The following is a 72,089-nucleotide window of genomic DNA, read 5'->3' on the forward strand; positions in this document are numbered from 1 at the left end:
GTGTGTTGTTACAGCCTGTGAGTCACCTCTACATTTTATTACCAATATATTAATTGTGACATCTGTCCTTTATATTCATGTTGGAGCATCAGTGGGCTGTTTCCCTCCTCTGTGACATTTCCTTAGAGCTGCATCAAACAGCAATCATGTTTTTTTCTCTCTTCCAGGGGGGCACAGAACAGTACATGATGTTCACATGCCTCTAAGTCTGTTCCCACTGTACTTAAGAGAGGGAAGATATATACCTCCAGCCATATGTTAGCTCCATTGATCATCACCATGGTTATGAAATTATTAACAGGAACTGTATCTGTGGTGTTCATGTTAATATGATCCTACCGCTCCCCATCCCTCGCTTTGTTGCTTTCTACCAGTGATAGAACATCATAATACTTTAAAATGGGTTATTTTAAAGAAAGTGTAGCCACAGTGTGAGTGATGGAGGAAAAATATGATAACAAAAAAATGAACACACAAGCACTATAACTCACACACCCTCTTTCACCATCACTCTGCATGTCCTTAAACATCAATCAAGCATAAATATCAAATGTCAAACAAACAGAAAACCTCTTGAGACTCTGAGTTCAAAAGATAAAAATAAAAACAGTGAGGAGTTTGGATTTTGACAGCAGCGTGTGTGTGTGTGTGTGTGTGTGTGTGTGTGTGTGTGTGTGTGAGATGATGACCTATAGTTTTGAGGTCTTCATCCATTTGGAAAGCTCTGCAGGGCTTCTGCAAAGACAAGTAGGTCTGATTGATCGCATCTCTGAAATGTCTCTTCGGAGAGAGGTCAGAGTGATCTAGATCAGCCTCCACAGACGTCTTCAGCCTCATCTACCCTGCTGCTGCACAGTCTCCAGCTGGACATCTACCTTAAAGTTTGTTGTGTTTGTGTTGTTCAGGAGGGTTATACTGACACTGGGATTTGTTTTCCTCAGCCGAAGTACCTGTTTATTCTGCCATGACTTTTAACTATAAGTGAATTTTGCCCTAATGCCTAATTCATACAGCAATGAATCTACAGCTAATCTAATATCAGGAGAAGGCTGGTTTTGTTTTTCATAATATATGTTTTTTTCTTGAAGTATGATCTGGATCTTAAACTACAATCTGACTTCTATCAGAACCTTAAATTTTATTGTAGGCTTTATCTCTGCTATCAAAGTAAGGATAACTTGTCATCATGCTAACTGAGAGGTGGGACTAGATGCAAATGAAGAGTTTATTTTTTTCCATAAGCCATAAGAAGTATTTATTTGTACCTAAATTCTGTTCCATATGAAAAAAAAACTTCTCCTGTGAATATAATTTTAATCCCTTTGGGTACCTGGAAATGAGGTATGTGACTGATTTCCCTTGTAAACACCTTTTAACGTATCTTAGCCCACCACCGAACCCTTCATTTCAAATTCATGTCATCCATGGGGCACTCTAAAATCTATGTTTTTTATTGAAAGAAAATCATCAGTTACATAAAATAACACAGGAAACATAACAGCTCAGATAACTACACAAACACAACGATTCAAACAACATGCAACTACATGGTTTCAGTGATAGCAGTGTCCATAGCAACCACCATAGCAACAATAGAAAACTTGCAAAAATCTTTGTAATAACTGACAAACTGAACATCATATAAACTCGCTGAATGAATAAGATACAAATGTTATCAAAATGCAGAATGCAGAAACTATCTTAGAATATTGCATTTCCACTGAGAATAAAACGAATGTCAGCCATTTTTTCTGTTTGTTTTCACAGACAGAAACTTGACAGTCATGTGACATGAACGCAGGCCAATAGAAAAGCAAAGGCATCTCACAATTTTAGAGCCTTTATTGTGAAACTAATATGTTTTGCGCTGTTGACAATAATTCTGATTCTCCCTTTTGTACTTTTTTGTACATGATTTTGTAACTTTGGTTGCGTTTTAAGACTTGATATAGTTTCACTCCCTTATTGTACTGATGTTGGCTATAAATGTGAATATTCTCTCATTAAAAAAATACGTACTGTGGTGATATGTCCACACATTTGGTCTTCTCTCACACACTTTAACAATATTGAAATCACAAGGGAAATGGATAAATATGTAAATTCTTGTCTGGTGTGAAGTTTCACCCAAACACAGTTTGGCTGAAGAAATGCTGCTCGTGTCCTGCTCTCTCTGTGTAGGAGTGTCGAAAGCTGTGACTCATGATATGAATGTGATCCAAATGCATCACTCTGCTCAATGACCAATTTAGTTATATGTGGAGGTTTATCTTAAAAAAAAACTAGCAGGGGGTAGACATTGTATATCTCATGTCACATCCAGATATATCTGAACAGTTCACTGTCTGGATGATGTTGTGCAAGGATCTGCTTTGGCAGATTTGGTATGTAAAACAGCTGACTGACATTTAGTCTAGTAGATGGATACAGTACGTGTGTCTGTGCAGGTGTGAATTTGCATGTGTGTGTTTGGTATCTTTGTTTAAATAAAAGACATGTGTGGTCTATTGTTTGCATGTTGTTTGTTTCCTGTCTGTTTGTGTATTGCTGTATTTATTCATTTTAGATACGTGTGTATGCACATGTGTGAAACACAGAACATCGCATGCATTTGTCCAAAAATAGGATGTGTGAATGAAATCAGGTTATGTTTGCTGATCATGAAAAGGGTTCACAGACACACATTTCCTGCTTCTAAAGCAGTGTCAACAGAAACACGGTGTCCAGTGGAGGTGTGAAATACTGTATGGGTTTGTCTGGGTGACTGTTTTTCCTGTGTGTACATGTGGAAACGAATGTCTAACTGTCTGCTGGTGTGCTTGCACGTGCACATGTGCACGCATACACTGCGTGTGTTTACAGAAGAGAATATTTGCTGTCTCTGCTTCTGTCCCAGTGTCTTTTGCATCAGATGGCGTTCTGTCCAGAACACCAAGTGTGTGTTTATTTCACAGGGACTGAAAAGAGTCTCTCTAAATGTGTGATGTGTATATTCATCTGCTGTATCACGTACTACAATTACCATTTAATTAACACATTTGCTGGTTTCCTCTCTGTGGTGTGACATGTGAGACGTTGTAGAAAAGAGGAAGTAATTCAGTTCAATGTTCTCAAATAAATCCTGCTTATTGGTACTTTTAAAGCCTTTCATTTTGATGTTTCTTCAGGATCACATGTATGACATTAAATATTAAGTCCATAGCTTAGAAAAAAAAGGTCAGAGGTGAGCATAAAGGATTAAGATGGAATCCTGAACAGTTACACAGATTAGAAATGATAATTCTGAAACTACAAATCAAAAGTTCAACTCTCTTTTTATAAAGTTCACTAATGTCACCTGTAGCCTTGATGACTAAAACTAAAACATCATCAAAAGAATAGCCTCCTTCATGTGTCTTTACACCCGTTATTCATACCTTCCTTTTTGATAGAGTGTGATGTCTGTATTCAGTTACTGGATGTGTCAAAGTGTCAGTTTGAACCTCTGAAGGATTCCCCGCATGATAAGATGATAAGTCGTGAGACTCGGTGAAAGATCAGCCAAGACGGTACAGTGTTTGGCCTCTATTGTGTCACATTCTTTATCTGTAATTAGGAGGTTTTCATTTGCAGAAATTGAATTATCAGAACAGAATAGGCCATAAGGACTAATTACTGATAATCTATACTCTATTATGCACAAAGATACGTGAGAATAGTGACTTTATGGGAAGTAGAGAAATGAGATTAGATGGAAAAATCACACTGCTTGCCTCTGAGTGTTATGAATGCATTTCACATACTTCACATACGCATGCCTGTACTGGTAGAGCAGGATGGAGTCATCTACCAGCAGATGGAAAGTGTCACAGGATAGAAAGTTCAATCACATGAAATGTATTCTGTACGGAGGAATATAGCATCATTTCGGAATTGCCTTTAAATTGGCTCTGTCATCTTAGGAGGATGATCCCTTTTGAAGAGTAAGCCATCTCCAAGTTCCTTACTCTTCAAAGGAGACACTGTGATTGTCCTTTTTTTTTTTTTTTTTTTTTTTTAGCATAATAGGAAAACGCATTAGACCCAGTCACCAACAACTCCACCTCTCCTTCCTCCTACGTCCTCTGTCACTTCAAAGTCATTTGTTGCACTTGGGAAACACAAGCACATAACACTCATTTCTGATGGAGATGACAATCTCTTTATCTATACAAAAGAGCCAGGTATGCTCCCCTTGCTTTCAAGCAATTACTAGAATAAGTGAAGATGTGGAGTGGGATTTGCCAGTTTGCTGGTCAGGGTTGCCAGGTGTTACATAAATACCCACAGTTACATAACTACACAGTGACAGGAAACTGAAGCAGTGGAACATGATGGAAAGCTGCCGGGGTCTCCGCGTAATGAGGACCATCTGGATGTTATTCTCCGAACACACTGAACCATGTCAATCAGACACCAGTTTTTCGTCTGTGGTGCATTGACCCCTCCATTCACGCAGAGAATGGATGGTGGGTGGTGAGACCTGTAGACTGAGTGGGAAACATTGAGAATGAGCCCAAATTACCGAGAATTCATTTCTTTCTCCTAGGAGCTGAAATGTAAGATAAATGGAAAGGTGATACGCATGGCAAACGGACAGAGATGACTTTTTGACATGAGATAATGAACAGCCCATTGATGTGAGACCTGGAGGGGATTGCAATCCTCCAGAAACGGTGGGTTACATAACAAGTACAGCAGGCGAAGCTTTATTGATCCGTATATCATTCAAAGGGGTTTGATTTAAGTCTGGTTCAATCCGTTCTCTTACAGTCCGCCTCTTCAAACGTGGTACTATTATCGATGTATGATAACATACAACGGATACCTACAGTAAAGTCCTTTTTTAGCTTGGTTTTATGTATTTATATGCAATTACAAAGAAAAAGATGTTCCTACATTGATTCTGTATTACTCAGAATGGTTCAATAAGCTATGAATATTTCATAGATGGGAAATACCAAGACTGTTTCTACATGAGGGTAAAGCAGAGGATCAATTTTGAGACCAATAACTGGTTTGTGTGCACTAACGAAATATGTTGAGCACCACAATATCCAGACAGTCTCTTAATATTACAACTTTATTTGGACTTTGATCTTAAAATGGGCCAGTTTGCCGTTGATGATGTGAGTGCGAGCCTCAGTGGAGCAGAGAATCACTGAGCCCATGCAAACAGATGCCAGTGGGGCTTCATGTTACAGTTTTGGGGTCAGTTTTGTCCCCCTCCACTGCAAAATATGCTTTTCTTCTTGTTCCTATAGGTCGATGTTTTAGCTTCACTGTGTAGAATGATTGATGTGCAGAGTTTGACACTTTCACATTCTTCTGCTGAAAGTGGAAATTTTCTCTGTGCTAATTGAAAATCTGATTTTTAGAGATGGGCCTATGGACATGATTTGTTACATCACAACTAGTATAGAAGCCAATCCTGGTCTAGTGTTAAACTTACACAAGCGTGAAGTGGAAACTTGACGCTTCCAGTGCACATACACTGAAAATGGACTTGGAGACATCTTGAGTCTAGTAGTTAAACTTTTGAAATGAAACATATTTACATATTCATAGATTCTGATGGATTTTAACATGGTAATTATACTTTTTCGTGGAAAAACAATATCAGGCACACATTATTGTTCCAAACAGAATATTTTTAATACGTGTCTGGAGGGGATCTTTAAGGAACAACAGGTAATGTCAATTACCTAGATAGGAATATGAAACCAATGCAGTTTATCAAACACCTGATTGTCTTTCTCCTCTCTCTCCCTGTCCTTGTACTCACTGCACAGCATCCCTTCATTCTCAGGATGCTACCAATCAATACTTCCTGGAGGTCAATCCCACCTTCCCATCCAAGATTGACTTGATAGTGATCAGTCCTCTTGACAATGCGCTCTGATTGAGAAGACAGAGCACTTGTGCCAACATTATCTTCAAGAAGATTCCAAATAAACACCTCTTTATCTTTAACTGTTGCCCATTTTGGCACTTCTGTTGTGTTGTACTGTAATATGGCCTCAGTGCTAGAGATGTGCACTTCAGCTGTTAGAACAGTTAGCTCTCTGCAATTAACTATATAATAATAATATAGTATATAACCCTGCACTGTCTAATATCATACAACAGGTTTATTAGTTGTTGGTCATGTTTATAGTGTCTCATTTTATTGTAATTTGAATGTGAATAATGTACTTCATTTTTTCTACAAGTGAAAAATGTTGACATACATGGATTTCAACACAACTTTTCCTTTGTCCCTTATCTTATGAAACCTTACAGGATCTTTAGCCTTGCTGTTTTGAAGGCCAAAGTTAAGTGAGATTTGCTGAAGGGAGCAAACACAGCTTTTTCCATTTCTTTATTGAAATGAATAGGATGTGACCATACCAATAGAGTGTGTATCATATGAACCACATATGAATTCAGTCCAGTATTTAAGTACAAATTAAACTAACAATGACATATTTTGTTATTTAATTTGGAAGATTTGTTGGGGTCAGGATTGTCTGTTACAGTAGTTGGGTGAATAGATTAGATAGATTAGATTAGATTAACTGAAAACCACTGATGTGTTAAAACTAGGATCTAATAAAAACATATTATTCTTTATTGTCATTAAGTCAATAAAGTTTAACAATGTCCAATCACCCCATACAGTAAATCAGAGTAAATACTGCACGATGAGTACCAAGCAGACTTGGTTTGCAATCAGCTGTGAGACAGGAATAACACTCACCGTTTCCAAAATACAGTACCTGCAACAAAAATGTCACATCGCACCCTGTTACTGTAAAGCCAATTAGTCTAACTGAACTTGAATGTGACCAAAAGAATTTTATACTTCGAGACAAAGGAGCTATTGCTAATTAAATCTTTAGTGTGATGACTCGCTGCTTTTAGAAAGGTATTTACTGTACTTTAAATATGAATTGTTGTGGGCTGTTTCAGATATGAAGAACAACAGGTAAAGAGTAAAGTCTGGAAGAGTGGCACCACAGGGCTCCACACAGCCATGGTATACCCACACAGGTGTTTTCACTTATTTTGGCTGATTAGACCTCTTCTTAGGACAGCGTGTGTGTGTGTACCATGTGATGACCAATCCTGGTGCTATTCTACCTCTCATTTCAAGAAGTAGCCAGCAGAGTGAAGGTCATCAGTGGGAGGGGGTTCACCTAGGTTGCTGGTTTGGAGAGCCTACATAGCTGGCGGCTCAGTCTGCCTCCTTCTCTCTCAGCTCCCACATGGTCTCCTGGTTTTGTTTGTTTGATTTGTCATTTCTTTCAGCATCCAACCTTCCCGCATTATTTTCCACTCACCCATGCACCCGCTTACATCACAGATTTTACTATTTTTGTCACACCTACAACCTACAACCTTTTGTGTGCTCTCCCTCCTTCTTTGTCTGAACCAAGAGCCAGTTCACGACAACTGACTGAGCTTAATTGACAGCTCTCTAAGGCCCTATTTACACCTGGTATTAACATGTGATCTGTATTTGGACACATTTTCTGGGTAATGACATCCAGCTCATGGGCCTTTGCATTTACATCTGGGATTAATAGGACCACATTCTGATCTCATTATGCAAATAAGGCTGGTGGACTTGTCAACAAACATGGTACCTCCCATGCAGGTCAAAGGAAGCAATGCCATGGACGGTCACCAGTCATTTTCAAATCAGTTAGTATACTCATAAAATGTATGCATACATAAATAAAAGGCTGGATTTTGAGTGTGCTGTTAATGTACAATATTGTCCACTTCCTGCAGTGGGGTCCTGTGTCAAACATTTACATGGTGCATATTCCTAAACACATTTTGTGTTTGACTAATATGAGTATTTGAAGGCACACTATACTACACTAACATTGCAACAATACAGTCTTTGTTCTATATAGCTTATGTTAATCTTTCCATACTCTCACATTGGACTTGCTGATTGGATTATATTAAAGGCATTATGTTAATGAGAGGTGAGGATTATAACCATGTGTGGTCTCCAAGGGCAACCAAGGTGTGCATACAGTTACACAAAATACACACACATCTGCGAGCTGTATGGATGCATCAGCTGCATATGAAATGTCCTTGTAAGAACAGAACCTGAAAGGATGAATGCACGATGTAGCAGAATGCATAAACCTTACAAGGTCAGTTATCTGTGGCGTCAAAGCTCACTTGTGTGCTGTTGAGAAATTCTGATCCTTTTATTCTAGCTTTCAGTCATTTGCGCTTTCTCACCATACTGCATACAGTAGCTTTCTACATAATATACTAGAAAGAACATGGACATGAATGTGTACTGTCACATATGGGCTTGAGGCCTTGGGCATCGAGTGACTTAGGTGCCATATGCCATCCTTACTTGTATCCACATGGCAGGGATCAAAAATGGTGCAAAGGGAGAGGAAAAAAAAAAACTTCTTACAGGAAGATCGAATGAAGGCATTTTCCAACAACTTTTCGGCTTAATCTGTCAAAAAAAAGTGGGAAAACTGACAGCTCGAGTTTCGTCTCAGCTGTCATACCTGGAAGTGTCTTCAAGCGTTCTGCATCTCAGCATTAGCTGCAATATTCCTATTATCTCATTATGGCACTCAGTAGACTTCACACTCTGTTTGCTGTGAGGCTTTCTACAGGCGGTGGCTTCAGATAAACAGGTTCATCTTTCATTCACATAACAGTCTTTGTCGCTGGTCTCCAGCTGCTGTTAATAACTGGAGCATCTGAGATGACGCATAGCTTAGGAGTGTATATTGTATGTATGTTTATTCATACCTTTCAACGCTTCTACTTCTTCTGCTGTAACATAACGAGACACCGCATCCTCTCAGTGTAGATGTGAAAGCAGCTGAAGCATAGCTCAGTCTTCCCACTGGGTTATTCATGTATTGATCTCTCTAAAGCAGCCTTTCAGGAGTTTGGATCATCTCTGAATGGACACAAAATGGATTAGTTTGTTCTCTGAAAAGCTTGTGGAAAAAAAAAAGAAATCATAGGAGAATAAGAAGGCAGTGTTAAAATGAAGTCAGTGTTGGCAGCATCGGCAATGTTTGAGTCACTGATCTGCTATACGTTAATCATGGTGTGGAGGAGGGATGAAGTGTTAATTAAACCTCCTGTGCTGTCGCCTTTGATATTTACAGAATGTTCACAGACATTATGGTTCATTCAGTGTTTGAGCCGCCGTTGCTCTATGTGTAGCTGTGACCTACTAGCACATACTGTGTAAACTGGAGCAGTAAGGGAGAGTGTTGTAAAATCACGTTGCTGCTTTCAGTCGTGCATTTTACTTAAGAACAGTTGTAACGTACATGTATTTTACGGAAAAACACTTAAAATTAGCTTCACCTCTAACAACAACAACATTAAAATACCGCTTACATGTTAATGCATCAATAATAATGATCCATTCATTAAATGATTCTGCATAATGAGTACTTTTACTTTTGATACTTGATGTTCATTTTGTTTCCAATAGTTCTGTAGTTTTACATATGTCCGATTTTGAATACAAGACTATAATAGGATAATAGAGAATTGTGACATTGCTTAAAGTCTCCCTACACTTAAAACTGTGTTTTGCTTATTGTTGCTTCAGTTGTTTGAGCCTCACTGTGCAGAATGATGTGCAGAGTTTGACACAAGAAGACCGTCTGTGCTCATCAAAAATATGAGTTTGACATCACAACTTTGAATTTAGCAATATTTGCATATTCAGAGATGTAATTTTAAGGATTTTAATGAGGTAATTGAACTTTTTTGTGTGGAAAAAACCATATCAGACACAAATAATTATTCCAAGCAGAGTAGTTTTATGTATCTGATCAAACTTTTCTCTCATGCTCAATTGAATGGAGACATACAGTGCTGTAGGTTAAAAAAATACTGATGTTTCTTACAGTTTAAAACATGTCAGTGCATTTTATAAAACATGTATAAAGTGTGTTTGTGTGTGTGTGCAAATGATATGTGATCTATGAAAGATTGAAAAGTGTTGAAAATAAAGCTTTGTAGCACCCAGAAAACCACGATGAAATCCACAAAAACTGCGCCACAACTGTCACCAACACTGATCCTTGTGTACATCAGTTCTTGTGGCAATTAATCTCAAGCCAACTCCCATTTACCGTAACCTTAGGTAACAGGCTATCAGTGCTTCACATAAATCTCAGCTGTTTGTTGACAGAATCTGGCTTTTATCGCCCCTCTCCATCCCTCCATCCCTCCGTCTTCTCGCTCTCTGTCCCATCTATTCATCCTGTCTCGCTGTTTGTCGGTCAGTTAGTTTCTTATCTTTTCTCTCTCGGTCTGTCCACCTCCCTCCTCCCTCTGCTCATGTGTATGATATAACCAGCTGTGGTCGCTCACCTGACCAATGACCACCAGGCTGTCAAGGTGATAATGTAAACCTCTCTGAGAGGAGATAACAGCCCACTGGGATAATTGGCCAGACACAAACATGCACACAAACACACACACATAGAAGAAGCCAGAGGAACACAGTGAGATGCCTCTTAGTTACCATGGGAACTTGACCTGAAGCCCCTGTATACACACACTCACACACACACACACACACACACACACACACACACACACACACACACACACACACACACACACAACTCAGTGAATAGACCGAGCACCCCCCACTGTGTACTTTGTCCAGACAAGGTGCTCGCAGGAGAGGCAAACTTCAAACATCGAGAGATGATGTAACAAGGCAGCAGGGCCACTTGCAGAAACACAGCCCAGTTTCCTGCTGGTCACTTACAACAACAGAAGAACTTCCATGCCATTATAATTATGTAAATGTAACAATGAATCTAAAAATAAAACCATATGCCTCAATATGTTAACAAGTAGGTTTATTGTGAGATAAACAGTCTTTACACAAACAACATAATTCATTCATGATTAAACAAACTGTTGCACAGTGAAAATCTCCTCTGGGTTAACTTATCAGTGACTTGGCCCTATTGAACCCTGCAGTCTTGTGTCAATATAAAGAGCAGTTTGCAGACACTATTTGTCCAGGTTGACTGTGAAGTGTGTCACTAGGTCCCTCTTGTGGTAAGAAGTAGATGTTACGAATGTATATATATAGAGAGAGAGAGAGAGGTAGTGATGCAGTTTACCCTGAATAACTAACGAGATTGAAGTGTTTTACCTGAATATTTGGACTACAAACTAGAGAAGCATCACTTTGGCATTTGAGAGCAACTTAAAGCCTTCCAAACTGCATCCACATCTGCATCTATGATCAAGCAATGTGATTTGGTTTTGTCATAAATGTGTATGTTTTGCTTGCTATTAACACTTTTTAACAAATATTTAAAAAAATATGCATTCTGTCCCATCTAAAAGGCTTTAATTCACCCCTGACTTCAATATAACAAATATATATTCCATATATATTATATGCTATATATTATATATGGTCATAATATAAGAAAGCAAATTACTGCAAATTTCAAAAGTATAACTGCTGGGCATAAGATGCCTCCTACTTCACTGTAAAGTCCATTCTCAGTGTTTCAGGTTTCCACATCAAATTTCTAGAAGTTGCATACTCAACCATGATTGGCTTCCATCTAGTTGTGATGTCACAAAATTATGATTGTAGGCATACCCCTTAAACTCAGATTTAAGGTGAGAACAGAGAAACTTTCCCGCTGCAGTAGATGAATGTGAACAGCCTTGTGTCAAACTTTGCACCAACTCAGATGTTGGTTTGTTTGCACATTTTCCCCCCAGAGATGCATCAGTAATCAGCAGACATGTTGTTATAGGTTCCTTTTTGGTGCACAATAAAAGAAATGAACGTGCCTGCTCTCAAGCAGACATCAAAGAAATAAGAGGAAAGCCGCAGAGTCATGATTTTAATGCAATCTTTTATTTCAGTTTCTTACGATTGATGTTTCAGTGCACTGCCTTCTTCATTATGCAGAGATGCACATATATTCATATATATACATATGGTCACATAAGCTGCCTCAGATCATTAGTTGGGTGTTTGGAAATGGAAATTCATGTACAAATGTTTTTTATCTTTTTTCATTCGCTTTAAACATCAAAACTATTTACAGTGATCAATTTAGAGTTCCACTTTTCTGCATCCAACAAAAAGAGAAATTACACACAAGTAGAACGAATGAGAAACTTGCCTGTAAGCAACATTCACATCAATAACATAATGTCATAGATAATCAAACCGCTCCCATTTAAGCACATCACTGTGATTGTTCTAAAGGTGAATTAAAGAGTTAATTTAAAAATATACAGTTATGGTGGCTCAGTTTGTAAAAGCATTATGTTTTGTGAGTATTTATGTAAATAACTTTAATTTTGCTGTGCCAAATATTTGGGAGGCATAAGTAGAGAATATCTAAATTTGCCTTTAGTCAGTTGTAATATTTCACAAACATGTCAGTAGCAATATTTCTCATAATTGTGATTTTAGGAGCTCATTTCACCACCCAGAACACATAAAAGACAACAACACATATATTCAAGTTTTCAGTGTATCTGGGGCATGTGTGTGTGTGTGTGTGTGTGTGTGTGTGTGTGTGTGTGTATGGATGTGTGTGTGTGTTTGTCTGATCTTTGTCTGGATGCATCCATGTGTGCTGGAATAGTCAAGGTGACCTCGTACCCATTCACCCAGTGGGCTCTCAGGCGCAAGACCATCTTGCTAAAAGCTCACGCTGCCCCTGCGTGGCACCGATTTACTGACACCATTAGCAGAGAGTCAATCTGACTTAAAAAGGCTCTCACAAGAAAGTCTTAAGGGGTTGCACTGAACCGTTTAAAAAATAGTTTTAGCCTCGGAGTTGAGTTTGTACTCCAGCTTCGAGCTATACTCGCAAAGACTTGAGTGGTGAGTGACACGGGACAAGATGGGAATATCTACTGTAGGACACTGACTACTGGTCATGTAGCTTAAAGTAGACAGTTTTGTACATTAGTCTGCGTGAAAACTAGACATGATCTCTCATTGCATGTTCTCCTACACTCCATTAATTGACTGAATGTCAGTCGTCATGTCCATCTTGGTGGGTGGTTTCATCCAAATTTACAAAAAATATCCTGTCCTCGTGTATCTCAAGTGTGTCTATCCATGCAGAGAGTTGTCCGTTTATTTGAGATATCTGCCTTCACAATGGAAATGAATATAATTTTATTTGTGGTGCATTAAAAAATTCAGTACCGACACTTATAGAAACAGTGTTCACATCACTCTGGATAATACACAGACCTTTCTGAGGACAGGTCATTGGAACTACTTTCTATACAAGAAATAGTCCCTTTGAAAACTGTTGATTTTTTTTTAAAAAATGCCATCGTTTGATTCTGTGAGAATCAAAATTATTAAATTAATTTTATCTTGATGGTATCAGAGTTTCTTCAAAAATCCAATGATGGATCGCTCAAAACAAATAAAACCAATCCTATCTGTAGGTCCAGATACCATTTGAAGTAGGTGAACCAACCCTTTAAATACACCACATGAATCACTGATCACAACTAGTTCACCAGAGGGCAGCATCCTACCATGAACCACAGACAGAGTTGATGTATGACTGGAAATCCCCGTGTCCGGCTACCGTATCTTCTATTTCACACACACACAAAGACATACAAAGGCTTCTGTGTTTCTGCGGGAAATTTACAGCTGATCTCATCTTTTGACGTCTACATTCTGTTAAAGATCTAAAGATTTTCTCGTCATAGTGGTCTTGCAGAAAGCGTGCATTCACACAGCTAATCACACATTGACAACCAGCCTGTAGACACATGGCGGATACGCCTGTCAACAGATATTTTCATCTCACTTTCAGAAATAAATACATACTCCCGAATAGCTTGAGGCTAAATTGAACACATAGCTCCTCAAATGCTCCTGTGTGTGTATGTGTTGTTTTCTGAGAGAGTGTAATGGAACCAATATACCCTGCTCCCTGATCCGTGGCTCTCTATCAAAACAAAATAACAAAGATGTTTTTATACAGCATAGTGATGATGTGTTATCTTGTTATCACCTTTCAACAGTGTGTTATTTCCTTATTCACTTCAGTAAAAAGTTAAAGGGAAGTATGATAAAGCTTTGGACCATGCAGAGTTACTCACTTAACTGATAGTGCTGATGCCCCAGATTTTGAAAAGAAAAAATCAATCTCAGTACCTTATTGTTACTAATCAATGTGAACCATTGCTTCGCCCTGATGTCTTATCACAATCCGTGATGTAGATTTACTTTGGCAAATCCATTATGTCAGTGAGACAGCAAGTAAGATTGGAATATATAAAACTGTCCTCAAAGCTCCCTCTGACCCGGTTCCACTCCTGACCCGGAATTTATGATTCTGCACCAAAGTACTTGCAATGTATCTACCAGATTTGGTGCTCATCAAGGAACAGTTGAAGGGCAGATCTGAACCTTTCCACTCCAGTTGACTGCGGATTGTCAGGAAACCCTCTCCCTCCACTTGTTTACTAGTGTGCATCAGAGACTCATCTGAGAGATTGCGGGAGCCGTGAAACCAGTGCACCTGTCCGTCTGGGTAGACATGGCTGAATGTGCAGGAGGGACCGTGACTGGTCACAACACCTGTAGCGATCCCAGCACACTCTAAGGGGAAGACCATGAGAATAGTTTTCAATCAAATATACATCAGTCACAAAGGAGCAGTGGTGGAAAGTAAATTTTCTCTTAACTGCAATTTTAAGGTACTTGAGTGTATCCATTTTAAACTACTTTATACTTTTGCTACATTTTAATGGTAAATGTTGAACTCTTTACTCCACTAAATTTATTTGACAATCATAGTTACTTTGCATAATGATATTTTACACACTAAATGATGGTGACTATATAAAATATTTTAATTGATCATAATGAAAAATAATACATTGTATTGTAGTTTACATTACTTCAAAGTCAACCAGTTGCTACATTAAATAACATTGTTATGAGACATAGTGAGTCATAATGATTTGTAAGTAATAAATGTTAGTTGATAACAGGTTCTTCAGTGACAATAAACCACCTAGTCTTCATAAAAATGTCAGTATATCATTTAAAAAAAAAGCTTGTGGGTCTCAATTTCTAATAAGCTGTTAAAGGATAGATTCACAGTTTTTCAGCCTTGTTCGTACTGACCAGTAGAAAATCCCCTGAAGCCCCGTGTTATTGTTATCTGAAGATAATGAGACTTCAGCTATCTTAGTTAGTCAAATAAAACTGATATCTTCCAGTTATCAGTACTTGTAATAAAAAATTCCCCTCTGTGTTTCCATGGACAGTGTTTTCCTTTTCAGCTGCAGCGGAAGGATTGTTAAGTAATTTGGCACTAAAGAGACTGTAACTTGATTTGAGTAATTTGGATGGCTGAAGCCTCATATTAGCTTAAATTTGAAGCTAAATATTCTATACTAGTGCATCAGTAGTAACAATCAAATACGATAATACACCACTGTGGCTGATTTTTTTTTCTGTATTAGTTTCGGATACTTAAGTATTTTACATCATGGCATTGTTACTTTTGCATAAGTAAAAGATCTGTCTAGTTATTCCGCCACTATAATGGAAGAAAAGTTGCTAAAGAGAAGCAGACTGACCTTTTGCATTTTATAGATTTATGATCAATTCAGCAGTTTTAAAAACAGTGTTATGAAATGTTTGTCTTAGTTTTAATGTGTGCATAAGATTAAATGTGGACTCTGACCTTGTAACTCCACATTTGTAGATGCAGATTCAGCTCCCTTGTTAGAGCGAAGTTTGCACTTGTAAGGGCTTGAGTGTCTGGTCTCCAGTGGCTGCACTTTTGGAAAAATAAGGGACAGTTGTCCATTTTCATACTCGCAGTGGAAGTCACTTTGTGTATTTAGATTGTTTGTGGTCACTTTTTCATCACTGTTCACAAAACATAAAGAATTGTTTTGGGACCACTCCATATGTTTGATTGACAGTCCCTCCAGAGATGAGGACACTTTGCAGCTGAGAGTAACCTGCTTGCCGCACTCTGCAATAACCTTGGGACTGACATCTAGTGTCACCAGTTCTGTAGACAAAGACATAAATATTGCACTGAGATTGAATAAGAAACAAAAGCTGCTTGTTGGTTCTTTTAGCATTATTATCAGTACAATCACACTGTGGTATCTTACATCATTAGAATATTTTTTTCTCTAGTGTAGCTCAGAATTTGTCTGCAATACATTTGTGACAGACTTTCCTTTGAAGATTAAGAGTTTAAACTAGTTTAAACTAGTCTGACGTACCTTGTGTTGTAAGACTTAACGCAGTTAGGAGCAAGAAAAGTATATGCAGTGTTGTGAACTCCATCATCAGCTCTCTTGCATTTCACTGTAGTATGGAAAACAAGCACATTAAACACATCTACAAACAAAATGATACAGTACGTGAAGTTTTTTGGTTGTTTTGTGTTTTGCAGGCAGGTTAAAATCTCACCCTTAACACGCTAATTTACCATTTTTATTTTAAAAAGCACTATGTTAGTAAGTCTTACATTTGAGTAGAACTGACCTCTGGAAGTTTGTTGCTTCTCCTCAGCTCTTCGCCAGTGCCTGTACTCTCCGATTCTGATTGATTCTATCCTTCAGACTTGTCCCTAAGTGCAGAATGATGTTAATGATTAGAGAATTATGACGAGGAATAACCAGAGAGGCTGTGGCTTATCAAGGGTGTGTACTGAACAACTAGGGGACTGGAAGTGTGCCGTTTTTTGTGTGTGTTGGGGAGAGTGAGCGTGTCAAGCTTGAGAAAGTGAAAGGAACAGACAGACTAGGAGTGAGGGCCTATTCATGAGGCAGTAAAAGCTGCCAAAAGAGGAGACTTTGTACTACTGCCTTTGATGTGGTGCAGCAGTGTTCTGCTGCTTCATTTCACTGTGTTCATCTTTCATATTGATTTTTTCCCATGAAGTCATATTGTTTAAACTCCATGGCAATATCCACAGGGGGAAAGTTTTAATCTATACTGTTCCCATGAATCATTCTCACTCAGTTAAGGACTCCATTATGTCTTACTGTAATGTCATTAGTCATTTAATCTAAAGCAGTCATGATCATGGAAGAAATTGAGATATCAATCAAAACTGAAGTCCTTTCACAAGGCACACAAGTGGCAGGTAAGTGACTGTAAAGACTGTTTGGTAAGAATACACTGACATCTTTTTGTGGCCTTCACACAGTATACTCATATCTACTTCTGCTTTAAACACCTAACCAAACAAGGAGAGGAACAAAGGATGTGCTATCTTTTATTTATTGCATTGTGAGTAGTTACTAAGGATCTAGTGAGGAACGAATCAGTAACAACCTGATAATTGTTGAACCATGAATAAGCAGTTATTAAGAATCATTCCTGATTAATTCCACATACTGAAATCAAGTAGGGAGGACTGACTGAAGAAATCACTGATGGAGAAAAAGCTTTATTGACAGTAATAAAATGATCTGCTATATGGTTCTTGAGTTGGAGTCATTTAGAAACTACTTATTGATGATTGATGGACTAAAAATGGTGCCCATTCAGTCCTATAGGAATTGCTCGGTTGGCGCATACGCTAAGAAAAGTTTCTAGCGTCTGGGTTTGCTTCCGCATTGTGCGGCTCACTGAATATGCGCAGTAGTGTTTCCTCCGCTGGCCCTGCCTGCAGGTTCCTGCTTGGCCTGTAGACTTTGTGATGACGTCAAAGACTTTTAAATCACTTTTCTCGGCTCCAGGACAGTTTTACAAATATAAAACCTCCATGGATCAAAAGTTCATGATAGAAGTTCATGGTGGCACAAACGGAAAAGTCAGGAGGATACATTGTCTGGGAACCATGAATGTCTGTACCAAATTTTGTGCTAATCTTTTAGATAAGGTAGTTAGGCAGATGTTGAGATATCTCACAGGATAAGAGAAAAGGTTGAACTGCTGGTGCCACTGGAAAAATAGAGTCATAATTGACGTTCTTTGTAGTTCAAGGTATCGTGTCAACAATTTTACAGACGTCTCTTTTACAATGGTATGTGTGTGTGGTTAACACATTTTACTAGTAAGTGTGAAAGCTTTTCACTAGTTTTTATGAGAGCATTGTACGTGTAAGTGTATAATTTTTCACCTTTATGTGTGAGTGTTTCAGTTTTGTTTGTAAAAGCATGTCACTTCTACGTGTTTGTGGTTGTCAGTATAGCACGTGAATGATTTTGGTTTCTTATGTGCATGTGAGAGGAAAAGTACATTTATATATATGGTGATTCTGAACAATGTCCCTAGCAGCCCCTCATAAAATTTGGTACACACTTACATGCGCCTCTCAAGATAAATTGAACACATTTAAAAGTTTTAAATACTTTGATTTATGCAAAACTAATTACATTCCCATCAGCATCAGCTATAATCTGTGCAGCAAATGTTAACATGCTAACATGCTAAAACTCAGTAAACATTATACCTACTAAACATCAGAACTATTGGTCAAAGCATTGCTGCTACGCCTGAGTGCAGCCACACAGAGCTACTAGTGTGGCCGTGAACTCTTTCGTGAACTCTTAGTAGTCTCATATGCAACTATGCAAAGAGGTTTCCAGTGTTAATAAGCTCTGATTTTCAGTGTCAATTATTTTAACATTTATATGAGTGTTAATTACAGGGCTGTCCAGTGTGTGACAGAGACAAAGTGATTGGTAGTAAGTTACTTAATTGAGCACTGGGAGACAAGGAGTGACAGAGAGTAGAACATAGCTTAGCAATGAGATCTTACTACAGAGGAAATCTGAGCAGTTGTCATAACTAAGAGAGTAGCAATGTCATCTATTAAAGGCCCTCTGAAGGGTGCATGTGTTTACTTTATAGACTTCTTCTAACTTGGTTTGTACCAATCAAAAGTGAAAGATAAACTGATCAGAGCAACTTGTCTTGGAACAGACATGACTGATGGAGGAAGATCTCCATGTATAGCACATGCAAATTTGAGTGAACCAAAGATGCAGAAATTCGAGGCTCTGGCTGTGATTACAGAACTTGTGTTACCATGTGTAATGATCTTTTCCTTTCTCCATATGGAGGCAGCATCTTGGTGGCTGTGTTCAGACAAAGTGGCAACGCATGAAAAATGCAAATTCATTCATTTCAGTAAGTCGTTGGCTCAACTTTTTTCATAACGCAACATAATAAATACATACAAGCACCTGGTAGGTTAATTATTAACAAAAGCAAGTTTCTACTGTTTACCTGCCAATTGTTGTAACACAGGTGCATGACGCAGAGCACTTAAGTCATGCTTGTATTGGCATCGGCTGTTTCTAATAAGTGTCCAGTAACATCCAATCATAATCATGTGGGTGTACAGCACGGACATTATAACCCAGCACTGTCACTGCTGATCATGCTCATGCCAATGTCATTTGCAGAGCAGCTCCTTCCACCACCAAAACCTCCTTTAAATTTAACTCAGACCTACAGTATGTTCATGTAAGTTTATTGGGGGAGGGGGGATTAGCTCTCTCAGTAGAATCCACTCCTTTGCAGCTTGGAATCTTTGAGATTTCATTCAAAGAGAGAGTCATTCCCGCCAAATCTAACTGTATAACCATTTGCTATAAACGGTCAGTTCCTTGATGTAAGTGTCTCTGACTGAACTAAGTTTTCTGTCAAAAAGACCTTTGCCAGAGCATCTGTTAATAAATAAATAAATAATAATAAATGGTGCAATGGAGATAAGTTTACAGATGTTTAGATCTTTTTTCATTGCTGAAATGTAATGACGATGGACATGATGGACATGCACATTAATATTCCACTATTATTCAGACCATGACAATATTCCAAATATGATACGCATTTGGAATATGCATCTCAATCGGGGTTGTTACCACAGTTTGCGACACACGGCCCTCTTGTCTGTTTACCCCTGCACAGACAAAATTAAATATGCTGGAGCAGGAATGCAGACAGTGGAGAGGAATGAAAGGAGAGCAGAGAGCTGTTCAGGGCGGGCTGGGAAAACAGAGTGCACCTTCTCAAAGACAGGGATGGAGGGGTTTGGTTATTATTCTGACATGCAGCCGTGAACTGACGGTGACGACTCAGCGGTGTAGTAAACATCATGGGACAACCTGGGTACTGGATGTGCCTCTAACTATAAATTTATAATATCAGTCATATCTATATTAATTATTAATATCAGAATGCAGCTTGCTAATGTTGCTAGAGCAACCCTGAAAACCCTCTGCATGTAAACAAGAATGTTAGTGGAATATTCATTCTCATTAACCATGTAAACATCTTAGTGGGAATATTGCCTTTTTCAGAATAAGGGCAAAAACCGGAATATTTTGTGCATGTAAACATAGTCAGTGTTACAAATGCCAATTGAACTGTGTTATTACATTACATATGCACATATTGCATGTTTCATGTATAATGCATTCACCACTACAGCTTTATGTCACACATGTCTACTGAGTAAAACACACCAAAATAACAGTCATACACTTTGACACTTTGGCCTTCATCTGAACCTAAACAGCTGAATTGTTGGCAGGTTCATCTCATCAGCATCATCTCCACAAGGCAAGCAGACAAACCGATACACCTTTAGACGTAGCTGAGTGTACTTTTCTGTGGATGTTGTCCTGACACTGTCATGATTCTGTCACAGTCTGGCTCTATGTTCTTAGTTGCCACCAGTCCACCAGATGCCCTCAGATTTATCTTCCACGGTTATGTGGCACAAGGGGACAAGTTCAGAATTAGGGTTTCTACATGATGTAAACTAGTTGTGCACTGACAGTTGCAGGTTACTATACACACAAATGTTTTTTGCTTTTGTTATTTGGCTTTAATCTGTTTTTGTAATCTGTCTTTTTTTTTAGTATAGGAGAATGTGAATGCTTATGTTTAACTACTCTGACTGTACTTACAGCCTTGCTACACTTATATCTCTGTAAGCACCATTATCTGTCTCATTGTGTTTTCTGGGTTTTTGGTTTTCTCTTTGCTCTGTGTTTTTCCTCCTGTGTCCCCTGCATCAGTTTCATCAGCCCTACCCTGTTACCAGAGTTTTCCCCAGCCAGTCCCCTGTCTAGTCACCTGTTCCCTATTCCCTCATTAGTTCTGTCTGTATTTAAGTCCTGTTTTCAGTTCAGGTTTTGTTGGATTCTTTGTTCTGTTTGGTTCAGTTTTTTGCTGTGCCTGTATATCCTAGAATAAAGATTTTATTCTTCAGCCTTGCTCCGCCTATGTTCTCCTGCATTTGGGTCCACCTGCTCCACTCCACCTAACAAACACACATACCAGTAGACACCCTCCAGTGAGCCTGCAAGTATGCCTGCTACACATAGCTGTGTCCTGCTCACTGAGTGCCGAAGGCTTTGTTGCAGCCCTGCAGACCTCAACTCTGCTCAGTGGATCTCGATCACAGTTTGAATCCTTCCCCTTGGGGAAAAGACACTGGTCATTCAATAGCACAACCTCTAAGGAACACTTTTTTTACTGGCAGTCACAATCTGAAACTGTCAAGCCCTCTAGCAAAGCTCCAGTTTATTCACTTTAATGTAAGTCGCACTCTGTCCACAGGCTGCTTATTTATCTATTTAACCTAGCTTATCTATCCTTTAATCAGAATTCGGTGATATTGTCCTTTGATCTTTCTTTAGATTGCAGGTTTTTATGTTTTTAAGAGCACACTATAATACAAGCTATTGCCAAAGTATTGAATCTTGTTGCCTAGTTTTGGTTTTCATTTCTGTCAGTAAAGATAACATTGTATTCAACAAGTACAGTAATTGCTGAGATTTGGCAGTCAACAAAGTAACAACAAAGTCTAACAGGGCAACAAACAGCAGGTGACCAGATGATCAAATGATGATTTAAACAATAGTTTTGTCAGATTAACTTCTACAGAGATTAAACAAAAGGTGACACAGACATCTGTAATATCCCCTCACTGCACAGGGAAACTGTGCACACACAACTACAGCAAGTACAATAGGTCAAAGTTGAACCAGAAAGTCTGTCTGTAAACTATAATGGATGTTTACAACAGACGGTTTGGATAATAATTTCACTGTTCACTGTTCTTTCAATTTTTTTCCAAAAAAATTGGGCTAACATGGGGATTTGTTTAAAACCTGTATGATGCCAAGACTACAAAAATAATACCAAAGTAGTAACAAATATGATTTTCTCTGTAAGGCCATTATAATTTCAGCTTTTATTGTACTTTAGTTGTACATTTTCCCAAAAAGATCTGACCAAATGACACATAAGTGGACCTGGGGCTGTCAGACCACTAGGGATCTGCAGTCCTGAAGCAGGCTTGTGTTTTGATCTGATCCACATAACTAAATGTGTGCACACATCCACGCACATGCAATACTTTTTCTCATCTCATAGTCTCATATTTCAGGAAAAATGCCAAACCTAATGTCACATTCTCGTGCCTTCACTGCCCTGCATGACAGAAGCGTTGCGGCTTAGCTGCACGGCATGTCGAGTTTCATCCTGTACTTAATTGCTGTGGGGACCAGATTACCCATAATGCCAAGTTTTATCTGTGGCTTTAACATGATCTACAGTGGGTTTGGTAAATTGCTGAAGTTGCTCAGAATCCGTTAAATAATGTTTGACACTAATTCTGTGTTCAGGAGAGTCCAGGACCCGTTGCTATGGCAATTAGTCAGGTAGATTTTGTTGCACTATGGGAAAACTTTATATCGTCACGTCTGGTGATTGGTGAGATTGAAGACTTACAGGCTTTCTTTATGGGTTGAGCAATTCGCCAACCTGTCAGCCTCATAAAAAAAACTTAGATAATGTTAAAAATGTGGTCTCACCAAGCTCAAAACAAGACTGATTTATGTGACCTTTCCTGGACGTCACCTCTGTTAGGTGCTTACTCTAAGTGACTAGAAAATCCCAAGTAATGTTAGCGTTACCATTGGTGTAACATGAAATGAAGTGGCCTCGTTGGCAGCAGGAATTATAGAGCTAAGTGCATAAATGATTTTTGTAGACTAAAAGAACCCCAAACAGAAGTTGTGAGGTTTTGAAATGACAGAAAATGAGTTTTTTCTTTAACCTGTATTACATGAGCTGTTGATCTTCCACTGCTAAAAGTAGCAGTCATAATTCCTGTGTATATAATTCCCGTTGAAGACTTGCTGTTCAAACCCCCCAAAGCCCCACTAAAGCTCAGCTTCAATGAGATTTAAAGCATCTAAGCCGTGCTGCTTCTTAACTCTAGAAGTTCTGTAACAGTGCTGCAAGTTGTCATTTAAATGCAACTTGCTGCAATATTGGTAACTGATCTGAAGCCTCCATGTTTTGAGTTTTATGTTAGAACTTATATTAGAACTTTAGTTTTAAATCAGTCCAAAAAAGTTTAACATTTAAAATGTACTTCATGTATATTGCTTTTATATTATTTATTACCCTAGAGCCTCGAGGAAAAGATGCGGTTAGTCAACTGGGTATTATTGACCTAAGTTTATTGACAGCGAATGCTGAGTATAACAAATGCACAATAATAACTCACTTAAAAACCTCTAAAGCCCAAGAACATGCACTATATTTCTACATTTCCTTGAACAGGAGGGGAATCACCAGAACAGACAAACAAATATCATGAGAAACATGACTTTATCCTGAGCTATTGTGTTGTAATTCTGTTGTGTGTCTGAACAGTTGGTTGTTTTTTCCGTTTCTCACGTACAGTTTGATCTGTGGTGGCAACCGTTGCTGTGCTTGATGTGAGGTCATGGGTTTGCTTGAGGTGACTTAACAGTCTTTTCTATTTACTTTTCAAGGGCAACAGCAAGGAAGTATACTTTCAGTTGAGCTCTTGAATTGCATGAAATACGCAGTAACTTTCATGTGGAAACCTCTCTTATTCACTAATGAGCAGTGCTTCTTGTTGGGTTGTCAAAAACTGATACATATCTGAAACTATTTTTGTTTACAAACACCAGAAACTAAGATTTATGAGCGCTTTATGAAGCAAGAATGTCTGTGAGGACGACGCTCTTATGACCACGCACACATGAATGTCACTTTTTCCATTAGGTGTTGGCAATATGGACTGTACTAAGTGGGATTGTGGGAAGGAGGAAGCAATGTGTTTTGTTTTTCTACCAGTACTAGTAAAACTGAATATCATGTTGTACAGTTATTGTACATTTTAAAGCATTTATGGAAAAGTTAATGTCACCATCATTTTTAATAGCTTTAATTGTCTGTTTAATTTTACCCTACATATTAGCTGAGCGGTTTGACCGGGTAATATTGGCCTTATGTCTGTGGGCTGGGGGACACCCTCTGTACCAGTGAGTTTCCCTTGTTGTTTGTTGTTTGTTGTTTTGTATTTATGCCATTTGCTCTATGTATATTGAAATTGAGAAAAAGTAAAAAGCAGAGCTCTGAACCAAGTTGCGGGACTTTTGTGCTCACTTCTGGTCCTCCAAACCTCACAAACCTGTTTGATCAACGGCACCATAAACTAGGCAGCTCTTTCGAAACCTCCATTCATTTGACAGGTAAATATAGAGCACCGTATTAATCTTTAAGGATTTGTCCCAAGTGACAGGACAATTAGTCATGAGCACTAAAGTGATATCACTATGACAACAATCTCTGTACTCACTTTCTGGGTCAGGTTAATATCCAGTTTATTGCCACGCTTACTGCCAACCTTCAACTCAGACGTTTCCTGTTCTTTTTTCTTTGATCGGAAATTTTGTGTTTCCAGCCAAATTTTGAAGGTTGGTAGGTACAATGTGAGTAGAGATAAGTGCTTCCTGAGCAGGTCTATTGAATAGGCTAAACATTCATTCACATTATTGTATTACCCTTGCCCTTTCAGCCTTACATGGCCTCTCTTCTCAGCATCTTGGACTGCTAATTCCAGCCATCAGTGGCATGGTTTAGTGATTAGTACAGCCATTAGTGGTGACCGGTGACATCCAGGAAATGGCAGGATGCAGTCAGTGCTATCGTCTCCTCCTGTGAGAGCTGTGAGAGGAGTGCATGCAGGAGAAGAGCAAGGCTCTGAATTGTACAATTTGTTTCTCAAGCTAAGAAGCAAAGCAGTTTGAAGAAAAAAATTATTTCTTTGTCAGAGAGACTGTGCGCAGGTAGCAAGTGACTTGCCACTCACATAAAATTGAGCCAATTTTCCCACTGTGTCACAGGACTGTCTCAGTGGAAATTTACAGGGTTAAGATTGTAGGCTTTTACCGTACTGTGTAAGTTTTTTTTTGTTTTTTTTTTGTAGTTTTTGAAGAGACGAGAAACACACAGTATTCCTATTCCTCTGAGTTTATACATTTTGTGAAAAACAGAAAGAAAGAATAAAAACTATTGTGTATTGTGAAAACAAGTACTGACCAGGTATGGTCCTGTATTTGGGACTTTCCATCTGCACATGGCAGAAGTTAATACATAACTTGATTCAGGGAGTGATCAGACATTAAGAGGTTGACTTTCATTTTGTCCACACTAATATGCATTGGCATGCATCATGTAGTCAACGAGGCGATTTGATGTTGACTTTTACCATGAACATGACATGACCATTCAGTTTAGTGCGTAGTTTAATTATTTTCTAATCAAGTATTAAATATATTTCCATAATACTGTTACATTTAACTTTGTTATGTTCTAATCTATGGATGTAAGAGAGAGGGGCTGCTGAGGACTTCCAGCTGAAGTCATGAGATGTTATGCTTGTATCAGCACAGCCTTATTTTGCTTCCTGTCCTATTTTTCTGGCTACAACTTAAATAACAGAGAAAGATGAAAATATGTAAAAGAAAACTGGTGTACATTTGAGGTAAGAGCAGGGAAAAGGCTGACATTCACTTGCTATCAATGATTATCAAATGCTTTAAATTCTTAGGAGAAATGTGAAAGAAATCTGCAGAATGTACAATACAATGTCTACTAATCATCTTTGCTGGTAGTAAAATAGACGCTGTGTTAAAAGAACTAATGTAATCACTGGAAGACTAAGTGCTTGTGGCCAATGACTTTAAATGCCTTTAAATTGCCTCAAAGCAGTCCTTCTCTTCAGCTGTGTTTATGGTTATGGTTAAAGATTGAACTGCTTTTGCTGCAGTAAAGTTTCTGAAAATGAGCATGATTTACAGTATCAACATAGGTATAACAGCAGCAACATCTGAATATCCCTGTGAATACCTAATAAAACACTTACAAATGAGCAGATAGCTTTCAAATTTCAATTTGCTGTTATTGAAAGAGGTTCTAGCTGTTATCCAAACCTTTCCAGGGTAAAATACTACTGCTATTACAGACCGATCTGTGAGCGAACAACAGGGACCTACATGACGTCCACTGTTGATGATGTCATGTACATCCATCCAACATAGTGTTTGAAGTCCACACAGCAAAAAAAGAAAAAGGCTGAGATATGTTTAGAGTTCTGGAAATCAGAAGCATTCAGGAAAATTTAATACAGAGATGTAGAGCAAAAAGAGAAGATGTGATTCAGCAGCCATCACACTGATTCAGGTTAATCAGTGTGATGGCTGCTGAATCCTAACCCCTGTGACCGTCGAGGTGCCAGACATACCCATGCATAAACACACATGCTGACAATAAACACTTCAACTGGACCATATGGATACTGTATTCCATGTCCTAGCATGTCGCTCCTTTTTACCCAGCAGTTTGAACTGCAGGGGCCGGATGCATAAACAATGTATACGCACAAAAACCATGCATACACCATTCCTGCACATCAACTGGTATTTATAAAAGCAGAATGCGTGGTGAGAATGCGTGCACGTCACACATTCTTCAGACCAGGCATACACATGTTTCTCTGATATGATCTGAGGGTGATGTGATGAGGTGGAGATGAAATACAAGGTGAGATACGAAATGTTTTAGTAAAACCTTGTTTGTTGATAAGCAGCTGCACTGATTTTTTTTATTGTTTTTTGCATTTACACAGAGATTTGTTTGATGCCTTAATTGATCAATTGCTTTGTGTGATTGATTTTATCATTCTTTTAATTTACATTGGAGTCAATGTTTTATTTTGCTGTTAATATTAATGTATTTTTATTTTATTTATTTAGTTGTGACACATCTTGTAAAGTCAGTTTCGTTATGAGCAAATTAAACATTGATAACATTTTTGAGATATCACTGCTAATGATGGGTTACAGGTCCATGTAATGAATTACTAATATGAACCGTGTAAAGAGCAGCACATTATACATATTTCTGGCTTTGTGCGTACCGAAAAGGTAATGAAAGACCAAAGGGTTGGCTAATGATTTTATTGTGCAGAGTTGTGCAAGGTTGATCATTTGCTTTGTTAATGTGTGCGTGTCCTTGCGAGAAGGAATGTGTTTAAGGAGGCCAACTCCTCTCTTTCGATTCTTGTTTAGGCTCAGATAAGGTAGCATCCTGGGTCTGGGAGTAAACAGAAACAGAAACAGAAAGGACGGGTTAAAGGGTCAAAAGCCACATGTAGGTTAAGGCTTTTGCCTTCCTGTGTTTTTGGGAGATGTGGTTCTTACCTAGCATACATGGGCATGTAAATGTATACCCCTTGGCTGTTTGCCATTGGTTGTAATCCACAAGTTTGTATGATTTGACCAATCACAGATCATTTAGAATAGATTTGTTCTTTGTTCAGTGAGACGAACTGATGCAAATCTTTGTGTGTTCTGTCTCCTTATTGTACAATAATATTTTTTAATCTTCAACCCAGCAATGTTTTGTGTATTATTTTATATGTGCGTTTAGTGTTTTCAGACAATTTTTAGTCATGAATCTACACAGAGTTTTGTACACCTGGCCCCAGACTGGCTAGTAATGTTATATTTTCTACTAATAGCATTCCTCAGACCACACCAACACATGACACCACTCCCCTGCTGTCCCTTCCCATCTCCTCTGTCTGTGCCCTCTGTTTGAGCCCCTAAACTTTGAGGACATCTCCATCACGCACAATCATGAATCACATTTATGAGCTGATCTGGAGGCTTCAGCGCTCTCATAAACGCACCATGCGACCCAATCTCCTCTCATAAAGACTGCTATCACACAGTTAACGTCTACCGGAAGGTTTATTGGAGGGTACAGAATGAAAGTATGCAGGAATGCGATGTACTGTCCTTGTGGGTTTGCAGGGAGTTATGCACAGTTTTGGACTGAACAGAAATGACACATATTGTTCAATTTAGGATCGAGTAAAGATAAGAAGTCTTGGCTCAGAGGCTGGACTCAGTCTTGTATAATACAATGAGATGAGGAGCAAGAAATCACTTAAATGACTGTCCTCTGACATTTGTTTTCAGTTTATTTCAATAGAATAGAACTCCTACCTCCCACATCTTGTAATTTAATGGGAAGAGTGTGAAAGAAGTTTTGCGTGTGTCAGCATTTTGAGCTTGCACAGGCCCTGGCAAACCCCACTGGGCCCTGTGGTGTCTTGCATCCCAAACACTACAAGGAAAAAGGTACGACAATAGGAACCACTTCTAAAATAAATCTGAGTAAAAGGTGTGATGCTACATGGTCAGTTACAAGGCTTTATGTTTTTGCTTGTTTCAGGTTTTTGCATTGGGTGTTAAGTTAACCCTTACATACTGATCAAGTCCAATTTGACCTGTTTTTACATTTGAGAGCAGTAAAAACACCTTAAACACCATTCTTATAGCTTGAAATGTTATGACTTTTCCAAAGTGACCCAGAATATACAAAAATGTTGTTTTTAATTTTTGTGCAGTTATACATTTCTGTACATAGAGGGCGTTCCAGATTAAATTTGACATGTATTTTTTTTTAAAATCACAATTCAAAAATGTTGATGCATTCTTCACATTTAATGAAATTCATTGAAATCATGATAGCTGTTATATCTATCCTGTTTTACTTGACTATAATAAAAGGTGATTGTGAATGTTTTTTTTCTCCATAAACAAATCACAAAACATAAACAGAGCCTAATGAATATGCTCTCCGCTCTCTGAAAGCTTAATTAAGGATCAATCTCCCATTTATTAATGACTGATGAAGTATTTATGTAGATAATTTATTGTCCTTCAAGCAAATTTGTTGCCACAGCTTGTACACAGAGCCTCACATGAATACATAGATATATAAATACAGCACACATCCACAACATAACTATATGAAAAACATCCATACAGGATACATCCACATTCACACACATACACAGCACATATACACAAGTTACAGTCATCGGGGTATTTTGTTTAGAAATGCAATGGCAGAGGGGACAAAACTGCTGCCATAACGTGCCCGTTTCCAGGCCAGGGATCTGTATCTGCGACCAGATGGAAGCAGTGTGAGGAATGCGTGGAGGGTCTCCATGGGGTCATGTACAATGTTCTGTGCTCTGCATGTGATAGTTTTGCTGTTGAGGTCTGATAGGCCGGGGTTGGGAAGGCCAATCATTTTGGAGGCATTTTATGTGATGCACATGAGTTTGTTCCTATTGGAGGCAGTTAGGAAAGGTGAAGAAACAGGAGGAACAGTAGAGGAGAATGGGTTGAATTATAATTTTATAGAGCAGCAGCAGAAGGTGGGGGGGGGGGGGCAACAGGAAGTGCTTTGAGTTTGCGGATGGCGGAGAATCTTTGTTGGCAGCGTTTGTGGATGTCAGTGATATGTTGCTCAAAGTTCAGTTTATTGTCCAGAGTGAGTCTGAGATATTTGGAGCTGAAATAGATTGGTGGTCCAGAAAATTGGTATAGAGACTCAATTTGAATTTGGTCACAAACTAGATTTATCTCTAAACAAAACTGGAATCATGAGCTGAAATTTGTTTAGTCATGTGCATATATGAACAATATACTGATGACTAAATTTTAGGTTCATATAATGCTACTTAACCCTTACTGTTTCACTTGGCTGCAAGGTTTAGAGTGATATAATTCTTATTGTCAAAGATAAACTTGATTTTTCAGTTTATTACTTTATTTTTTTCTTACTATATTTTAAAATGCATTTCCAGCCCAAAGAAGTGGTAGAGAGACAAGCTGAAAACATGAATGATTCATTATGTTTTAGCTTTTCTTCCTGACCTTTTCAATGGCATAAACTTGAAAGTGCAGACAAGTGACAGACCAGAAAGAAAATGTAGACAGGAAAGGTTAATGGCAAATTGTTGGTGAGCTCTTCACTGTGCAATTCATCAACATTACATCATGTCATCACGTCAATGAAAAATTTCTTTTCAATTTTCTTTTTTTGAGCCATAAATGCGGATAACTGGTTCACTCTCTGGGTTCATATGATTTTTAAGGTCATTCCATTTAACATGTTTGAAAGGACTCAACATCACTGTTAGAAATGCTCCGCCATTACATTGATGTACATAAAGCTACATTGTAGCAGCAATTAGCCTCATGCAGTTAATAAAAACTACAGCTACTACATAAACACTGAGACATTGAGAGCATTGAGATTTGCCATCTGTAGCCTCATGATACATCAATCTCACCATCATCTACAGGCTGTTACAGGCTTCATAAGGATGCCATTAAATAATCTTGATTGTAGTGCAGCTGCCTGCTGCAGCTGGCAGGAACAGGACTTAAAGGGATTTGAGACTGCAGAGAAAACCATCAAGCCTAGAATGAAACTGCTGTTGTTACAGACATGAAAGATATGTGATCCCTAAAGCACCACAGAGTACAGACCTGAAAACTCAACATTGATACTAGACAAGTCTGCAAAACCATGTTCAGTTACATTTTTAATGTTCGATGCCATTGTTTTCTATAAATGTTTGTCTTTCTACAGTATCTGCATGGAAACTACTGTATGATTAAGGTAATGGAAAGATTGTAGTTATGGCAAAAAAATATATAGTCATGGCAACAGTGAACACCACGTTATGTTTTTTAAATAATTGTCCCAACTCAAGGTTGGAAACAGGAAGTGAACAGTGGTCTCCTGCTATGCAGCCAAGTCCTTTTTGCCACTTTTTGCCATTTTTTGCCATCTAATAACTTTCTAGGAAGTCTATAAGGAAGTCACCTTATATAGACATCATCTGAACTGTGTCACTTCTTTAGGTCATAATTACTACCGCCACTAGATGGTGTCTGTCACTGAAACGTAACTGTAGGTCATTTTTTGGCAACTGAATTTATGAGCTATAGGGTCGATTTTCTTGGGAGGACAGACTCTGTTTGTGTCATGTTGAATACAAGCTAGGACATTTTCCTCCATTCATTATACAAGACCAATCAGCAAACAAGATGGATCCTCCCTCCAAGTTACATCCCTAGTGACACAGCAGGTATAGGCTTCTAATTTACTAACTTGTGCCTGATGAAAATAGCATTGTGACAGCATCACCACCGCTGCTGGTTTTTCAAAATAGAGACTCATGGCCTTTCAAACATTAAATGTGTGACACTTATGTTGCCCCCAAAACGACTGGATAAAATATAATCTACAGAACTGTATTTATGATTTTCTAGTTTCTGATTCCATGCTGATTTCATGCATTGAATTACAACAATTAAACCAAAATGTTAAAAGTATACTTATGGCCAATCTACACTGACTCGTGTATCACCCCCAAAATAATCTCCACAGACAGATCTTTAAATCATCCAAATTTCTTGCTGTTTATATGTTGCACTAAAATTATGCATTGTCTTGAGATGGATCAAAGCTCTTTGTGCGGCTATGAGCAGACCCATCAGGGAAATTACATCAATACAAAAATGAAAACAATGCTGGTTTCTTCCAGTAAAGCCTATGTGGAAACTCCTGCTTGGTACATCTCCTCAGGACATCCTGAGGAGATGTACCAAGCAAGAGCAAGCAAGCAAGGATGTTGCTGACATCCTGATAGCCAAACAGAATTTGGAGTTGATGTAGACTGAATGGACAGAACACTTCAAAAGTGATTATGTGCCTTTCACCTCTCACTTTTAATGTGTATATCCAGTAAGACAAGCATGTGTTGAAATGTGGTTCATTTCAGTCTGTCTGTGCAATTTGTTACTTCCACCCTTGTTAAAATGTGCGTTTCAACAATCTGCAGAAATAACATAAGACTATGAATAAGTTTTTTTGTCACAGAACTCGCAAAGTGAGTTGATGCATGACACAACAGGAAATGTGAACTAGATACATCCACCTCCACCACATGTCCGTACATTCTTACAGACGTTGTCAAGGTTAGGGGAAGCTTCGTCATCATGGTTACAACTATAACTATATGGAAAAAAGGTTAGGGGACAATGATGGTCATGTTTAAAAAAAAAACAAAACACAATGTTGACTCATGGTTGGGAACTAGAAAGGAACAGCAGTGTATGTCACCCGATTTCCTCCTTTGTTCCAGTCATAACTGGTTTGACCGCTACAGGGCTTTGTCACTTGTATGTAAACATGTTATTTTGGGGCACTTGCTGAAATGACACGCTGTTGTTTCACTTGGAAGTCTCACATTTTCTTTCTTTCAGTCTTTCTCAGCATTGTCACGGTTCCTGCTTGTCAGCATCTGTGATTCGTGGATTCATCAAATTCAGGCTGACCGGCTCAACATCATTGTCATTGTCATTGTGAAAGAAATTCTTATGTGGACCCAAATAAAATAACACTCATTCTGTCCTGCGCAATCAAAATAATCCAAGCCATATTCTCTCTAATCTATAAAGGAACAACCATCTCAGGGATCCTTGTTATCTTTTCTTTGGACCATAAATGGGTGAAATTCCGTATAGTATTTGCATGCATATCCCATGCCTCCTGTAAGCCAAAGTGGTGTTGTCAGCAGCTTTGATGCGGGACAAATTTATGTTTGAGGGAGAGTTTATCACTCTGAAACCAGGTCTGAAGAGATCAGAGGCATGTTTTTGCAGAATCAGGAAGCTAATCTGGCTCAGGGTAGCTGGCCTACCTTCTTAGCAAATGTACAGTCGTGCTCAAACTTGACGCCAATGTTTGCTAACGCAGAGGATTAGTCTTCTGTTAGCTTGCACTTTGCAGTCGCTGATGTGTTATTGCAGCATTACTTGGCCCAAACATATCCTTTATTTTGGCTCAACTCCCAGATGAGATTCTAGCTTCTAAAGGTGTTTTATGATTGGATGATTAAATGAGGTTCAAACCGCCTCAGTGAAATAGATGACCCCCTGTGTGATTAAAAACGCTCAGACAACCACTTCAAGCACAAGTGCTTATAGACAGAGTGCTTTCATTGCCAGAGATTTAAAGTGGGTGTATTCGCCTTAATTATAAAAAGGAAATGATTATGGTAATTACAGTAGGAGCACATGGGGATCTCTATGCATTCCATCCCCTCATGAGCCATCCGTGTCTAATGGATAAATTATTTTTTTATTTAATAAGACTGTACAGATGTCTGCATGCTGGTGCTTACAATGCTTTTAATTAAGCTTTGGTGCTTCACCTTGAATTGGGCAAGGTGAGTCTGCATCCCAGTTGCAACATAATCAGAAACAGAGGATGGAAGTGTTTGAACTGTGCAGTAAAAAAAGCGATACCTCTACAACACAGTTCAGTGGGTATCAGAAGGAAGGAAGCTCATTTCCTTTAACCTTCTATTGTTATGGACTGTTTGTGTTAAGCAGGAGAGTGCCATCCCTCTTCATGATCCCTCAAATTGTCCCCTGGTGTTATATTTTCAGTCCGAACTATGTGTACAATTATCAAACGCTCGGCAGCCTTATGGGTGTTCTCGCACCCCTACGGCTGCTCAGTTTAGGTCCATCCATCTCTGAATTGACTATGTTTAGACGTATAGGACTGGCCTCGCTGCTGATGGTATTCATGGACAGTGTGTATTAGCCTTCTAGCCTCCCCTGGGCACTCATCCACTGTGATTTAGTGGAGCTGAGAACCATGAATTTCAGTCAGGCAGTTGAGAAGAAGCGTAGGTGATTTATGTTTTTGTTTACAGGGCGCTGTGGGAACCTTTAATCTGGCAGTGATGACAGAGGGAGAGGGTGTGTCTACAGTAAGCATATGTGTGTTCATGAGGAATTGTTGTGTGCATTTGTTTCAGATTTCTGATTAATAATTAAACGCACGAGGGAGAGGAGAAAGCATGTGAGTGAGGAATGAAGGAGTGAGCTATGTGTATATTTTGACTTTCTCAACAGTAGGAGACAAAGAATTCACAGGGGGGGATCATCCCAGATGGGTTTGTGATGTATTTGATCTCCGCAAGCTGTGCTCTGTGTGATTAAAGCAGAAGGTGCTATGTTAAACTGTGAAAAGCTGGAACCCCCGAATGTAAAGTATAGAATTATTATTCACCTGCAGGGTAAATGAACCAGTGAAAATAGTGTTCTTGACCATATTCAGCCATCAACATAACTTTGATAAGCTTACCATTCATCACTGTAAGCACCTCATAATGGTATGAGTCTAAATGTCATCCAACAGAGGATTGCTTCTCACAGAGTGCCGGTCAGATCATTAGCCTCCGTTGATGCCCGCTTTAAAGGCATTACCCTTCATAAACGATACCCCTGTCCATTAGGGATAGTGCATAAAATGAGCTGTTTGTCTGCTGATGAAAATGGCTTCTATCAATGCTCCCACACCTCTATGACCCTGCAACTGAGCATCATTCCCCTGGTGGGAGAAGGCACTAAGGAAGTGTCATTCATTATTTTTACCTTAAAGGTCACCAACATGGATAAGCAGCAAGACAAACATCAATAACATGTTCCTGCAACAACAATCCCAGCGGATTTAAGGGGTTAAGCCATGTCCTTGTCTGAGATGAAAGGGGTTTCCACCTGAGGGCGAGCTGGTGGGTAGAGGGATGCGGTGTAGATTTTAAAATACACATATGGGAAAAATGATGTAAGTATGACACAAGAAATATTGCCTTGCAACCTCCCCACCCAACACGACTGCCATTGTTCTAGGAGACTTGATGTGGAAAAAAAAAAAGTGGGTTCCAGTCGTAATTCTTACATCAAAGAGAAGACCTTCACATCCTACAATAGCAGGGAAATATTTCCCCAGCTTGACAAATACCAAAAGTATATGTGCTCTTTATATTAACACCCATTTCAAACATCAGAGCATGTCTGAAAATAAATCTAGTAGTTATGCTCCCCACTGACTTTTACAATTTCATCTGACAGCCACAGCAGTGGGCGGCAAGGCTTGTCTGCTACTCTCACAGCGCAGTTTTTCCTGAATGTAGCTCTAATCTAGGTGCTAGTCAAAATCAATAGAAGTTTGAGAAGAGAGATAGCTGGCTGGTCAAATCAGTCACCTTAAATTACCGTAGTGATACAAAGAACGGCTGCAGGGCTGTCGTGGAAAGTAAAATACGTCATCTCAGACAAAAAAAGGATGCAGAGAAGTAGAGAGGGAAGCACAGACAGGAAAGATTACTGGAAAGGTTACGTTCCCTTTCCCTTTTCCTCTGGGAAACAGCACAAGTGGTTTAATGTTGCGCATGCATGTGTTGTATGGGTACGAGGCAACACAGAAACATACCTGAGAATCTTTAAAGGGAACTAATCACGCATTTTTATACGGTTATGATGTTGGATATGTATATTAAACATGGTTCAAAGTTCCAAAACATGAGGTGATCATATGTAAAAATGTTCCCTACAAGTCAAAAGCCCAGGCCACAGCCTTCTCACTTGTGATGACGACAGATTGTTCACGCATGCCCACCAACGGCTGTCTGTTGCTACCCTTTGTTGCTAAGGTTGTTCCACGGTTGTGCGCATTGTCCACTCACGCGTTTCGGATCGGATTTGGGCTCTACTATGTACAGATTTATTTGAAAAGTTTCCATTTCAAGTAAAGAACAAGTACAAGAGGTGAAATCCTACTAGTAATGTTTGTTTACATAGCTTTCGGAGCCACTGGAAGTCTGCTGAGGGGCAGCATAAAGGGACAATATAAGACAAATAAGGAGTTTTTGAATTGCAAATCATATTCCAGTCAAACCCCAGAATATTTATTTAGTTTCAGCAGCTGCAATCACTATTTTTATATTGACAACAGACTACATGACCCCTTGCACCATTGCAGGTAAAGGGAGTTGCTAGCAGTGAAATATCCGATCTTGCAGTACAACATACACACATACTCACTACAACACTATTAAACTTTTTACTGGCAGCACTTGGTTAAGGAAATATTGTGGTCTGGGCTTGATAGAGAAAAAGTCTGCAGTGACTTGAAGTAGGGAAACTGCGTGTTAATTAAAATGAAACCACAATCCTTCACTAACCTTAACCAAGATGCTTTTGTTGCCCAAACCTAACCACAGATGGGAGACAGGATGCAAACCTCAGTTGTCAGAGTCCTGTGTTGTGTACGCCCACCATGCACTCTGACCTCCTCCTTGTGACTCTGCCGTTGTGTATAAATGTAGAACAACAACCTCTGAACATAATCCAGGCAGCCTTTTTACATCACAACATAATCAGAAAACAATTTAATCAAATATAAAAGCAATTTCTGGTAGATATGGTTATCCACAGCAAGTTATCACCTGACTCTGCAGTCCCCCTTAACTCTAAAGAGACTTATAGCATCTTTTATCTTATTGTTTTGGTTTTTACAGCCACAGCAGACAGCTGCTTTCAGCAAAAAAAGCTCTAAAAACCCCACTGTACACTACCCGCCCAGCACCAAACAGCAGACAAATAAAGTTAACAAATAGCTGGTGACCATAGTGGAGCATTTAGCAGCTAAAGAAACAGATACTTTTCTCAGGAGTCAGTGGAACAAAAACACAGAGCTAAAAGGCATACTGGACTTAAAGTTATCCAGTGGCCAGAAAAATGTCAACTGTTTGTTAAAAAGTTTGCCATATCAATATGAATAGAGATAATCAATATTGATGATGATGTTGAACTTAGTAATGTAGTATTTTTTTATTTCAAATACTATCCTACAGTACAACACCTTAGAGGTCTTAACGGGTCCACCCAAGACTGGCTCCAAATTAATCAGGTGAAGCAGGGTCTCGTTTTACTGCTGCGGGTCTCGGATCTGTATGTCAATATGTCCAATACCTGATTAGACCCAAATGGACCCAAATGGACTGAGTGTACGCGTATTAGCTCTGATCATGTGGTACATCACAATCACCACAGGAGAAAACTACAGGTTTATAGACCAGAAGAGATTGTGAAATGAAGAGAAAACAATGTGAGCAACAAGTTAAAGGAAAAGGAGTTCAAGGAGGTAAAACCAACTGGCATCTGGGACAATGATCAGCCTGAAGCCATATGACCATATACCCAACCGATCTTTGAAGGTGCCCCGTTGTATGTATGTATATGTGGATGTATATGGTTGGTTGTCTTTTTTTTCTGTTTCATACCCTATTTAAATGTTGTCATGTGTTTCATGATGTCCCTGATAAAAGTCACAAGCCAAAACGCGTTTGTCTAACAATAAAGTTGTTCTTTATACTACAAGTGTTGCTGGAGTTTTGACCTCTTTAGACTTTTTTCCCTTCTCTATGCACCTTGGAAGTAGGGGAAGTTGTGAAATCCCTACTTACATAGCCTCATTTGTCATTGAATCATAGAACTGTTTTTTTGTACTGCTGCCGGTATTTTTGTTCTCTTTCTGTTAGAGTCTGTTTGGGACCTCGGTATTATGCTCAGTTCTATTCGGGTCAGGTCAGACAGTGTTTTGGGTCCCCCTCAAATCAGGTCTTTCTTTTTTGAAAATTGATTTATGGGCATCAGGTTCGGGTAGGTTTTTCACACTTTTCAGATCAAGTCCGACAGTTTGGACCACATAATCGCTTGTGTTTAAGCCTATTTTCTTAGGTTTCCTTAGGTTTAACTCATTTGGTTTACATGACCTGCTTTTGTCAGTCAATCTGACTCCAGTATTATGACCTGTCTTAAAATGTTGTCAGTTGAATTAAATGTCAATGTGCAAAATAAAATAATAAAATATGAATAATGGAAGACCTATAAAAACAAACACAGTGTGTAAGAGCATGGTGCGTCTTCTTCCTGGGACAGTCTCACTGTTTCTGTTATCTTCTGTTAAATAACCTACCTTTAAAACCAGAACAATCATGTTTACATTTAAGAGGAAAGAAATCAATAACAAGGTCAAACTCAAGTTAAATGTCACATTCCAAGTTTACAACACTGCTTCCTGTTTCCCAAACAAAACACACCTAAAACGTTTGTTACAGTAAGTTCCTACGTCTGGAATATTTTCATTTTGCCCGATAAGACTTCCTGTGGCTGTTAAGACTTCTCTTGTTGATTACCGTTTTGCAAAAACTGGACAAATATAATTTTAATTTTAAAGTTATATAAAGCTGGAAAGTGTGCCATGTTTAGGTAGTCAATATAGGACAGGTTGGCTGTATTACTTTGGTGTCAAGGGAACAGCTCCGTGGCCATCTGGACCAAAACAAAACCTGCAGAAATACTATTTTAATCCAGTTGAGAAAGTTCTCTCACCAGACTTCAGGGCTTGATAAAAGTTTGCCAACAAATGTTATGAGGAAAGCTTATCCCCCTTCGTTGAAAGATTGTAGCCCTGTTGCTTGAAGGTGAACTATACATTAAAAAATGCCAGCCTCACTTACAGATTTTTACCAGCTAGAGGATGTTTCAGTTGTTCTATAGTTGTCATTACTCTGTCATTGTGCAGAAATTCTGTCTTGCAATGTAAAGTCTTTTTTTTCTTCTTACCCTTCATTCCCAGATTTTGGATATGCTAAGAAAGGCTACTATCACTGTCAGTCACACTGTCGTTATCATGCATATAGAAACACCTGAACAGCATCATAATCAAAGCTAGTTTTATCATAATGGTTTTATCTGTTTGCGCTATCACCCACTTGCTAATACAAAAACACTTTTCCTCTTACCTCGTGCCTTCTCTGTATGCTGGCTGCTAAATGATGTCTAATTTGTCTCTTCTGGAGTGTTTGTTATGACACACCCACTCACACTGCTCCACCACTTTCATCTGCAACATCACATCAATAATGCAGACTGCTGAGTCACTTCCTTTTAAGAAAGCTATTGTCTGTACCTTGTCTTCCTGTTTTACGTGCAGTACTACATCTAGTGGTGTCAAACAGAGCATTTCCTTCGTCCTTCCTTCCTCCATATGGAGTGTAGAGAAATCTAATCTGTAGATTGATATTTTCCTCTTGTCAATGGTCTGGCCCCGTTCACTTTTTTTTTTCTTCTTTTTTTTCAATTTGAGCAAAACTTTGAGACACAATATGATCATTTAAAGGCATATTAGCATGCTTGATCGTATGGGTGGAGATGTATACATTAAGATGAAGCAATGCTGACCATGCTTTTTTTTTTTTTTTTTTTTTTTTTTGAGATTTTCCATTAGACGTGCAACCACACCAGCAAGCTCTCAAACTATTTACTCGGCCACAATGTGCTGGCTTAGAATGCAATAAGGTTTTAATGGGCTTCTGTCAGTAACATTTTGCCACAATTGGTTGTATAATCTTGTTTATGATGAGAGTTACATTAACGCTCTACAACAGCCACTCTGGACTTCTAGGAACAGTAAGTGCAGATAACTTCCAACAATGGCTATTTCCATTGTGTTACCAGAGTCTTATAATTTGTTAAGTGCAAAAATTGATTCGATCAGAAAGAGATTTATGATCTATTGCTATCAGATATGTCTTTTTGCACGCTATAGTACCTGAATTATTAGTTTAACATTGTGCTTTATAAGGCTTATGAAAAAAATATGAGCATTAACTCCAGTCATCACACTCACTGAGTGAGACAACCTGGAGAATGGAGGGAGGCCAGAGGGAGGCAGCTTTTACCTTTTTTACTTGTTAAGTATTCCTCTCTCCTCTTTTCTCCAGCTCCTCTGACTTTGTTCCGCTTTGCCCAGTTGCCCACAGGAGGCCTCCTGGCAAAAACGAAGGGATTTCTATGCTAGTGAAGTCTTCTGTCGTCAATCCTGTTTTCCATGCTTCAGTCCCTGGCTGTTTCCCCCTCCATCTATCCATCCATCCATCCACCCATCCTTCATTCTACCCCTTCACATCCATCTCTCTCTTTCCCAGGTTAGCGAATTGATCGCATTGAGCTGGAGGAAAAAGACAGCCTCCGGGGACAAACATTGGAGCACCAGTCTGCCAGGCCTTCTGTTTTAATGAAAAGCTTAAGCCCCAGCGATCACACCTACATACACACAGCCGCACATAAACACTAACACATGCATGCATGCACACACTGCAGCTAGCTAGTGGGCACATCTGGGTCCATATACTGTATGGAGTCCCGCTGGCATTTAACAATTGGAGTTACCACCTTGTTTGCTTGCTGAATGGGAGATTTATGTCAGAACCTCAAGGGGATTCTGCTTCATGACAGAAGTGAGCGTTTGTGGTGAAAATGAGGTCCCCTGTGTATATGTGTGTATGTATAAATAATTGTGTGTTGATGGTAGAATGCTATGTTCTGTGTTCAGACACCTTACTAAAGCAAGGAGACGCTCTAACATGAGGGGGGGGACAAAGGAACTGGAGAGCTAGAGAAGATCGTAACGTCTTACAAGCTGCTGTCTAAGAGGGAATCAATACAATGTATTGATTGATGCTCAGGATGAAGGGTTGTGGGTCAAGATGATGTGTGTTGTGTGTACATTATAATGTGTGTATAATGTGCCTAGTGTGTGTGTGTGTGTACAGCATGTGTTTGTGTATGCGTGCATTCACTGTTTACTGCTGACATACTATATAATTGAAATATTGTATAACTATAACAACAGACAGACAACCATTATTTGAAAGTCAACAGGTTGCAAACACCACCACTAACCACTAACTAACAGCTTCAGCCTGAACTATTCTATTAGATAAATATTGACTTGATCCATAAACACGCTACGATTTAGCCTCTCTGGGTTCTTTCGTGTAATACGAGCTGTATCATTTTGAAAACTCTAACAAGCGAATGTGTCTATAGAGGGAACTTTGTAGTTTTGGCCGACAATAACTGCAGTTAAACTTTGTTATGAAGTACGTGCTGAACTATATACTCGGTGCAAATTGTTGCTAGGGGCGATGCAGTAGCTCTGGGCAAAACTGTCAGATTAAGTGCAGTTGTTTAATGTCACACAGGGCAAAAAATATCTGACGTGAATACCATGTTTTCTGAATGTATTTCTCTTTGTATAGTCATGATGATAGAACTGTGTTTGGAGAGTATAGACTAACATTTAACCAGGCTTAGCTGCAGTCCAGAAATTTCCTTCCTCAGTGGAACTATTTGGATCACTTCACTCGCATACTGCAGATGTTCCCTGCTGAGGGAAGGAAGTTGCTCAGCTGGAGTGTCTGTGTGTGTGTGTGTGTGTGTGTGCTGGTGTGTGTGCGTACACACACTTCCATTCACCTGTGTGTTTGTCTCATGCTTCACCCTTGATTGGAAGCCAGACAGACTAACTGTTTATTTTAGGAGTTGATTTCTCTCCCTTCTCTATTTTCCCGTCCCTCCCTGTCATGCTGCTGCATCTGGCCAATCAATAATGTAATTCTTAACCAGTGGCTGCTGTGTGCTGGAGTAATTACCCCCTCCATTATCTGACCACATCTCTCATTATACTGTAAGCAGCTTTCATTAGAGCCACAGGCAGAAAGGCATAGGGGAGGACACAAAACACACACACACACACACATGCAAACACACACATATGCAGCAAAGACTGATAAGAATGCACAAACATGCTCTACATAGTATTATACTCGAGTGCTCAGAAAGACAAACAGGCTTGTAACCTTCCTGCACTTCCCATCTCTACTTTCTCTCCTCTCTTCCTCTCCCTGCTCAGTCAATCAGATAGCCATTAGCCAGTATTGGTCCCAAGGGCTAGTCTCTCACATACTGCACATCTATGGGAGCATTTCCATTCAGCAAGATGGCTCACCTCCCAGCCTCACTGTGATAGCAGTGCAGCCCAGGGGAAATAAAGACAGTCGTGGCCAAATCAAATCCACAGCACAGCGGGGGGTGGGGAGGGGAGGGGGGGGACGCTGGCACAGATCAGCACGTTACTGGCCTGTTTAGGCTCCTTCTGTGGTGCTTCTTGAGCCAGGCTGGGGGTAGTTTAATGGTTTAATATCGTTAACACTGCCATGGCTGCAGGTTTGATTTCCACTGTGGGTACCAGCCTGAGATTGTGCTGGAAGGAGGCTTTCCCCCCGGGAAAAAAAACGCAGATCAGTCATTTTAGCAAGTGACCCAAAACAACATATATTTACATTCAAGTTTAAGGAAGTACTTATTTTAACCCAAACCATGATCCCCAACCTAATCACGTCGTCCTTTTGCCTAAACTTAATCAAGCTGTAACCACATCATGAAATGTATCAATTTTTCAACAGCGTCTTGTAATAGTTTTAAAATATTATGTCATCTTGCAGATAACTGCAGATAAGAGAGTGCATGGACCAACAACGTATTAAAACGTTAAATTTGGAGGAAAATTATGTATTAAATATAATGCATACTATGCATTGTCTGTATCTTTAATACTTCTAGAGTGCTTATAAGGCTAAAATAACTTCAACACTATCCAATCCTCCTCTCTATGAGACCCCACTCCAAAGCCCATTTCCAGCAATTGTACGCTTGTTAGCCCTTTCAGCAAAGGCAACAGTCATGGTGCATTAGCATGGGCCACAGAGATAAAGGCCAGTGCGTGACAGGAGATAGCAGGTCATTGTATTCAGTGACCTTTGCAGATAAGACCAATACAGCTTTGCTTCTTGTCTGTAGCAGGGTACCGGACCAGTGACGGTGCAGCTTCACAATAACTACATCAGTAATTTAATTAAACAGGATTAGTTGAGATATGTTTGTGAGTTTGGATGAGAAAGATACATAGTTATACAAGCTTGTGAAAATACATAATTAAATTTTATGCATGTATTTATGCTTTTCCATCTGCAGCTGCCTCTGTACTCATCTTCTCTCTTTCAGGCTTGTTAAGGGAGACATGGAGTGACCTGTGAGAAAAGAATCAGTGTTGTGTTGTTCATCATGAGCAGTCTCTCTCTGTCTCTCTTCCTCAGCCCTCAGCCTCTTGTTATACGACTGGCTATCAGCCTGATGGCAGTTTGCTAATGGTGTCAGTGGACTTCAATTAGCTCTCGGCCATGCTCGACCGCACCGTCCTTTCTGCCAGAGAGGGGCCTTAAATTGTCTGAAATACCAGAGCCATTAAGTGTGAATGGTTAATGGGAGTTTAAACAGAAAGGGAGGGAGGAGAAGGCAGACAGTGACACTGCAACATCATGCCAGTGGACGTTTCAGTCTCTGTTTTCCACTCCTTGCCTCTGCTAGCTGGCTGAAGGTGATAAACAAGTTATGCATGTAGAGGTGGGGGATGAGTTTTTCTGGCAATCAACTGCAAATTACTTTGCTTTCCAAAACTCTGAGTACAGTTATTGCTGTAACAGAAATGTGTTTTAAAATCAGTTTAATTTCAGAGCCATTGTCCATGGGTCAACGGAAAGGTAAAAAGTTAAAGGTACAGTGTGTGATGCTATTTACAAACATTATAAATAAGCATTATCATCACCATAAAAAATCACCAGCAAAAAACGGCAGTAAGACACCTGGGTAATGAGGCTGTTTACTCATTCCAAGCATTTCCAAACAAATTTCAGAATTACAAATTTGGACTCAAAAAATAAAAATATAAAGAGGAAGGTCTCAAAATGTTTTCAATTATGCTCATTTCCAGCTCTATATTTTTATTCTGGGACTCCACTAGAGTAGCTTTGCATGACTAACAGTTAAAGAAAAATCCTTATTTATCTTCTACTGGCTCTTTATGCAGCCCCTCAGTTCAGCCTCTGTCGGAAACAGGCCGTTTTAGCTCCCTGTCTCTTTAAGGCTCCGCCTCCTTATGAGCCCACTCTGCTCTGATTGGTTAACTTCCAGAGGCTGTGTCACAGTTGACTTCCAGCCACTCGGGAAGCTACGTAAACAAACCATGAAACAAGCTAAAATAGTAGGATTTCACTTCTTTCTCTCGTTCTTTACTCGAAATGTCGACTTCTCAAATACATTTGTGCAGGTTTGATCCGGAAATATGCCAGTGAACAATGCAAACAACACACCCTAACCCTAACCCTAACCCTCTTATGATCAGACAGTGCTATGGTTAAGGTTCGGTTAGGTTCAAGGACAAAAACAACTTGGTTGGGGAAAGATCATAGTTGGGCCCAAAATACTATGGTTAAGTTAATCCCCTTTGTTAAGATATGGGCAACTTTGTCATCATGGTTACAATAATAACAACTTTGTTATGGTTAGGGAATGACCGTGATCATGATTAAAAGAAACCAGCGTTAACTGTTGGTAGGAAATGAATGCGGGTTCATATGTTAAAGTCTGACATTATGTTGAGCCACCCTGAAGATCTAGATGGATGTGATGTGGAGCAAAATTCTTGAAGAGCTTTCTAGAAATTGGTCAGGTGGTACTAATGAAAGGTGGAGTTTGTCAGCAACAAGATGATTGACTCACAGAGGGAGTGGCAAAATGTGATTGGTTGAAGTGAAAAGTGTGAATTCCCTCAGCTGATTGAGTCTAATCATGAAAATAGTCCTCTAGACTGAGAGTCATTTGACTAAGATTCATTTGACACATTCATATGCCTAAAACATCCTTTGGAGTCACTTGTTATTTTGTAGAAAGGTTCAACATCCATAACGGTAGGTGTTTCTCACAAGATGTGCTTTTATAAATGGGTTTTCATCAATTTTTCAATTCATTTTGTTTGCAGTGACAGCTCTATCAGACTCAGAGTGTCTGAAATTGTTAAGCGCTGACATTGACTTCAGGATCCAGGAGAGTGTTTTGGGTATAAAATAAAGTTGGTTTTCTTTGTGCCAATACGCCAGGGCCAATTCAGACCCATTCCTCCTCCGCGCTGCAAGAAGAAAGAGGATAACTGTGGGCCAAGAGACATGCATACGCTTTATAAGGTGGCAGGTGGTATTTTTCCACAGTTTTACCACAATTTTCACACAAAAAGGCAAAGCCTATTGTGTAGGTGTGGGGATAGCTACAGTGTGGTGAGATAGGGAATTTCTGGACCAGAACTGTGAGCAGAAGGGGAAACTTTGTGTGAAGACACCCCCTCTCGGCCTAGACAGAGTGGGCATTTTTCTCCTTAAGCGTGTGAGAATAAAATATAAATGCTGAGAGAAGAGAATTTCTTTTGATCTCATCAAACAGCCCAGGGCTGAGTTCATACACGTCTACTTGTGTGCTCAAGTACAATATTTCTTGGCCAGGGGAGATATTTAGGCATAAAGGCCACCAGTCACTGTGTGCCAGATCAAGTATTGGCATATCTAGGTTGTCTAGACACAGCAGGTGTCTCAAAATAGAATCCATTTATTTCTGTCTCCCGGCTCCTCAAATCTTTCTGCTTTGCAGCCAATCAACACTGACTGCCAAACAACACTGAACAGCAGAGGCATGGGTGCTGTCTACCTTTTAAAAATAGATGGTGAAGTGAAACTTATCCAGTAACACTTACATTACACCAACACTGTTACTTTATCAATTCACAATGATTTAAGCCTTACATGTGCTGGACCATGACAGAAATGTAAAATATGACAATTTAAATTTATGTAACCCGAAATGACTCTCCTCATTGAATGTAGGACGCTGGCTAGATCGTAGTAGTCTGTGGAGATTATAGTCAAGTGTCAATGAACTCAAACTTCCATTCATCTCAGAGAAAATACAAAAAGCTGTTTCAACTTGTCAATGTCACCTTCTGATGGGTGGCCCCCCAGTGATCGATCAGTGTTGACAGGGGTCCTCCCTCAGGAGTGAGCTTCAGAGCTGGTGTTTCAAACTAGATGGATGAAATGACTGAATACATTTAGTGGGATGCAGTTTGTTTTTTTTTCCAGTTGCTTTCACGTGGTTCCTGTTTGATTACGATGTCTGGAATCTTATTGTATATTTACATTGCTTCTGGGTAGTATTTCTAGAAGAATAGATAAAAATGGTGCCTGCACTTTGGCTTTGTTTGTATCTGCTAGTATATATTTTAAAATGAAACACTATCAATTTACTGCAGCAAAGCAAATCACCCATATTATTCTGTTAATATTGGGAATAAAGTAGCTTTAACAGTAATAGACTGTGAAGGGAAAGAACCATAAACTGTAACTCTGGACTTCAAATGGACTTTAAAATTGGATTTTAAATTTTCCTATTTGTGGAACAGAACCCAGAAGAAGTTCTGGTTTAGCTCTCTATACCAACTAACTTTGTGACAGCCTTAATAGTGACACTGACACACACACACACACACACACACACACACACACACACACACACACACACACACACACACACACATATATTCTGGAAGGGAAATGAGGGCTGTCATTTCAAGGCTTGAGTTACCTGCTTTGGTTTCCTTCCATCCATCAGCTCTTCTTCTTCGTCTCCATCCTTGCCTGCCTTCCTTGTTATGGCTTCTCTCCAGTATAATTCACACCCACAGTGCAAATTAATTGAGAATATTGTTTTTCACAGATATGCCTCCAGTATCTCCATCACAGTCTAATTTGCTATTTTAATACAAGCGTTGTTTGATACGAAATGTTTAAAAAAAAACAGTTTTCACACTTTTTTTTCACAGACACTCAGTGTATATCCAAGCCACTTCATAGAGTTGTTTGACTTTGACTTTGAGCATCATAAATACTTGTGCTGCTAAAATGAAATAGACTTGGCTTCACTTCACAGCTTCCCTTACTCTCTGATCCTCTCTCCCTCTGGACTCATCATCACAAATAAATCTAAATCCTGCTGTCGGGCCCACAAAGCCAGAACGAAAAATGATACTTGACTACTATTTGCATTTCATCACAATGGCCGCTTTAAGGTAATGGCTTCATCCCTCTCCTGCTGAGTCAATTAAAGAGTCAAACGATTTTATACTGAGACACCCACACAAGATTTTTTTAAAAAAGAATTCTGTACTGGCTTTGGTGAAATAGGGATTGTAGAGTTTATCCACAGATGAATAAGACTCGAGTCAGTGATCACCTGCTGTTCACAGGCCTGTGATCAAGAAGTCCTGCAACATGTTCTAGGTGTCCATCTGCAAGATCGACACCTGGGCCTTCTTGGCGTGTGATCAGATATTATCTTATAACATATATGTAAGACATTCAGAAACTTCAGCAACGCTCTTTGCTCACAATATACAATCTTGGCTTAGTTGAAAACAAACAGCGAGGCTCAGCAGGTTGAAAATAGACTTTAAAGTGGTGTGCATATGGCAAGAATGAATTCAATATATAAAACTAATATTAAGAAAAACTACAAATACGTTTCATATAAATCAAAATATAAACACTGCCACTTGATAAAAAGTGACTAAACATCTTCTGGAGTAAAGTAAAAAACGAATCCAATAAAATATATCTGGATCCAATAAAAATAGCACAATTTTTTATGAAAAACTGAATTTTGGCACTGTTGTTGATAAGAGCAGTGGCACCTGTTAACCTTCCTGTTAGTTTCTCAGGTGTCAGAGAACAGATGCTGTGCAGCTGTGTTGTTGCTGTTTTGTCAATTAAAGCAGACATAAGTATCCTGTTGTTGTGGAGGGAATAGTTACAGTGGCAGACTGTGGGTGTCATCATCAATCACAGTTCATATGGCTGAATATTGGCATTGATGCCCCACTAGAATAGGATAAATGATGCAAGCAGACGCGTGAAATGAAAGACAAGGATGGATTGGCTCGGTCTCTGTCGATGTGGGCAGTAGGGCCACAATTCTGCTGTTTTTGCTTCTACAAGCCGGTTCTTCTTTTGTTATCCAGTCCTCCATCTAAAGTTATTAGTTTGGGATTTAGTTTCAGTTAAGTCTCAGTTTTAGGTAACCGTAGAGATGGGGGGTATGACATGAACCAGAGGGTATGAAATGCATTTTAACCACTAAAAGTCACCTGAAAGCACCAGTTTCTGTATGATGGAAGTTTCACTCACCTCTAGAGGAGTGTGCTGTTGTATTTATAACCAAACCAAACCAATATATACATCATGACAGCAAGGTGCGAACTTCAACCAGCAAAAATGATATTTTTAATTAGTGTTAAGTTACTCTTGAAAAGAAGTTCTGTAGCAGCTGCAACACAAATATCAATTTATCTAAAATCAGATGCTAGAATTTTCCCTTCGGACTGTTTTGGCCAGTGTACAAGATATCACCATCTAATGGCCTCATTCCTAAAATGTTTTTTCAAATATGTGTTTTATTAGAAGAAAATGTTTTCACTCGAATGAGAAAGTGTGTCCAAACAAATATTTTCTGCTCTGCTGAGTAACACTTAACAAATTGCTACACAAAATTGACCATATGGTAGATAGTGATGAATTACTAGAGAACACACTGGGAAATACTACATTAATGATAATTATGAATCTTATTTACTTCCTGTTGGATGCTGAATCAGCCGAGGAGTCGCACAAAACTAGAAACTTCTCATTAATTACTAATTACTAAAACAGTAATGGTTTTTGTGTATGTATAGTGGAGCATTATAGAACTTACTGGTAGTTTAGGGCTGCAACTAACAATTATTTCCATTATAGATTAAATTGTGAAAAATGCTTGATATAATTTCCCAGAATGAATTAAAGGTGATGTCTTTATATATCTGTTTTTGTTTGACCAGCCATTCAAAACCCAAATATATTCAGTTTGCTATCATGTATGACGAGAAGAAAGTATTAAATCAGCTCATTTTAGAATCTGAAACCAATGATTATTCAGTTATCAAAATAGTTGCCAGTTCATTTTCTGTCAATCGACTAATTGATTAACTAACTTCCTTACCTGATCACTACTTTTTCTCTAAAGTGTAGTTTTGTTTTTGCTTCACTCTGAAGCAGTGTTATAGTAAGTATTCCTGATTCCATTTTGCTGTGTTAAGCATAAATACAGTAGAGCCTCTCTCTCCTATCCACTACCCGCAAACAACACCTGAACTCGTTTGCTCACAGCGTTACAAAGTGAGTGTGGCCCTCCATACAGATCTACTATCTAGATTTATGAGCCTAGTTTCGGCTGGCGAAGAATGAGAATGAAATTGGACACATTTATACAGTGTAGTATAAACAACGGAGTGAAAAACAATGCGTCTACATTGAAACATCTCTCTCCCTGTCTCTGCAGACACACACACACACACACACACATTTTGTTCTCTAGTTTTAGTGAAGAATTGCTGCTTATGAACACCCCAAATTGCCAACTTGCGTGTGAGATGACGCCAGCAGCTGAGACCTCCCCACCAGTGATTCATTGCTTTAATCACTCTGGCTCTCCAACCTCTCACCAACCATGGCAGGGTTTGACACATCACTGCCTTCTTGGAGCCCTCACACCATTTGTCCTATTTGGGAGTCTCTACCCATGTACACAATTAGATATTGGAGGTACAGTGTTGTAGAGCTGCTAAAATTCAGCAAAGGCAGCGCAGGTTGAATTACTCTGAAAATAGCAACCCGGTATCACGCCAAAGTGTGTAATACACCTGCCACTAGAGGATACTGTGTCAATGTCATGAAAAGTACATGTGTGAATTGACTGTGTATAAATATATATTTTTATTTATTCATATACAGTCAAAGACAGTGTTTGAAGGTGCAGTACCAGCAGGGGGCAATAATTCACTCAAAGTGTCCTTGATAAAAATATGATAATGTTATGGCCATCTGTTTTAATTATTTCTCCTTTTATTCTAAGAGGTCATGTTTTTTTTGGATAGCGGAAGGCTACATTACCCATGATCCTCAGCCACTGTTTCTATGGTGACAAAGACAGTCCAAAACTTTTATTAAAGGCCTACTATTATATACTATTTAGTTCTAATTACTGAATTTATTCCAGACTGTTTAAGATTTTGTGTGTGTTCATGGAGTCCCTCCCTTCACACACAACAGAGATTTGGATCCAGATAGTTGTGACTGCAGCCAACGAGCTGCAATTTAAAAATGGAATGAAGCCCACCCACAGCAGACAACCCAAAACTGTATTCAAACACGCCAAGTCCACCCACAACACAATGCCCTTCCCTAACCCTAACCTGCATTTGCACTAAATTGCATCAAATCTTGTACCACGGCTATATAAATGGGATGAATACGGGGTTATTAAACTTTACATTTTACATCCCTGATTAATCCCTGCACTTGTCACTTTCATATATTTCATCAAAGTGGAAGATTCTGCATTGCATTCAACCACCACTGTTACATAATCTGATTATTTATGCACATGTCACATTTAATTCTTGCACTTGTCACCTTTTATATATAATATCATATATTTCAATCACGTAATTTCTTTGTACATGGCACAGTCCATATTATTATTATTATTATTATTATTATTATTATTATTATTATTATTATTATTATTATTATTATTATTATTATTATTATTATTACCTCACATTTGTCTTTTTTTTTCTTCTGTGTTATGTTTTTTGGAAGCAAATGCCAAGACAAATTCTTTGTATGCTTGCACTGGCTAATAAAAAAATATTTTGATTCTGATTAAATATGCTATGTCATGCTGACATAAAATCCCAAAACCGATATGCATTCTGTCTGAAGCCTACTGGATATGTTTATATGCCTAGGCATCTTTGACAACTGACAGAAGGTCAAAGGGGCTTCCAAGCATGCAGTAACCTGATATAGCTGGAAAAAGGTTGGTTATTGTGTGCATAAACATCATTATTTTATTTTAATATTGTTATTATTTCCATGTGAAAGCAATTAATATAAGGAAGTGATGATTTGAGAAGAAATGTCATTATACAACAAAAAAAATCTCCAAATGAGGCCCCTGGACGTATTACAGACTGAGAGACAGACAGATAGACAGATAGATAGATAAAGTGTGTCTGTGTGTGTGCGTGAGTGTGTGTGTTTGTGTGTGTGTGTGTGTGTGTGTGTGTGTGGCCATTAATCCTGCAGGCTATGTGCTCAGCAGGGGTCGGTGCCCTGGTCTCATGCCCAGACTGCTTTTAGAACAAAGTGTTACCGCAAGTGAACTAATACATAGACACACATATGCATGACGCAATTACACGCAAACAAGGCTCTCTCACACATGCAGACACGTCAAGCATATATTATTCCCCTTCTTCAGCGGGGAGCCATCAAAGGAACATCATCAAGAAGAGAACTGTGTGTATGTGTGACAGTCTCCTCAGTCGATGTGTGTGTGTGTGTGTGTGAAGGGGAGGACTCCATGAACACACACTCAATGTAAATCAGTTTGGAATAAATTCAGTAATTAAAAGTAAATAGTAGATGTAATAGTAAATAAAAGTTTTGTAATGGGTAACAAAGCAGACTATCTTCATCTCCATAGCAACAGTGGCTGAGGATCATGATGCAGCCTTCTGCTATCCACAACTGACATAAAACTTTATTTCTCAGAATAATTTATCATATTGTTAAATGTAAAATTGTGTCCGTGTACACGAATCTATACATTCATTTTTGTGACTATTTCATGAACTAGCGTGATGATGGGTTGTAGGTACTGGAGATACAGTGTTGTAGAGCTGGTTGAATTGTTCTGAACATTGGTATGTAGTCAGCCCGAGTCCACCTGAGATGATGGTAGTTTTCTTGTAAAGTTACTAAGTCATGATCCCATCAGCAGAATATAACAGATATTGGCAAAATAATATTAGTTTTATTTACTACATTTTAAAACAGGTCATTGTGTCTGTGTATCTGGACTCATCCCCCCTCTGGTTTTTCCTCCATCTCACTCTGTTTAACTCTGAGTGGTCATAACATTACATCCACAGCTCAACAGCAACCTTTACAAACCTCTATTGATTTTGCCTTGGTCTGTCTTTTTATTGCTACATAAGGTGGAAAGTGGATGGGATCAATCACTCCTCTTTTCTCCATTTGCCACCTAAAGCCAGAGACCTCTCTGGCTCTCTACGCACACTAGGGGATGAAAAAGTTTCATCCTATGCCAAATATGTTGCTGCTTTACTGTGAGCGAACTGGGGAGATTTCAGCTGTGTAGAAAAACCCTTCTTCTGTTCTGTTCTGTAAGATTTTGAATCGCATAGCTACATTACAGCAGCTACTTTTTGCTGAGGAAAAGAAGCTTCACAGATGGCAATGATTCACTCTCGGGGTACACAAGGACACTGACATGTACTGTATGGTGGAAAGTAGGATGGTTGTTGGCTGAGAAAGTCATTTTGGGACTCTCTCACACAGAGATAAGAAGTTCATCTGAAGTCAGCTCCAAAAGGATGTGACTGCTCATTCTCTCTAACCTTTACAGCTTCTTCTCCTCACTTTCCTCACTACATTTATTCCCTGAATTTCCACGACTCTCCTCTTTCTGCACTGTTTTCTCTTAACAAAAACAAGGCAGCAAATTGCACACAAATGTAATGGTGGCTTAACATGGCCAAATGTTTTTGGACACCCAAACAAAAAATGTTGATACCCAAAAATACATTAATATGTGATTGCAGAACATCTCATTCCAAAATTATGGACATCAACATGCTACTATAAGAGCCTCCATTCTTCTGATAAAGCTTTCTACAAGATTTTGGAACAACCTGCATCCTGGCTGCAGGAACTTGCTCCCATTTAGCCACAAGAGCACGAGTGATGATGTTCTACACTGATGGTGGGCGATGGTGTTCTGTGTCTCAGTTCTTCCACACCAACCTGGGTTACAGAGCTTGTTCTGTGCCCACCATTGTGCAAAATATCAAGATAATATCAACAATAAATTTCCTCTGAATGGAACCAGGGGCCTAGCCCAAGGGCCCAGGACCAAAAGTACACAAAAGTATGTGGACATCTAGAAAAGATGGAGTGACGAGGCGTTTCGGTAGGGTCTCACTGGAGGGCGGTGGGTGGATGTCCCAACTTGAAAATGCAGAAAATAGTCAAGTTTACTGAGCAAAACTAGTGGAATTAAGAGGAGACATATGATGTCCAGCAGGATTTGTGGCAGACTTGTGGGTAATTTGTCTCTCTGTCCTTATCTCTCCACCAGTTTCTGTCTCTCTCTCTCTCTCTCTGATTCTGTCTTATCTTTTCTCACTCAGTCCTTCATCCCTCACATTCGGTTCTTCTTCATCTCACTCTTCTCTTTCACTGATTTTCTGATCTCTTTGCTGCCCAGTGTGTTTTGTGAGAGATAGTCTGCCAGACAGAGACAATTTCTGTTTATATCACAACACATGGATCAGCTCTTTTCTGTCTCTGGGAAGACACTTTGGGGAGCTTGTCACCTCTATATGTTCCATTCTTGCCCCGCTGTCACAGAATAAGACTGTAGGTCTGTCAGTCACGGTGTCAGTATTAGGACACTCAGTGGTCCCCGAAGGCCGTTCCCCTTTGGCGTTCCTTAGTGATGCCACACTCAGATGACTGCTCCTTTCACTCGGAGGGATGCCGACTGTCAGAACAGTCTGCTTGGCGAAAAGTTTTTGTCTGAAGAAACGTGTGTGTGTGTGTGTGTGTGATCTTCTACTGCCTACAGTAAATTGACACAGTGGTATCTAATTCACTATAATTTACATTAATCCCACTTTAAATTAACATTGCAGTCATTTGATAGTAATTAGTGCTCTGGTATCAGACTTTCTTTAAATCAGTGTATTTCTAAATATCTCAGACACGCTCAGATATACTTTGTGCTCCTGTTGCTGGAGCCCCAGATACACAGTTTATTCATGTTTAACTGATCTCTCTACACTCAGTTCTACTTGGTCAGTGCACCATAGATGCACACCGGCAGAGAAAACATTTATTTTGAGATCATATTGTTGACTGTCCTCTTTGGTCCACCAGTTCTTGATAAAACATATTTTGGGGTTTTATCTGCAGAACTGTGAACTCAAAGCTGATAAAAGCTGCACATGGCTGCAGATTTGGGTGATGATATTCAGTTGGAATGAGAACATCGGCAACAATTTCCGATTGCAAGGAGTCATTTGATTTAATGTTATATGAACAAATATATTTTTGTAGGCCGAAGTGTGATGAAATCAAGTTAGGTGTGCACTTCCTAGAGCACAGGTGTTATTCTCACTTCCTCACAAATCTAGACACGTGATTTAACGCTGAAATAACATGTCTCAATATTAGAATTAGTTTACGACCTATAGTTTGGGTCTATTTGGTCTATTTTGAAAGCGTTTCTTTTCCATATCCCACACAGGGCCACTGTGCAGCTGTGAAGAGATGCTGAGGGTGGGACACTGCACTGGGAGGGCACCATGCGTTTGCATGTTAGTAAGTGTGTAAGTGTGTGTGAGTGTCAAACCACACAGGAGATGAAGTCAATCTGGAATGTAATGAAAATGCAAATTGTCTTCCTCGTGTCGACCCGCACTGTCAATCAGCATCACAATACCCCATCGCCTTTCAACCTCTCACAAAACGGCCAACAATCAACCCGGACGTGACTGGGACAAATCACTCCACCGAGCCATTTCCCTCATTCATTACAGATAAATCAATGTCCCTTATTGTTATATGCTCTCCTTGTGTCCATCCTCTATTCCTTCATCGATTTCTGTCATCCCTCCATTTGTCTGAACTGTTTTCTCGTCATCCCTCCTTTTAACATTTTCCCTCCATCTCATCCAGAGGGAGGTTTTGTAATTGCTATCAAGAAAGTTGGTGGAATGAAAAACGATAAAGCAAACAGGTAGCTGCAGGTGAATGGGGATGATTAACGATTAGTAATTAACTCCAGGCTCTGTTTTCAATTACAGTTCAGTTAAAATAGTTTTTTTTTTTTGTGACTAACTCCAGACTCCCAATTAGCCTGTCTTTATTTGGGAGACCAGGGAGGGCAGGATGGAAGGACTGAATTTGAGACAGAAAATCAAGTGGGTCTAAATTAATGAAAAGAGGATGGCCTGGTCTAATTTCCTCTCTCTTGTTCCTTCAGTTGTGATCTTCTGTGCAGCTAATTTACAGAAGCCGGTTCCAATCAGTCCTGTAGCAGAAATGTAACCTGCGTTAGTTAAGAGCAGTTTTCCTTTGACTGCTGCTGAAAACACCTGATGTGACATCATTCATTTGGTTGTGGCCAGCTGTCCAATAGGCTTAGAAAACTGAACCCCTAGTTTTCTCTTATGCAATGCAGCAGATATAAACTGTTCAGACATAGAGACAGGCCCATATATTTAACTGAATTGTTTGCTGAGGTCCTTTTAATGTCTCCTCTTGGTGTATTTTTCCGTCTGGTTGCTGTCTGATGTTTGCCATCTCTGTTACTTTTTGCCATATCTTAAGAGCAGCAACACTAACATCGTTTTCCCTCTTTGCGGTTTCTCCTCACTGCTAGAGAAAATTAAATTAGATTGGCTGCCACAGGTGCGTGACGCTGATACGTGATTTGTCTACGTGATCAGAGTTTGGAGTTTGATCTCGTTCTGTTGTCCTCATCTCAACTCGCCCTGTGACAGCAATTTACCTTTATAATGACCTGCATAAATCACTCGATTAGAATCACATTCTGTTTAGCTGACTCTTCTTACACTTTGTTCCAACGAGATGCATTTAGAAATGAGGAAGTGACTTTGACCTTTAGCTGGCTCCACAAACAGAAAATCAATTTATGCTGCTGCCTGATAAACAGCCTCTCCATCGGCTCACAAATCAGGATCATAAGCTTTATCCAGGCACATGATGTCTGTTACACCATTTAGAGATAACCAGCATAAGCTAAAAGATGCTTTTAGGAGACATCCTCAATTAGTGAGGTTGTTTTGAAATTCATATTTGGCAGTCATGAAAAACATGCCACAGTATTGTTTATATTATTATGGTTTTTGTATAAAGAAAAATAACAAAAACAGTTCTCTGTCAGCCACTCGGGTGGTTGAGTATTGATTGTAGTGCACTTGCTCATCATTTAGCCTCTGGCTAATATAGACAGATATCAGCCTCGGATGTATCAGTACTGTATAAGTTAACATGCTAATCAGTATTTTAATATCATGCAAAATTATTCAAATCTCATCTTCGGAATTTCAAAAGTCACATAAGTCTTTATATATATACTCACTTTTTAAAATAAAGCTTTGAAATGTAGAGAAAGTGTTTTGATGTTTCATCAAGAAGCATTTAACTTCATTTATCTACAAAAGAAAACCCTGTATTTACAAATGACTGTGTAGACTAATTTGACACCACTTTACCATACTTAAGACTGTTCAGCGCTGATTAATTACATAATCACTCATCAAATTGTTTTGATTTTTTCTGCGTGTTATAATCTGTCTTTATCTAATTCTCAGATTTGTGTTGCTGCCGTTCTCCAGTTTTATTTAGATCAGTTAAGATGTGAAAATCAAACATGCTTGAGATAATCCTGTGGGCTGCGCATTGACGTTTGCAACCAAAAGGGATTTCTTAACCCTCAGACATCACAAGTTTATCAGCACCAATCATCCAGTGCATGTCTGTTGAGACCTCGTCTGGTCTTCAGATGTGTAGTTCACAGTTTAATCAGACTGTAAGTGCATGTAAACAGAAAAACATACATGGACCAGTCATGCATAACTCAAAGTAAGACCAGTAAGCAAAGCATACAATGACTGAGTCCATGCAACAAATAGCACACATAACAATCTAGTGCGCTTTTTTTAAGCCATAATATGCCATGACTTCATAGGCTTTAAATTCAGTACATGTATTTCCATCAGATTGTTACTTGGTAACAAGATGCATTTTGATGTACTTTTGCCAATTCCTGCCTTGATTTTCGCTCGCCTATACAGTTAACTGCACTCATGGACTCACACTATGCGAGATGCCATCTGAGGCTGGTTTTCACTGCTATTTTCAAAGTCATTATTCCCCCTTGGAAAGAGAGTTGGTTGTGGATGAAATCTGATAGCGACTTTGTGGGACAGATAAAAGAAGTTCAAAAGACATTGGTTTCAACTGTGAAAGAACTGAAACAAACTCTCTCCTCTCTTTGTCCCTGTCTGCGCTTAGATGACTTCAGTTGTTCATCCTACAAGAAAATGTGTTACGCATACTACATGTAAGAAAATTTCTCTCTTGATCTTTAGTTTCCCCCTTGCTCTGTCTCTTTGTGAGAGTGTTTGTCTTTGAGTATGAAGGTCTTACAGTTCCGTTTGTATTCTGCAGAGTTGTTGTATTTATATACTGCTCATTTAATTCTCACTTTTTAACTTCCAAATCCTAGAAAAGTTATATATTATGTTGCCTTCATATCGCTTTCTTTTAGGAAATTTTAGGAAACACTGCTGCTGTGATAATAATGTGACCATTTATGGGTTTCTTTCTACCATCCTGCATGTTCAAAGAGGTCATTACAATATATCATATATTATATTCATCCTGTATCGAGGGACCTTTGGCTGCAAAAACCTTTAGACCACATTTGCAAAAATGTCATATTGATTAGTTGACAGATCACAAAACAAATCCACATATTAGATACAATCACATGACAAGGTGTAGGCCTACAGGACCTGACATTGTACCCATTGTGTTTATACATGAATCCCTTAGCCTGAATCTAGCTATATAGTACATGGGGTATCTATCATTCGCTGAGGCCACCCATGAGCTTGGTGGGAAAGACATATATAAACATCATCGACAACAAAGCAATACAAAAAGAAAGAACAACAAGACAAAATGTGCAGAGCAAAATATGCGATAATAAACACACTGATCATCAGGACTGCCTTTTGTTTTTTATTACAGATCCTGCTTCTTCTGTGCCTGTGGTGGCTTTACAGATGCCGGTTAGCTCAGCCTCGGGCTAGATGCAATTTCAAGGTAGACAGCTCATTAACAAAAGTGACAAGCACTGCAGAAGGAACTTACCCAACTGAGGGGAAGGAGGACTGGACTAGCAAAAGAAAAAAGCTGCATATTATAGCTGTGACTGAGCCTGCAACACTCTCTCGACTCTAGGATTGGACTTCATAGCTCTTTGGTGATTCCAGTGAAATAATACCATTCACTGCTTCAATGGTCAAATCTTGCCATTTTTAGAATGCATCTATCATACAGATAATGCAATATTTTCTAAATGATTCCTTAAAATTGAACCAGGGATAATGTTTATATTTGAGTTGCAGAGTCTGAAGGGGGGGTGAAGCCTCATGCCTTTGAGTATTCTCCCCGTCTGACAGGATGCCTTTTTAGACTTCAGTGATTTCTACTACTGTGTTTGCACAAGTATGCCTGCATGCGTGTGTTTATGCATTTCTGTGGACTAAAATGCATTCTGCACGCACGCACACACACACACACACACTCACAAACAAAAGGTATAAAAATCCCATTTTTGCCCAGTGGATTCCTGCTGATAGAGCAGAACTATTCCCACAACCCGCAGAGAGGGAGAGCCTGTGTGGGCGGTGGGCTGTCAGTCAAATCCACATGTACCAGGGCAAGCGATGCATGAAGGGAGTTTGAGATTTCACTGTCATCCTCAGTCTGGTCCCCTGCAGATCTCCCCCCCTCTGCCTCCATTTCTGCTCCAACGCTCCGCTGGCCACAAAGACTGTATAATCTGTGCCACAACTACAACTGACTGCAAATCATTTAACTGAACATATAAGGTGGTCTAGAGTTGTACCTTGGTTCGCGCTCCCTTTGTTTAAGCTAATTCTTAGGGTAGCAGTGCAGTAAGTTGTCTGTTGTAAGTTGCCATAAGGATATAAAATGTTTTATTGAGTGGCCACTGGGGAAAAAACAAAAGAAGTCCCTTACTCACTGTTATACTATATCAATGTGCACTACATCCTTCCCCGTAAATTCTATTCTCTAAAAAGTTTTATACTAAACATCATTGCTACTACTGTTACCTCTACAGCTACTGCTGCTACTGCAGTAATCCTGTTGGCCGCTGGGTGCCGCTGTTGGAGCCTGATTACATTCGCTGTCCGTGGTGCTGAAATGCTCAACTGAGATGTTCAACATGGGGTTTCCCATATTATTCCCCGTCAGTCAACAACATATAGGAACACAGTCTCCTAACAGTTCCTAACGTGATAAAACTGTGCTTAAAGAAGTATTTTATGTAACTATGAAGACAAATAAACATACTGTTTGTGCAAAAGTTACTCATTCCACCTCTGAGGAATGGGATGTAAAATTAATTAATTCATTTTTTTGCTTTCTGGCGACCCACTTGGAGCAACCTGAACACCGCTGGTTATCACAGAAACCGCTTATCTACTCTAACTAGGCTACAGTTCAGATTTCCACAAAGAAATGGTCCTTTGATAGTCTGCACTGAAGTGAACTGGTAAACGCTTTGCTCATTCTGACATAGAAAGTTGACAGTTTTGAGTGCCACTTGAGTACTTCTCTTGTCACAACAGCGGCTCGAGCTCAAAAGCCGTAGATGGCACCATGCAGAGGTGAATGCGGCTGCAGAGGCTTTACACCACCCGGAGCTGTCCATCACTGTAAGCCGCTGGAGCAGCGTCAAGTCTGCCAGAGGAAGCTACACTCATACAGGAAATAATGGCAATTTGCCTCCCAAATAAAAGCAAAAAAAAAAAAAAAAAAAGAGTTGGCACTGTGTAGTGGTTTAAGTGCGTTATAGCCCCTAGGGGTAATTATCGATTTAATTAATGGGCTTCTTTAGACCTGCTTTGTAGAATAATTTAATATTTTCAGCATAATAACATCAAACAAGACCAAATAGCCGCGAGACACAATAAGGAAAAGATTCTGCCCACTATAGCCTATCCACCGGCTCATCAGGCTCACTAGGCTGCCCAGAAGGCAAAGTAATATATTTACACCCTTTTATTGTCACTACAAGCACATTTTAGACTTTAAATTTGAACATCTCTCCGAGGGTTTCTTTATTGGATGAGTATTACTAGGCTCCAAATTACGTCTTATTTCATTAATATTTTAATGTTTTACTATAATCTGTTTATTTTGTGTAGTACGTCATAATCTTATTGTTTATTCTTATTTCTATGGCTTGCATTATCTTTTATTATCTTAATTACCCATCTTTTATTGTTGTCCTTTTCAATTAACTTTTAAATTGTTTGCTTTTTTTTAGTTGTTTTGGTGTGCATTTGTCTCTAAATCTAAAGTTAACATCCCATGTTTTGTCGATCACTTGTAAAGCACTTTGAAATGCATTTGATTTGTTTGATTGGTTGATTGATTAATCGATTAATTATAGTGTCTCCCCTAATTCTAATGTATTTACCTCTATTGACCTTTCCCTCATGCAACAGAGTCTAGACATCTGACTTTAAAGACACAGTCTGTGATTTTGGGTTATATTTAAAAAATGACGATTTAGCCATTAGCCATTATTAGAAAGTAAGTGTTGCACACCTATAAGAACAGCCTTTTATTTTGAAAACAGTAACCGGATGTTGTAGGCTTTACTACACTAGGCTTCCGCTAACTTGACCGTTGAGAGGGGAACGGGTAACAGGCAGTACGGTTGACTTACCACAGTCGCGCTGCCTCCGCTGTGAAGTTAAAACGTCTATGAAGCCAGCTCTCCACTTCGCAAAATCTTACCGAGAGAAAACGCAGATTTGAAAGGACGAAACACTTTACCCACATGTTTGACGCCATTTTTGCAAACTTAACATCGGATATGACTCCAACGGTCGACACAACCTGCGGCGGCGACTTCACCTCAGACTCAGAGTGTTTGCCTGGCGACGGGAAAACGCTTTAAATGACATTTTAACACTCGAGAAAGGAGACTTACTGAATGAAACTTTCTACTATTTCTCCTGGAGGGGTAAAGAGCCACTTACCGGGCGCGGTGTTCGCTTAAAAAACAACCGAGTTTACCGCAGTTGTGCACCGCTGGATGGGACGCAGATAAAATGTTTCGTCAGCTCAAGTTCCAGGTTGGGAGGTTAACGACGATGTCAGGGGTCGCCCGTTTTGGAAAATGATTACTGGCAGCACCGACGGTAAAATAATGGTCAGAAGATGTCTAGTAACGTTCAAACCGTTCAGGTAAGAGACAAAGAGCTGTTTTCCTTTAGCCTCGAGCAACGTGGTTGCTTAGTATTGATTGAAATGTGTGTATTTTCACTGCTGACATGTTAGCATAGCTGATTTTTTTATCATACAGATGTCCCAAACAAAGACAGATAAGAGTTTTCACTACGAGGAATGGCTAAACTAAGTTGTAAAGCCCTGAGAAAATGCACTACTATGTTATTTTCTCCAGCTAAGGTGTGTGTGTGTGTGTGTGCACCTAAACACACACACACACACACACACCAGATGTTTCTCTACCAGATGAATTAGATTCAGGTTGGAGTCCGTATGGATAAAGCGGCGACACGCTGCGATAAATCAGGAAAGAGCCGCTGTAAATAAGCTCGCAGTCAGCCGAGCTTTAACTTAGTTTCTTGCTGCATGGATAGCTCCATTATCACTGTGTGGCTGGGCTTTGTTTGTGGAGATATAAAGGGGAAACCGGAGGGGATTTCTTACACATGTTAACCGCTTAAACAGTTGAGACTTTACGGTCCATTGAGCCATGCTGTGCCGACCTGCTTTATTTTATTTTTCCTGAAAGGTACAGTTATAGCAGGAGTGAGTATCTGTGGTTGAAGAGCTGGAGGATTTCCTCCAGTGGTACCACCTCACCTCTTACTTTCCACCTGCTGATACTTGTTGGGTGAAACAATGGTGCAGCAGCTGTGCAGCACTGAATAGCTTCACCTGCTATCTATTCAAACACATACAATTATGCAGCTTTGTGACAAAGAGCATGATAGCTCATCCCTAGTGTTTTTATGTGTGTATCACAGCCAAGAGCTCAGTCATTTTACTAGTGAGAATGGTAGAAAATAATAATTTTCATGGTATTTTGCCTTTATTGAATAGTTTTGACAAGAAACAGAAAGAAAACATGGGGAGAGATAAAGTTCCTTGTCTGGAAGATGAACTCAGGACCTTGTGAATAGTGAATGTGGTGTGCGTCTTACATCACTGGACCTCCAGGACAGCCGGAGTAGATAAATGCCGTAGGCAATAAAAACCATGTCCTCGTTTTAGGAATATTACTTGAAGTCTGATCTGTTGCTAAGAGCTAAAGCACGAAAGTGTTCATGACCAAAAAATGTGCAAATTAACATCCAATCAGAATTCATTTTGTGTACGACGGCCGTGAGACCCTCAGTGCTGCCAGAATTAAGGATACTATAGATGCCAGGAAAAGTTTCTTGGAAAACACCAGCACCACCTCCTCCACGCCTGCCACGCCTCTCGCTTCAAAATCATCCTACCTAGAGGCAAAATCTGATAAGTCTATATGTGTGAGGCAGCCAATTAGCTGATAGCAGATCTCTCCTTCTGATCCAATTAAAGGGAGCAGAGCATTTACTTTAAGCCTGTTAATTAAAGACTCGTCAGGCAGGACCGGGGCCTCATCCTCTCATATCACCCACCTAACGCCACTTTGGAAAACAGCTAAATGATAAGAGAGAGAGGAACGATCGCCCTAGGACAACGTCGGCCAGCCTGAGCACACCCACACGAGCTGAATATTTTATTTTCTCTTCCCATCAACCTTTTGTGCCGCTCGCACACATCGCGTCTCTATCTTTACTGCCACATGTTAACACACACAATATTATTAATCCTCAGATCACAGAGAGACAAATAGATCCAGTGGATTAGAAAACTAGTTGATAAGCTGTAAGATGTGTCAATTTTTGCTTCATGGACTCCTGTTATCTCTTCAGTTGTCTTTATTTGTAACAACACAAGGCTTTGAAGATGAAAAATGAAAGAAAAAAAAATGGGGCAGTTGAAATATAAAAATCAGGTCAGTGACTCTGTTTTTTTTTTTTGTTTTTTTTTAATAGTTTTCATCTTCTTGGCTTGCTGACCAGATGGTGGTAAACTCTAATAAGATCATAATCCATGCGGTGATATGTATCTGCGTATTCATGATAAATAATCCCTCGATCATAACGATGGCATCGGATTGGATTCACATCAGTTACTGTATTACTGCTCTGCGGTCCGCTGACAATGATTGAGCTATTCCAATCCATCCCGCAATATGCCTGGAACAGATGGGGATAATCATTTCTTATTTCATAATATTACAGTATCCTGGGAGAGACAGAGAGGTAAATGAGAAAGGATGAACATGTGCCAGCTGCTTAGATGCTGATGTAAATACAGTATTATAGCTTCCTTGTATTTTCGGCATAAATCAATAAAGAAATGGCACAGGATGGGAGCGACCGTTGGCACTCTGACGCTTTGGCTTTGAAGCCTCTCGTTCTCTGATGGCGTCCCAACGATCACAGCGATCATCATGTTCATCTAATAATCTGCCTCCAATACGGGCAGAAAATGAAGCCGATAATCGGAGCTTGGAAGTCTTATTCCAACATGTATTCATAGCGCTGAAATTCATTAGCTCAAAATGTAATCTGACTACTTTGCTGATGATAAATGAGCAGTTAAGCTGGAATAACTGTTTAGCTGCTTTACCTTTTGGGGTGATCGTTATAGCTGTAATCATGTTTGATGGGACCCGTTCATCCCTTGATGAATGATGGTTATTCAATGTCAATATGTTGCGTAAAGGAAAGCCGCATCCCCGTCCGTCCTTGAAGCCATCTGAGTGTATCACGACTCAGGACAAGACTCACACCGGTTCTGTCTTGGAATATAAAAGTCACCTTGGGAGCTTGCCAAACCACCGCGCTCTATACTTAACGGATTATTCAACATCATCTCCATTCCTTCGGGTCAATCAGATCAGCTCAGCAAATGTTCTTTTAAGTGGCCGTTCTTCCTCGCTGTTGATAGGAGGTCGTTTCTTTTTCAGCCGCGTCGATATTAAGAGGTGTCGTTCAGAACTTTGCGTGACCGGAGCCACTTACCGTTCCAGGAAGTGCTGTCAGATTTCACACCGGGCCGTGCATTCAAGAAAACAGCTCCTGCCTGGCTTTGAAGAGAAAGCAATAACTATGAATAATTCATTCATTTGTTATGTTAAGATTCATTTTTTCCCAACCCTTAGGTGCAGGAGTTAAAAGTTTAAAAGTAACCTGTGCAAGGTTAGCCTTAAATTATGGAGTGAGTTGTGGAGAAGCTCTCGTTGGGTCCCTTCTTCCCTCTGTGGGTTTGTTGCTTTTGATTAATCGCTCATCTCCTGGTTATAATACAGCCCTTTATTGTTTCATAGTATTACAATGCATTTACCCAAACAAGTTCACATGATGGAGAAAATTTGTTGCATCTTCAGCTGCTAAAATATGCAGTAAAACCGTTCATCGTCACATGAATCAGCCTTTTTTACTGCGCCAGTACTAAAAAAAAAATCTTGGAAGAAATTTCTCCAGTGAGGGTTAGTGGCCGTGCAGCAAGGATTTTTAAAGTGGGACTTGACTTGTTAGTCATGGAGGCTGACTGGTATTTTGTCCAGCAAATAAGAATCAGAGACAGCTTTGCTTCTCCGGTTCCCCAAAGAGCTTCGGCATAATAAGATAACCTTTGATCCGTACGCTGAAGAGAGTAGCTTAACTAGGGCAGGATTTACACAGATACAAAAGACCTGATTTTCAACTCTTTTAAGTCTAAGATCTGATTCTCTCATGGCTGTCTAACAAGGGAGGACTCACACAGAGTCTCATTTTATTTTCCCTTCTGAGGTGCGGTAGAGTTTCAGATATCAGATTTGTGCCACAAAGCGTGGTAAAGCTGTAAAGTTTTACGTTCCAAATCCGAGCCTGCGCTACAGATCTGATCCCAAAAATATGATCACCTGTGACTTCTTCAATGCTTCGTCACCCAGCAGGACGTTTAATAAAGAAACAAGGACTGACTTTTGAATCTAGATGTATTTCATAGGTTTTACAGTGACTCAGAGGGTGAAGACTGTATCACAGAGCCCCTTCATCGTTGACCTAGTTCTGTGTGGTTCAGACGGAGGGGTGAACGAGACTTTTTAGCTAACTTTAAACTCTTCCTCACCTCCTCTGTCCTCTTCTTGCCTTATCTTCCCTTCCACTCTGCTTATCTCTGATATTACATAAATAATCACATCCAATTTGCCTGCACGTAGGGACAAAGTGCTCACCCTCATTTGTCCTAGATGTATTTCAAGCGATAACATCACGGCACTAAAATGTTTCAACTCAAGTGCCCTTTGGCTTCTACCTTTTCTTTTTTTTTTTTTTTCATGTGATCATCGCTCTATTTATGCTCTGCCTTCTGGAAATGCTAGTTCTTGGTTTATCTCCTCCTCTCCTCTTCTGCTCTCCTACACCTTTTACCCTAACCTCATCGCATCTTTATTTTTTTTTTCCATCCTTTCCCTCGCGGTCGTGTCAATCATTCCGTCCTGCAAACCCGTCTCCCGTAATTGTCGGCCTGTTCGCCTCATTCTTCCAAGAGTTTTTCAGGCCTTTCGCCTTTCTTTATCCACTCATTTGTCTGCCTCCAAATATCTCCAGTTCCACCTCCCTTCGCTCCCTTATTCCCCTCCTCATCTTCACGCTCCCCTAACTGCTCACCCAAAACATCTATTTACCTGCCCTTCCCCATAAATATGTCTATCTGTCTCAACTCCCCTTTCATCCGATCCCTGCTCTCCTCCCTCTGTGTTGCAGGATATTCGTGGTGGGAATAGGCTTCTTCAGCCTGTGTTTTCTAATGACCTCTCTGGGGGGGCAGTTCTCAGCCAAGAGACTGGGGGACTCTCCCTTCACCATCCGCACAGAAGGTACTGACATGTGCTTTGCGTGTGAGAGTGCATGTGTGTGTGTGTGTGTGTGTGTGTGTGTCACTGTATATTGCTGTGCTATAACTCTACACGGTCCTGCCGGCGTTTCACTGCCATGCGCCAGTTTGTCAAAGTCGCAGCACCTGTCACCAGAAACCACATATAAAACCGCTTGGAATGAGGTAAGGATGAGGCAAAATAACCATACAGTAAATGTCATCGCAAAACTAGTATGACTGGTTAATATATTTATAAAACATTCATACAACCTTCAGCAGAAAAGCTGCTTTTTCTATACATGCGGTCAAGTGGTCAGAGATAAATCAACATGCTTGTAAAAGAAGACTGATATGATGTAGAGAGGCTAGCTAGTAGCTTGGAAGTTATTGGTTTGATCTCAAGCAGTGACAGGAGGGAGGGTGGCTAATATATCCATGGCAGCCCTGTCCTCTCTTTGACATAAACGGTACTGTATGTGAACTGTACATGAAAACATATGTGAATAACGTGTAGAAATGTTGTGTTGACAGACTAGCAGCGTTAATCTACTGAAAGGGGACATATCATGCTTTTTGTGATTTTCTGCTATGATGTTGGATGTTAAACATGGTCAAAGGTCCGAATCTTGAGGTAAATGTATGTCAGACGCTGTGTTTGCAAAGTTATCTCTACTTCCTCCTTGTGATGACGTCAGATTGTTCACGCTCAAGTTGTCGCTAAGGTTGTTCCGTGTGTTATTTGCATCACATGTTTCAAATTGGATTTTGGGCTTGAACGCTGTATTTGAGAAGTTTCTACCCTACAAATATTGTTTGTCTACTTAGCCTCCTGAGGCGCTGGAAGTCTGCCAAGCAGCAGCTTTCAGAAGTTAGCCAATCAGAACAGAGTGGGCTCATCAGGAGGGCGGGGCTTAAAAGAGACCAGAGCTAAAACGGCCTGTTTCAGACAGAGGCTGAACCGAGGGGATGCAAGAGTCCTGCACTCCTGCAAATCATGTGAAGATATTCCAGTAGAGCCCCAGAATATAAATATAGAAATGTGATACGTTTTCTTGAACTTCATTAAAAGCATGCCTACATAACTTTTGTTATAGCCACAAATGGTTATTTTTGGTACAACAGCACACTGAATTTCTCTATATTTGCTTACAGCCATGTCTAATTCATGTCATCCAACATTATCTTTTATAAAAGTGGGTCTTTTTTTATTTCTTATAAATGTAACATTTAAGAATCTGATATTTCTAGTTGAAAAGTTTCACTGGAAAGACGAGACTACTGAGCGCTCCTCTCTCCCTCCATGTTTACACTGAGACTCTCCATTAAAGGTAAATGCTCGGTCATTTGTTAAGGGACATGACATTGAGATAAATACAACTGCAGCCAGCAAAAACCACATCTCACCTGTGACATGTCATTAACACGTTGACCAGCTGGTGATATCACATGACCGCGAGTGAAGGTTGACCGCCGGTGGCGAGGCAGAGAAAAAAAAAAGCACCACTGTAATCTCCCGCCGCACGAGGCGCAAAGATTGAAAGTCAGAGGTCGTTTTATGGAGGCCAAACACCTCCCACCGCCGCTAGAGTTAAAATAAGACATCTTTGTGTTCTGAGGGCGATTCCACACGTGTGCAACATGTGTGTTTACGCTACAGTAGTTAAAGCGAGCACTACTATAATAGTGTGATAAGTCAGGTGTTGGCGTGTGTGTGTATCTAGTATTTGCTGTTATTTTTCAGATATTAACAGAAAACAGCAAACTTAACTACAGAAATACAGAAGCATATTAAAAATCAGGCGCAGTACTATATGTGTATGAGAGAGATAATTGGACTGGGGGGGTTGGGGGGTGGGGGGAGGGGGGAGGAGGGGGGGGTCATTTGGGATTACTGTGTTTGTGATAAATTGAGATTACTGTGTTTGTGTGATAAATTAGGATTAGTGTGTATGTGTCAGTGTTTCTTAGTGTACTTGATTAATCAACTACTCATGCGGTGCAGCCTGGGAAGACATCTGGAGCAAGCTCATTAAAAACTCTATAGTGTCCAACCGTGCTTCCCCGTAGGAATTTACTCTGTGTGTGTGTGTGTGTGTGTGTGTGTGTGTCTCCCTGCATGTATTTATGTGTATCCTTGTATGTAGTTAAATAGTTTTGTGCTTGTCTATGCACAAAATATGCCTGAATCCGTATCATCTACATTACGCCTGGGTGCATTTGTTTGTGCGCCACCGTTTCACCTTCTTTTTTCGCTCTTTATACGTGTCTCTGTGGTGCACTACCTCACACTGTTTTCTCTACCATCTCCCTTTTGTGTGCGTATGTGTGTGTGTTTATCTGTGTTTGTGATGAGCTGGCAGGAAATTGGCTGTTAAATGGGGCGACAGCAGCAATGTGGGACAAGATTGAGACCAGAGAGACTGAGAGACCGATCCATCTGCTCTCTGCAAATCAGCCCAGCAAAACAACTGGCCCTTTCATTAAGCCTCCACTCGCCACCTGCAGAGAGACACACACACACACACACAGAGTTTGACTCATGTGTTTCATCGAGTACACGTCATTTCTGGCAGACCTTCCATGTGAAAGCATGTAGCATTTGCAAAAAAAATCAGTTTCTGGTCTTTTCACACCGGCCAGCAAAGCAGAGTTACTGAACTCAGCGGTGATTTTATCCTGGTGGTCGTTTTTATTTGCCCTGAAGACGTTTCACTTTGCGCTTTTGCTCGCTGCTTCTTTGCTTCCGAGTGACAGCCTGTCCCGTCACTCTGTGAAGCTAACCTCGTTGCTATCAGTGCAGAACCGCAGCAATTTTTCATAATGACCAACTTTGCGGCTGCTATCAATAAATGTGATGCCAATTTTGAGTTCCATAATTAAATCTGTTATATTAATGAATAACATCAAATATGCCACTTAATCATTATCTTGATGAATTTGAGCTGAATCAGTCAGTTTGATAAGCGTGTTTATTTCATAGCTGACTGGTTTTTGTTAAATGCTTCACTTCATTTATAGAAAATAATCACATTTCAAATCTAAATGGCAATATAGGTCAGAAAAATCACAATTATTTTCTTCACATTATTCAGTCCTAGGAGAAGCTCTCTTGTTTTAGCATCAGTCCAATGTTATTTTTTTCTTGTGCTTATTTCTCTTCGTTTAAAGCTTTGTTCTGAAGTTAAAACAAGAGAGGTTACATAGTCAAGACAGAGCAAACTGTCAAAGGGTATTTTCTTTTATCCTTTGCCTCTGGCTTTCTTTTAAACATGGCCTCTAAATGGAAATGCTTCATCTCAGTAAAAAAGGAAAGAAGCATATCCTAAAGAGGTCATTGTTACCTTAATGATTATAAATGAATTTTCTGAGCTAAAGAAGAGATTTAAACTTAAAGTAATGTCCAGCTTCATTTTTACATGATATTTTTGTTCCCAACAGGCTTCAACCTTCTAATGGCTACTGTTGTCTCAGATTCCCATGTATCCATGTGTTTAGATGTCATCGTATAACAAGGTCTTCTCCATCTCTTGAGTGGAGGATGTCTGATTCAGCAGCTGTCTAAGGCTAATCATAATCCTCGATGTGTTGACGACAAGGCCGTCAGGAACACAAGTAGACAATTAGTTTTTCTGTATATAAATCAAATTCACGGGATTTCATCTTGCATTACGCCACAGTCATTTGTACACAGATATTAACTTGCTGTTTGCACACAATAACATCCAAAATTTGTGTAGGGCTTTGTCACCTTAGTGGGAGCCGCACTGATAGCAATTGTTTGGGTATTAGCCGAATTCCGTCGCCACCTCTCGCTTCCGTGGATTATCGGCTTCTACTGGAGGTTCAGAGTACTGGGTTTTTCTCTCAAATCCCCGTCTCTCCTCAGTGACTCACAAACTCATCAACGGCTGTGAGTCGGAGACGGAGAAAGAGGAAGGGGCTCAATAGTGAAAATGAGAAAGTGGAGAAGGAAGAAGGAGGTAGAATAGAGATTGTTTCTGTGTGTATCTGTGATTAAGATTTCTCAAGGTTACATTTCTCACAAAGGAGACAGATAAATAAAAAAAAAAAAGAAGAAGAGGGATAAAAAAGGTACACAAGCAGAATTTTCTCTTTAAAAGATTAAAATAAATCTGACATAAGGGAGATGTTAGCTTGATCAAAGGCTCTCCCTATGGAGCTTGTTCACACTCTGCAGTTTATTACATTAACAAGGACCCATGACAGTCCCTTTACTCTAAGCATGATTCTCACTACGCTGTTTGTTCTGGCTGAGACACTCGGGGCTTTCTTACTGTCTAGGTGGATCCCTAATGGGAGAGAGAATATGATTTTATATTTCAGCTTCAGCTCTGTCTTCTCTGTAGCTCTAATGGCTAATTGCTTAAGAACACCGTCAATCAAAGAGTTTAATTTATAAAATGAGAAATTACCAAAAGGAGAAGACTGTTTGTAAATGTGCATAGATCCAAGCAGAAAAAATGGCTGTTTGTCTCGCATTAAACTCAGTTCTGTGATGTTTCCACGCCATCAGTCAGAAAAAGACTCATGCTAACGTGTCACATTCCCAAAAGACATTTTTATTCATGTCCTAAGAGGACCTCCCCACAGCTACAGTTTACACTACATGCATGTAAATGTATCTGATTGTTGTAAATTGCTTGATTCGATACGTGTATATTTCAGCACATCAGTATGCAGCAGCAGGTACCAGTTGAGCACATCAACCCCCGCTCTGTGGTCCCCTTTAATGTTTTTTTTTTTCACACTGGATGTTCATCTCTATCACACATTCCCTGCAGTTATGTTTCCTCCCCATCGCTTCATGTCGAACAAATCTGGCATGACAATCTTCTGCATGTCGCTGGTGCTAGGTGCATCAGGGGAGTCACTCGGGGAGTACACTTTATCGGTGCACTCATAGCCTAGGGAGTTTGAATGGACTGTGTGTGTTACTGACTTATCCTACTTTCAGGGACACATTTCAGACTCAAGACCAGTTAACTGGGGAGGACGGGGACAAAAGCCGTGTCTCCAATTGGGGAAAAAAGCTCATTTTTGGGTCAGTGGTTAAGGTTAGGGTTAGGCAAGTCATGGTTATGGTTAGGGTTTGGGTAAGTCCCCGAAAGTGACCCAAGTAAACGTGTGTGTGTGTGTGCACACATGGGTTTGTGATTCTCTGTGGATAACACCGCAGAGTAAGTGTAAAAATATAAAACGGGTTGGGAGTGAATGAGCATGTGTGTTCATGGTCAAGTGGAATAGCTTGTACATACATATGTGTAGTAAAGACAGAAAAACAGAAGATGAGGAAAATATTACAAAATCCAAACTGAAGGAATTTTGCCAATTTTCCCTTTTACCAATAATTTTCGACATACTTAAAAAGTAAGGTTTTAGGTTGAGTGTTATAGATGAAACGATGATTAAAGGTGGGATTTAAGATAAAGATTAGATTGTTTGATTGTTGGAAGATAACAGTGGCACTTCCATCACCTCTGTCTGGGAAACTGAGACAAGTCTCACATATTTTTTGCTAGTATCTCTTGTCACCTGGAAATTCTAGTTTACTCTACATATTTCGGATTATCTATGCCATAGCCCAGAATTAAATATAACTTAAACTAGAACATTAGCATAGCACAGTGTTTCCCATGTACCCCATCTTATACACATAGAAAATGCAAGTTCAGGATGCTCTTTTTTAAGTTTCTGTGTGGTTTGAAAGTACATTAATTGCAATTTTAGCTTAGTTTGGATCCATTTTGCTTGTCTGTTGGATCGGGTAGAACCTCTTCCCAATGCTGATGGTTCAATACTTGTTGGCATAATATTAGCAATTCTTTTACCAAATGTTTTCACAGATATGATCCAAATCATGTCATCGTGTGAGCATGTAAGCAGGAAGTGGATGATATATGTGGGATGTAATTTAATTTCTTGAATTGCAATTAGTGACTTAAAGAACCAGTTTGTAAGATTTAGCGGCATCAGTGAGGATGCAGATTGCAACCGAATGAATACACCTCCCCTCCCCTTCCAAGCAAAAAACATGAAAGGCCCTCTCTAGAGTCAGTGTTTGGGTTGTCTAATCTGTGCTACTGTAGAAACATGGTGGTGCAATATGGCGGGCCACTCCCTATGTAGATATATAGGACTCAAGGTAGCGAAAACACAACGATTATTATTTTCATGCGATTATACACCAATTAA

At 39.5% G+C, this 72,089-nt stretch overlaps 2 protein-coding genes across 8 annotated transcripts in view; one reads left to right on the forward strand and one right to left on the reverse strand.

The window, feature by feature from the left end:
* Nucleotides 1-12,865: 12,865 nt before the first annotated feature.
* LOC122978165 lies at nt 12,866-16,686 on the reverse strand. Of its 2 annotated transcripts, none has more exons than XM_044345598.1 (4): nt 16,577-16,686; nt 16,312-16,396; nt 15,756-16,091; nt 12,866-14,659 (listed from the first exon to the last, which is right to left on the reverse strand). In XM_044345598.1, the coding sequence occupies exons 2-4, from the start codon at nt 16,376-16,378 to the stop codon at nt 14,298-14,300; spliced, it is 765 nt and encodes a 254-aa protein (XP_044201533.1). In that variant the 5' UTR covers nt 16,379-16,396; nt 16,577-16,686; the 3' UTR covers nt 12,866-14,297. The 2 variants fall into 2 exon arrangements, with proteins under 2 accessions (XP_044201533.1, XP_044201534.1); XM_044345599.1 differs by having other exon boundaries at nt 16,560-16,648.
* Nucleotides 16,687-60,562: 43,876 nt separating this feature from the next.
* The window catches only part of LOC122978785 (alpha-1,6-mannosylglycoprotein 6-beta-N-acetylglucosaminyltransferase B-like), a 121,762-nt gene continuing 110,235 nt past the window's right edge, over nt 60,563-72,089 (forward strand). For 5 of the 6 annotated variants that reach the window (XM_044345775.1, XM_044345780.1, XM_044345778.1 and 2 more), the window contains exons 1-2: nt 60,563-61,133; nt 65,765-65,877. In XM_044345775.1, coding sequence (XP_044201710.1) covers nt 61,066-61,133; nt 65,765-65,877 — 181 coding nt within the window. In that variant the 5' untranslated portion in view covers nt 60,563-61,065. The remainder of the gene's footprint in view (nt 61,134-65,764; nt 65,878-72,089) is intronic. The other variant, XM_044345781.1, reaches the window with a different exon arrangement.

This window comes from Thunnus albacares, chromosome 3 (assembly GCF_914725855.1).
Source record: "Thunnus albacares chromosome 3, fThuAlb1.1, whole genome shotgun sequence".
Classification (NCBI taxonomy): domain Eukaryota; kingdom Metazoa; phylum Chordata; class Actinopteri; order Scombriformes; family Scombridae; genus Thunnus; species Thunnus albacares.

What these genes read in the sequence shown, in the direction of transcription:
- LOC122978165 (XM_044345598.1), bottom strand. Translation starts at nt 16,378, where the DNA reads ATGATGGAGTTCACAACACTGCATATACTTTTCTTGCTCCTAACTGCG. An exon ending in GTTAAGTCTTACAACACAAG is followed by an intron (nt 16,092 to 16,311) that starts GTACGTCAGACT and finishes CTTTGTCTACAG; the next exon opens with AACTGGTGACACTAGATGTC. An exon ending in TACAAATGTGGAGTTACAAG is followed by an intron (nt 14,660 to 15,755) that starts GTCAGAGTCCAC and finishes TCTTCCCCTTAG; the next exon opens with AGTGTGCTGGGATCGCTACA.